Source organism: Pinus tabuliformis, chromosome 4_1, assembly GCF_031772625.1.
Source record: "Pinus tabuliformis cultivar Carrire ecotype Pingquan chromosome 4_1, CPIR1, whole genome shotgun sequence".
NCBI classification, from domain to species: Eukaryota; Viridiplantae; Streptophyta; class Pinopsida; order Pinales; family Pinaceae; genus Pinus; species Pinus tabuliformis.
The window spans coordinates 603,664,222-603,736,310 of NC_142303.1; the positions used below are offsets into that span (position 1 = coordinate 603,664,222).

A 72,089-nucleotide genomic window follows, 5' to 3' on the forward strand; every position below is an offset into this window, starting at 1 on the left:
ATAGGGAAGGGGGTGGTAACACATGCCAAAGATGGCAGGGCGGGGGGGGGGGGGGGGGGGGGGGGGGTGTGGTGGGGGAATAAAAAGGTTTTTTTTGTCTATGCATTTATCCCCATCTCAACTTCTCGAACTCTCTCACAAGCCTGCAACAAAGTAGTTGGGCATTGCATTGTGATTTTCTCTCTAATTACCTTCTCAAGACCATTAATGAAAAATTCTTCTAAAAAAGAGTAAGACATAGCCCATGTGTAAATTTCCAATCGCTCAAAGGTTGCTATAAATTCTCTATTTGTGCTTGTTTGGCACAATATATTCGGACCTCTGAGTTAATGATTGTCTTGTCCAAAAAAAGAGTAGATTGTCTTCAAAAATTAGATGTAGGAAATGTATCCTCCATGATATTTCTTATGCCATTGTGAACACTCTTCATCCAAGTATAAGACCCCCTCTAAGTTTCATAAATTATTAGTATGAAAGTGTAGAGAGAAATAATGTCCCATTTGGGTAACTTGACTAATGGGATTAAAATCATCAAACTTATTCATATCTACTTTACGGAATTCTTATTACATAATGAGATGATTATCATAACAATGTCCTACTCAACTAGAAGAGTCATCTCTTCTAGTGGCATGCCCATATCCTACTAGATTCCTTTGCCTTTGACAATGTGGTAAAAGGTTGATTAGAGAGCTCACAAGCAATCTCATCGAGCTTGGTGTTGAGATGGGAAACCTAGTGGTTGAGGTGGGTGGTTGTGTCATCTAAGGTAGATTGTTGTATAAGTCTTTAAGTTTGTTCACATTTGAGAGCATGTGCATGACCACATTTTCCAAAGTGTAGAGGTTATGTGTGGAGTATTTCTAAGTGAATGTTGTGAGTCTTGTACTTACCAAAAAGTTCTAAGTCTTGAGTACCTACAAAGGGTCATTAAAAGAAACATTCATATTACATTAGTTGATTTCATTGTTGCTTCCCTAATTAAAAAAAAAAAAAAAAAAAAACAAACAAACAAACAAACTTTCACTATCATAAGAGGCAACATTTATGAATTTGTTCTCTCACATTGACATCTCAATTAATAGCGAATAGAGAATTATAAAAGAAAATAACTAGTTATTGGAACCCTTGGAAAAAATCAATGCATAGCTGAATTATAAAAAGTACCTATAAATTAGTAAAAAAAAAAAAAAAAATATTAATGACATTGAAAAAAATAAAAATTGATCATAAACCTGCCAAGAATTAACAAAATACATAATAAATACTTAACCTAACTATTGTAATGAGCTACAGAGAAAAGAACTAACCAACTTGAAACAAGTTATCATCTTAAATGCTTACATCATGAACATATCTAATACATTTTAAAGAAACTTTCTCGTTCAAGATAAGCTAAATAGTTTCTAATTTAAAGTGTAACATGCTTAATCAAATAGTTTCTAAAGAAACTTTCTAGTTCAAGATAAGCAAAATAGTTTCTAATTTAATGAATGGCCTTAATCAATGAATTCATTCATTGTATTATGAAACTACCCATGAGGCTTGGAATTTCAATTTCTTTTGCCCGTCAAATGAAAATTTGATGACGGTCTTACAATTTTCATGCACTTCATTTTAGGTCTTATCTAAATTTGTGAGTATAAATTTTTCTTTATAGAAATTCTCTTTGTAACTATTCTTATATCTCAGCGTTCATTAATCTCTTTCTAAAAAATTCATTTTGGCATTTTTTAATAAAAAAATTATTTAATATACACTTGTTAATAAAATACATTTTTAATAATCATTAATCTTTAAAAAGTTAAATGAATTTCCAAATGAAATGACCAGCACTTCAACTTTGAAAGTTGCTCACCACACTTTCTAAGGAATCTTAAGACACTCGATATCTTTTAAATTTTTACCACTGAAAATTACAATTTCAAGAAATCCCTACCTATTTTAAAACATAATTAATAAAATAAATAAATATGACCAAGAAAAATAAAAAGCTTTTACTACTTTAGACTGCTAAATTAACCTACTTAAAAAATCATGAATAAATAAAAAATCAACATCAAACTTTCTATATTAAATCTCTTCACATCATAGTAAAATAAATAATTTTGTGTATATAATCATTTGATAACTATCTTGGAAGGGGCATGGAAAAAAAAGCTTTTGTCGAGTTTATTTTATTCGCCCTATTTTATGAGAAATATAAAGGCATGTTCACAACAAAATTAACTTAATATTTGAAATTTAAATGACCATATATTTTTAGATTTTATTTTGTTGGCCCCTATTTTATACCATTTATTTTTAGATTTTATTTTATTGGCCCTCATTTTATAATTTATTTTTAGATTTATTTTATTCGCCACCATTTTATAATAAATATAAAACCATGTACATAATGAATTTAAATTAACATTCTAAATTGAAATGACCATTTATCTAAACATGTATTCAGTCAACCGTGTCTCTTTTATATTTTTATTATACAAGTTCTGCATCGTACATTTATTTAGGGAACCATTTATTTCCGCAAACGATGATAAATATAAAAACTTTTCTTCTTCTTAAATTCAAGATCCAAGATTAAGAAGAAGAAAGTGTGATTCAAATTAGTTAGATAATTTATACTATAAATGGTGTAGAATTCAAATAATGTTGGAAGAAAACACGCATCCTAATAAAGACATAAGAGAAACTCATGAAATTATAACAAAAAATTAAAAAAACTATTATACCAATGACAATTGCTATTGGAAGCATTGATTTTTTGAGTAATTTCTTCAATAGTGGAGGCCAATCCAAACCAACCTTTCCCCATACAAGAGAAAGAAGTTCTATCATTGAATTAAACCCAAGTTCTATCATTGAATTAAACCCTACGTTGAACAACAACCAATCCTTTGTCAAAATATGATTTTATTAAGAAATTGCAGGGATAATACGATCTTTGTATATATCAACCGCAAATTGGCATCAAAGCCCTCCCAACGAACAAAACAAAATATGGTCATGAAATATATGGTCCAGCAGAATGGAGATGAAGGATACACCAAAGGAATGAATATGATACACGCCTGGCATGGACGAAATTCACAAAACAACAATCTTTACTTTCCAAACAAAGTCCCCTCTTCTTCAATATTCAAAATTTACTGAAATAAATAGTCCACACTCTTTAAACTTCTTCTGCAAACACTTACGAATATATATATATATATATATAAAATCCAAACCACAACCACAAACACCTTTTCTTTGCCAGAGCGCTCGCCTTGTAAGTTACTTGTTAAATCCTTCATTCATTGTATTATGAAACTGCCCATTAGGCTTGGAATTTCAATTTCTTTTGCCGGTCAAATGAAAATTTGATGACGGTTTTACAATTTTCATGCCCTTCATTTTACGTTCTATCTAAATTTGTGAGTATAAATTTTTCTTTATAGAAATTCTCTTTGTAACTACTCTTATATCTCAGCTTTCATTAATCTCTTTCTAAAAAAATTCATTTTGGCATTTTTTAATAAAAAATTTATTTAATATACACTTGTTAATAAAATACATTTTTTATAATCATTAATCTTTAAAAAGTTAAATGAATTTCCAAATGAAATGACCAGCGCTTCAACTTTGAAAGTTGCTCACCACACTTTCTAAGGAATCTTAAGACACTCGATATTGTTTAAATTTTTACCACTGAAAAATACAATTTCAAGAAATCCCTACCTAATTTAAAACATAATTAATAAAATAAATAAATATGACCAAGAAAAATAAAAAGCTTTTACTACTTTAAACTGCTAAATTAACCTACTTAAAAAATCATGAACACATAAAAAATCAACATCAAACTTTCTATATTAAATCTCATCACATCACAGTAAAATAAATAATTTTGTGTATATAATCATTTGATAACTATCTTGGAAGGGGCATGGAAAAAAAAAAGCTTTTGTCGAGTTTATTTTATTCACCCTATTTTATGAAAAATATAAAGGCATGTTCACAACAAAATTAATTTAATCTTTGAAATTTAAATGACCATATATTTTTAGATTTTATTTTGTTGGTCCCTATTTTATACCATTTATTTTTAGATTTTATTTTATTGGCCCTCATTTTATAATTTACTTTTAGATTTTATTTTATTCGCCCCCATTTTACAATAAATATAAAACCATGTACATAATGAATTTAAGTTAACATTCAAAATTGAAAGGGCCAAAATGAAACATATGGTCCAGCAGAACCGAGATGAAGGATACACCAAATTGAACGGTGTTATTTAATTAATTAGTACCTACTACACGCTTAAACAGGTACCATAAATTATGACCAATTGCATTTGTTTTTGAACGGAGATTGAAGGGTTATTCAATTATAAGCCCCTGTCAAATTTCAGGCCTGCTGCCAACCATGGACGTCACACTGAGAGTCCCACTTGCTGCTGCTTTAATTTAGCAGTTGTCTATAACGCGATTTTTTGAAAGCTTTTCCGGTCGGTTTTTCCGGTCGAAATCTGGCAGGAATTTATTGGAATCGCAAGTTTGATAGCTAGTTTCTGCACAATGAAAGCCTCCCAGGGGTTTTTCAGGGTGCTGAATCCAAATATGCAGTTAAAAAACCATTTTAACTGCAACAAATCAAGATTTAACCTCAATTTCTTCCGCCAGATTCCGTCATTGAAATCTCCAAAAAATCGCATTATAGACAACTCCTTTAATTTACAGTGATTGACGTCGACTCCCACATGCTGTTGCTTTAATTTACAGCGATGGACGTCGACTCCCACTTGCTTCTTATGTGGATGGATGCCACTTGTATTTCTTAATAAATTAACTTATCAACCTCAGGAATCAATCATGCCTCGGGTTAGTGGATGCAGTTGCTTTTGCATAAAGTTTGGGCGCCCCACATATCTGTGGTCACCATATCTTCTAAATGATGCAGGAATATATGGTCGGTGAGTCAACCCTCAATAATGCAGTGAAGGAAGGAAATTAGCAGCCATTTTCATGATTTCACAATTTAATAATAAAACAAAAGTATCGGTGAGTCGATCCTCAATAATGCAGTGAATGAAGGAAATTAGCAGCAACTTTCATGATTTCACAATTTAATAATAAAACAAAAGTATCGGTGAGTCGGCCCTCAATAATGCAGTGAAGGTAGGAAATCAGCAGCAACTTTCATGATTTCACAATTTAGCAGCAACTTTCATGATTTCACAATTTAATAATAAAACAAAAGTATCGGTGAGTCGACCCTCAATAATGCAGTGAAGGTAGGAAATCAGCAGCAACTTTCATGATTTCACAATTTAATAATAAAACGAAAGTATCGGTGAGTCAACCCTCAATAATGCAGTGAAGGAAGGAAATTAGCAGCAACTTTCATGATGTCTATGTGAGACAAATCTTTGTAGTGGACCAAATTTCTAAGGAATGATTGGATTTTGGGGAAGGAAGAAGCCCTAATTCTAAGCAGATCTAATAATACAATTTTTTTTTTTGGGAATATGGCTCGACTATGATGGAGTTGGATTATGCTCAACCAAGTTTATTTGATGGTAAACTTGAACTTGTAAATGAATAGGATGTCTAGATGTATTTCTTGTTGAAAACAAGAATTTCTCTAAGGAAAAGATTGTTTGGTTTTTCCTCATGTGGTTTTTTCTAGATTAAATGCTTATGTTCATGTGTAATTGTCTATTTATTATACTTTTGGCATATTTTTTTATTATTTAGCTCCTCTACGTAATTGCTTTATGATGATAAATGAATAAAAAAAAGATTAACCTAACTAAAATCATCAGAAGTAATTATCAGTTTAGAGGATACCCTCAAAATCAACATTTGGTACTATCACAATAGGAGATCCACATGGAGAGGAACTAGGCATGATGACTCCATTTTCAAGAAATTTTTGAACTTAACTTTTATCTCTACATTCTCAATTACGGACATCTTGTACATACCAACATTAGAAAGAAGGGAACTTTCTTGCAATTGAATCTCATGTTGAATCTCCCCCTTGGGAGGCAATCCTTCAGGTTCCTGGAATATTTCATCATAGTTAGAAATGAGAATAACTAATTCATCCTTATGAGAAGGATCGCACCCCTTAAAATCAGTGCATTGTTCAACATCTTTTGCTTTCACAACTATAAGTAAAAAATTTCTTTCTAGAATTTATGAGCCTCTTCATTTTCCTTGCACTAACAAGTGATAATTTAGTCTTCATGCTATGTTCCCTACAATATACTCAACCCCATCTTTAGTGAGGTGATATTTGTTCTCCTCCTTGAAGAATATGGCTTTCCTTTCATACAAGTAATGGCTTCCCAATACAATTCCACAAATATCAAGAGGAACCACATCTAATTGAACCTCATCAACAAATTTTGAAGTGATAGCAAATTTAAGTTTTCACTGTTTGGTTACTTGTAGCTTTGCATCATCACATACATAGCAGAGAAGATAAGGTTTCTGTTGAGGTGTTGTTTCAAATTCCAGTTTCTTGAAAATTGCATCAGATATTACATTTACTTGGGAACCAATATTAAAAAAATATTTTCAACTTTCATATGCTTAAGTATCACCCTTATGTGAAAAAACTTGCTCCTTCTACCTTTAGGACCAAGAGATGGATTAAAAGAAATAGAACTGTCATGAGAAGATGTTTTACCTTGCATTCCTACAGTTGTGATCTAAGCTTCATCTCTTGAATCAGATCCCAAATTTTGTTGCACTGTGGCAATAATATTTTTCTCTCCATTTCCTCTAAACCTTTTAGGCCTTAGTTTAGGATGTATCTTCCAAAAATGAGTATCATCGTACCCTTCCTTTCAACAATGAGAACATGTAGGCTTTGCCTCTTCTTATTCATTGTAGAAACCTTCTTGCCTTCCCCTTTTCCTTTGAAATTGACTTATAAAAATTTAGATGTTTACTTTTGTTTGAAATCACTTTGCACATTATTTCGTGTGGAATCAAGATGAGTAGCTTGGAAACATACTTCATCCAAATTAGCGGGACTAAATAAGAAAATAATATGGTGAATGTAACTATGAAATGCACCAATATATTTTAAAAGAGTTTCTAGATTATATAATGGAATATTTAAAGCCAATTCCTTCTTCCTAAATTATTTAGTAAAGCTTTTTATGCTTTGTCCTTTTCCTTGTCTCAAATTTTTCCATTCCATGATTTCTTTTGGGTGTATGCTAAAGGATAAAACTATTTCTTTAATGCATTAGTGAATTTTGACCATGAAGAAAGGATCTTAAAAATCTTTTTGCTACCTTCTTCAATTTTACTCTCCCAACAAACCAACGGTGTACCTTCAAGTCCTAAATAAGCCAATTGAATCTTTACGTCTTCTTCAACAATCTGCTAAACGTGACAATAAACTTCTATTTGTTAAATCCAATTATCTAATATTTATGAATTAAGCTTGTCATTATACACTGAAAAGTCAAAGTTGACTTCCAATTTTAACAATGGCTTCACGGGTTCAAAGCCCACCTATTCTATTTTAAAATCATTGCAGGTTGTAATAACTTCGAATAGAAGTTTCCACTTATACATAGTAAGAATCAATGGTTGGTACAACAATGACTCTTTGGGTTGTTGCTGACAAGGTCGTGAGTTCAAACCATTTGTGCGACTCTTCTAGAGAGGTCAAGAGAGTTTTGTTCCAACCTAAGTTAACACATTACTCCACTTGATTGGTCCACATGTCACACAATCAACGCCCAAGACTTAGTTAGTTGCACAGCCGCCTACGAAGTCAATTGCCACATAAATGCCACATCATTGTCTCTACCATTTGTAGTTAGTTGCACAGCCACCTACGAAGTCAATTGCCACATAAATTCCACATCATTGTCTCTACCATTTGTAGTTAGTTGCACAGCCACCTACGAAGTCAATTGCCACATAAATGCCACATCATTGTCTCTACCATTTGTCCTCAGTTGATGCTACCATGTCACTGTCACGTCAACCTCATATCATGTTTATTCTTTTGATCCTCCCACGTGTCCTTCATACAACCTGCCACGTGTCAGCCTTTGGGACTACCACATGTCACCTATATCCTTCCTTTTTGCATGTTTTTGCAAAACGTCGGAATGTGATAAATTTCTCATATAAAGTTTGTTTAAGATCGTTCAAGTTATGTTGGAAAGATATCACTAAGCTCCTCATCATGGCAACCTTTTCATCTCAATTTTGGAATTTAGTTTTGAGGCATCTTGGATCCTCCCAGATCACTTCTCCACTTCCTATGGTTTCCTTGAAAATTCTTTCTCCTTCAAGTGCTTCACATGAACAAACACAACTAGATAGTAGAGTTCTTTTTGGTCTACCCGGCTCGAGTGAAGGACTCTCTCTCTGGTTTCCTCAACTAACACACTTCAAGCCTGTAATTTTTTGTCCAACTTCCAATCATATGTTTACAATTTCGCAATGTTTTCATTCTTATATTTGTGCGTTCAGAAGGATTATAGGTTCACACAAATAGTTCAGGTATTTTTTTAAATATTTTTCTCTAATTGTTACCATCTTCCAAACTCTACTTAAAACAACTAACTCAAAAGTTGACATGTTTTCTACCCACAAGTGTTGCTTCACACAGGAAAGGTCCAAGTTCCCCTTCTTTGGATGTGAAATCAACCAACACTCTATTTTGAGGTACATAGCCCATGCTCAAGTTGTCCCAACACCTTCTCCCCCATCCTCTCATAGCTACTTAGGTAGTTGGTAGTTCAACAAGAACATTAGGGGTCATAACATTAAATTTAGGGAAGATGGGAAACTTCCCATTCTGCCTTACAGAATTCCTAAGTAACCTATCCTTCCATACATCAAGATTCATATAGCATTCTCCTTCTTCTCCAAATTTAATAGTTTATAATTTAATCAAAATATTTACAACAAACAATCTTGGCAAGATGTCCATATTGTCTCTTCAACATTATCATCGTTTAATTACATTGCAAAACTTGGGGATTAGAAAAAATAATGTTACATTAGAATCATAGTGGTGAAGATCCTTTTCATTGGGTGCAAATCCTAGAGTTTGTGACTTGAAGGAAATATTTTAGAAAGTAGTATTTAAAATGATGGATGATTGAAGTCAAAACTACTATGGTCCATATAGTAGCCTCATATATTTCATATAAATAGAGTTTCCTTCAAGAAACTACTAATATATTTAATCTCGCAAATAATGAAAGTTATTAGTATTTGTGATCTCATAGAAGAGGAAAACTACAAAAGAAATGAACTACGCAACCCATCATAATCATCACTTTTAATGAAGAAATATAATAATGAGAAAGCATAGTGACTAACATCAATAGTGTGTGAATATAGCTAATTCAAAGGTAATGAAAATGAAGTTTGGAGGTCTAGGTTTAGGGTGAAAAAACAAATCAATCCCAAGTTTTAGCTTGTAAAGCTGAGTGGCATGATAAACAAATAAATTCCCTAGTAGAGGGAGACAACATTATCAATGTTCCTAATAGATTCCAAAGACAACAAACCTTAAACTTCCTCTACCTTTCTTCATAACCTCGACCCCACTGCATATCGCCATTTCCAATGTTGTTTGAACACCCAAATTTTATGAAAACCCTTAAATCATGGTTATAGAGCTTTATATATAATTCCTGGTTCATAATCAATATAAATTTATTAATTAAAAGTGCTAACATAGTCATTTACAAATTTTATTAGTTGAAAAAATAATACAAATGTGTACTTAGAACAAGGCCTTCTAAATATTGGTAATTGAAGGCCTCGTACTTGGGAAATGCTAGAAGATTATATATAAATATACCATGAATTGCTCAATTCTGGAATCAAATAAATGTTGTGAGGTGTTATAGCATGAGGGAATTTGACTAACATTTGGGCATAGCAAGAAGTCATAGTTGAAGAGTTTAAAACATAACTTATTGGTATTTTATCTATACAACGATCAGAACCAGAGTCAGTATGCTCGAGACCTGCATAGGCTCGAAAATAAGAGAACAACCGAAGGGAACCCACGAAATGACTCTATCACTCTGGAAAAATGGAGGAATGCTCTCCATGTTGTCTCAAATAAATGCGGTTTAGATATCAACGCATGCAACGGGTAAGGGCCACACTCTCTCATGTTTTTCTTAGTTTATCTAATGAATGATAAGGTATATCAGACTATATTTTAGGAGACGTTCCTCAATCAAATTATCCTGCATATTGTTCAGTGACGAAGGGAAACTAGTTGATGAGGTCATCAAAGAAGTGTGGCGAAAGGTTAGGAAAACACATCTTAATGTGGCCAAATACCCTACTGGACTCGTTGAGAAAATAAAAGACGTGGAAAGAATGGTGCTCTTGCAGCAGCAAAGCCAGAAGACTAAGGTTGTGGGAATTGTCGGTCTTGGCGGTGTAGGGAAAACGACTCTTGCAAAAGAGTTCTTCAACAGACACACATCAAATTATGACCGACATTGTTTCCTGTCTGATGTTTCTTGTCATTGCAGACAAAACTTCTCAAAGACTTGGCTCATTTGAAGGACGTGCAAATAAGCAACACCGATGAAGGCATAGAGAAGCTCCGAAAGCATCTCTCATCCCACCCCCGATCTCTGATAGTCTTAGATAATGTTGATCATATTGATCATTGTTTTCACCAGTGAAAGATACCATTCAGGCCAGTAGTTTAATCTTGGTTACTTCTCGCAATAGGGATGTCTTACAAGCTCGGGAATTCTAGACGCGTCTATTTACAAGCAAACAAGCCTTAACCGGCAACAGTCTAGAGCACTATTCTGCTCGCATGCCTTTGACCAGAGTTGTCCTGTAACGGGATTTGAACAACTGGTTGAAGATTTTTTGGATTTCTGTGATGGATTGCCCTTATCTCTTAAGGTCATCAGAGCGGCTATTAGTGGAAAAGATTATGAGATTTGGAAAAGACAGCTAGACAAAATCAGACGAATACTTCCCACGGATATTCATAGCAAGCTTAAAATTAGCTATGATGGTCTGGATAAAGAGGAGCAGGAGATCTTTTTAGACGTCGCTTGTTTTTTTATAGGAGAAAACAGAGATACGCCATCAGAAGATGGAACGGATCTAACTGGGACGGATGGCTGGGTCTCCGTAACTTAGAGAACAAATGCCTTGTAGAGATCGACAGTGAAGAGTGTATAAGAATGCACGACCACCTCCGCGATCTCGGCAGAGATGTAGCAGAGAAGGAACATCCGCTGCGGCTTTCGCGACCAAATGTCAATCTTCTTCGTACTCTTTCCCCCTCATCGCCTGTACATATGTTGAAGCTCTCCACGGATTTTCAAATTAGCATTGGCATATCTAAATTGCGTTTTTGTTTTGAAATTTTTTAAGAAAAAATCATGTTTTTAACAGCTCCGAGTGAACAATTCAGGTGCTGCGAGGAATTAGCATGGATTATCGAAATGGCCGCGAACAAAATTTCCAAAACGTTACGGGCAACTGCAACCTAAGCAGATTGGAACTGCTTAGGGGTGAAGGTCTTTTGTTGAAAGAATATTCAGTGCAGGGGAGTTACGACATCTGATATATCTCCAATGGAATGAGTGTCCGATCTCCTCAATATCTTTGCAAATTCCAACACTCTGGAAGGCTTTGAATTTAAGAGTGTTATACATACAGGGGCAGGCTTTGAACACACTCTGGCAACATGAATCTCAGGTAGTACAAATTCTAATTTATTTGGACAGACATCGATTTACATTTCTCTTCGAATTATAAGAATTGCTTGCATTTAAGAATTGTCTTTGTTTATCACAATATCAAATAGGTGACATTTACAGAGGCAAAACAACTTTAATGTTTTTATGTACACATTGCAGGCACCACTACAGTTGACGGAATTGTATATTGATGCTCCCCTTTCAGAGGTTCCACAGTCTATTGGTAAATTGAATCAGCTCGAAAGAATTGCACTGAGAAATGGTTATTTTAAAACTTTACCAAATGAATTCTATGATATGCATTCATTGAAACATATCAATTTACAAAACTGTAAACAAATGATGTGGCTGCCGGATTCAGTTGGGATCTTGACGGTCCTCCAGGGACTCGACTTGGGCGGGTGCTCCAGCCTGCAGGGGCTCCCAGACTCGGTGGGGCAGCTGACGGGCCTCCAGGGACTCGACTTGCGCGGGTGCTCCAGCCTGCAGGGGCTCCCAGATTCGGTGGGGCAGCTGACGGGCTTCCAGAGACTCTACTTGAGCGGGTGCTCCAGCCTGCAGGGGCTCCCAGACTCGGTGGGGCAGCTGACAGGCCTCCAGGAACTCTATTTGGGCGGGTGCTCCAGCCTGCAGGGGCTCCCAGACTTGGTGGGGCAGATGACGGGCCTCCAACGACCCTACTTGGGCGGGTGCTCCAGCCTGCAGGGGCTCCCAGACTCGTGGGGCAGCTGACGGGCCTCCAGCGACTCGACTTGGGCAGGTGCTCCAGCCTGCAGGGGCTCCGAGACTCGGTGGGGCAGCTGACGGGCCTCCAGGGACTCGAATTGAGCGGGTGCTCCAGCCTGCAGGGGCTTCCAGACTCTGTGGGGCAGCTGACGGGCCTCCAGGGACTCTACTTGGGCGGGTGCTCTAGCCTGCAGGGGCTCCCAGACTTAGTGGGGCAGCTGACGTGCCTCTCGCGACTCCACTTGAGCCTTTGCTCCAGCCTGCAGGGGCTCCCAGACTCGGTGGGGCAGCTGACGGGCCTCCGACGACTCTACTTGGGTGGGTGCTCTAGGCTCCAGGGGCTCCCAGACTCGGTGGGGCAGCTGACGGGCCTCCGACGATTCGACTTGGGCGGGTGCTCCAGCATGCAGGGGCTCCCAGACTCGGTTCGGTGGGGCAGCTGACGGGCCTCCAGCGACTCGACTTGGGCGGGTGCTCTAACTTGCAGGGGCTCCCAGAGTCGGTGGGGCAGCTGACGGGCCTCCAGAGACTCGACTTGCGCGGGTGCTCTACCCTGCAGGGGCTCCCAGACTCGCTGGGGCAGCTGACGGGCCTACAAAGACTCTACTTGGGCGGGTGCTCCACCCTGCAGGGGCTCCCAGACTCGGTGGGGTAGCTGACGGGCCTCCTGCGACTCGACTTGCGCAAGTGCTCCACCCTGCACGAGCTCCCAGACTCGGTGGGGCAGCGGACGGGCCTCCAGGAACTTGACTTGCGCGGGTGCTCCAGCCTGCAGGGGCTCCCAAACTCGGTGGGGCAGCGGACGGGCCTCCAGACACTCAACTTGGAACGCAGCACCAGCCTGCAGGGGCTCCCAGACTCGGTGGGGCAGCTGACGGGCCTCCAGACACTCAACTTGGAACGCTGCACCAGCCTGCAGGGAAAATGCTATTTCCAACCCCATAGCCTCATTAATGCGGGGCTACATGTGCAGGAGATAGCCACCTCGCATTTAGATAATAAAAAAAAAACGGCGTAGTACCCACCTCGCGTGTTATAAACTCCTATCTCCTGTGCATGTAGCCCCGCATTAATGATGCTATGGGGTTGGAAATAGGAGTTGGCAGCCTGCAGGGGCTCCCAGACTCAGTGGGGCAGCTGACGGGCCTCCAGTTACTTCACCTGGAAAGCTGCACCAGCCTGCAGGGGCTCCCAGACTCGGTGGGGCAGCTGACGGGCCTCGAGGTACTCGACTTGGAAAGCTGCACCAGCCTGCACGGGCTCCCAGACTCAGTGGGGCAGCTGACGGGCCTCGAGGGACTCTACTTGTACGGGTGCTCCAGCCTGCAGGGGCTCCCAGACTCGGTGGGGCAGCTGACGGGCCTCAAGAGGCTCAACTTGGAAAACTGCACCAGCCTGCAGGGTCTCCCAGACTCAGTCGGGAACTTAACGAGACTCAAATGGCTTAACTTGTCTGGATGTTCCAATTTACAGATGCTGCCCAATGTTCAGCATTTGAGCTCGTTGACGGAGCTTGATGTGTCTCACTGTTCAAAACTGCAATGGGGTGCTGGAGTAGTCGAGTCCCTGTGCCATCGACTGGGAAATGGCTTCATCGAAGAAGGCGGCGAAAACAGTAATGAAGAAAGTCCGAAAGAATACAACGAAAACAGTAATGAAGAAAGTCCGGAAGAATACAGCGAAAACAGTAATGAAGAAAGTTCGGAAGAATACAGCAAAAACAGCGAAAACAGTAATGAAGAAAGTTCGGAAGAATACAGCGAAAAAAGTAATGAAGAAAGTCCGGAAGAATACAGCGAAAACAGTAACGAAGAAAGTTCGGAAGAATACAGCGAAAAAAGTAATGAAGAAAGTCCGGAAGAATACAGCGAAAACAGTAACGAAGAAAGTTCGGAAGAATACAGCGAAAACAGTAATGAAGAAAGTCCGGAAGAATACAGCGAAAACAGTAATGAAGAAAGTCCGGAAGAATACAGCGAAAACAGTAATGAAGAAAGCTGCAACGAGTTGTATAAGCTGCAAAGAGCGCTGTGTAATTAATCTTCATAGAGCTGTAACCACAGGCAAAATGAATTACAAAATGTATAGAATGCTCTACATTTTACATCATATGTAGTAAAATATACTGGTGCAAATTATGTTGAGCCATAATAACATTGTGCATATAACATTCGAATTTATAGTGATTTTTTTAATATTTATTTTTTCTTAAATACAATGCATAAATATTTGTTTTTTAAATAATTTTCCTTAATAAATTTAATTTTATTATTATTATTCAATTTATATATTATTGGATTAATATAAATTTTTGGATCATATATTTTAGTTATTTAAATATTATTGGTATAAGAAATAATAATTAATCTTTCATATATTTTTTAATTTCCTATTTTAAATCCTTCCATTTATATTTCAATTATTTATTCTTTTATATAAATTTCAATTTTAGTATATATATATTTTTAATATTAATTTATTATATATTTGTTGATTTTTTTTGAACTTATCTTCTATTTTAAATATTCAAAATCCTTAATACATATTTGAGTTGCTTACTCATATATAAAAATATGTAAATAATTAATTGTATGAATAATATATACAATTTTCAAATCTAATATTGATGATATCCTATAAATAATAGTGATATTTATAGATGCATCAAATATTAAATGAGCAAGAACAAGATTTTCATGAATGATATTTCTCATTTATGTAGACTGTTGTACTTGCAAACCAAACATCTACACCTAATTAACCAAATAGACAACAATATTGATGATGACTAGTTAAAGTTACTCTTGATCTCTTTTACACTAATACTTATATTTATATGGATAAATATAAATAAACAATTTTGTAAAATATAATTAGTTTAATATATAGCATTTACTAAAAATATTTAACAAAATTAAATTCTATTAAAAAAAACAAAACTAAACATATGTAATTTCTCACCTCATCCTTCACCTCAAGTAAGATCTATACTACAACGGAGAGGATAACAAACTATATTTCAACCACCTAAAGTAAATCCAACAACCTTTCATAAATAAATGAATTATATTAGTTTTATTAAAATTAATTCAATCTTAGTATATAACCATTTTAAATATATTCTATAATGATTATATAAAATTTTAAAAATTGGCATAATTAAAAATTAGTTTAGTATTTTCTTCACCATAATAATAATGAATACGTTAAGGTTTCCATGTAACTATCTCCCTCTATCACCACACTTCAGAAGGGGTACAATGTTTGTCTTTTTCCAATGGAGGTTGTGAATTCATTCACATTTGAACGAATCCTCTTTGTTTAGATAGAAGACCTTGTACACCACCCTTTTCGTGTTTCCATTAAGGCCATTTAAAGGAATCACTTTAACAGCATAAAACAATCAATCATTTTCTTGAATTATAGCCCTTTCAAAAGTTTGACATGATACAAAGGAAATAGGCCATTGGGTCATTCAGAAGGATCACCCATTCAATGCCTCCAAAACATTTCCTTGATGTAAGAAAATAGGTCATTGTGTAATTTTGAATGATTTCCTAATAGGTGTTTTTGAATTATCTACCTAATGTAAGGAAATACACCATTAGGCCATTTATAAAAATCCCATTAGGGGCATTTGTAAGATCCATGTAATGCAAGGAAATATACCATCAAACTATTTCAAAAGATTGATTATTGAGTGTTGTCTTGCTCAATGTGAGGAATTAGACCATTGAGCCATTTTGAAATATTATCTATTATGTTCTTTCAAAACATCCACACAATGTGAAGAAATAGATCATTAGGCCATTTCAAAAGATTCACTGGTGGGTGCTTTGAAAATATATACCCAATACAAGGAAATAGGATGTTGAGTCATTTCAAAAAATTGCCCACTGAACACTTTCAAAAAGCTTGGCCCTATTCATTAGGCCTCTTTTGAAGATGTGAAGTCAAACCGCTTTGAAAAATAGAACAAGGCCATCAAGCCGACTTCGAAAAAACTCATCAACCAATTTCAAAGTATCACCCAATTGGATTAAACAATGAAAGTAACCCATAACAAGCAAAGATCGATAACCTTATTCCAAGTAAATACTTCAAATTTCAGCATATGGGGGCTTAAAATCCTTGAACAATTTGAACATCAAGTGCGAGGATTGACTACATTCTTTTTCCATTCTAGAATTGAGGGTTTTTGGCCTTGTTTTCAGTTTTGTTTAGTTGTTTTGCTGCAAATGAACAATGCCTCCTTATTGAAGTTTACTTTCATCACTTAGACCAGCCTCCATTACATTAGGATTAGTGAGTGTTTTTTGTATTTTTCGTCATTTACAATCCTTTGTCGAAAATTTGTTTAAATCGAATTGTCACTTTAGTACAAAAACTGTCATAATTGTCGTTTTGTGTCAAAAAGAGAAGTGTCATGAATTCTTCCTTCCTTGGTAATCGATTGAACTTTTAATCATGTATTTGGTTTGATTTGTTTATATTCGAAGTGTTGAAAGCATTTTTATTCAAAATTGAAAAGTTTCATTGAGTCTTCCTTTCTCTTTTGAAGAAGAAATTGTTGAAAATGTCGTTTTGAGTAAAATATTTCATATCTTTCTTGCATTTAGTTTTCCTTTTTGTCATTTTTCACATTAAGGAGAACGAAAACAAATACATGCATTTGCATTTAGCATTTTTTGGTTTGTGTGCAAAAATATGATTTATGGAAATGCACTAGTGTGTGTTTCTTGCTCTTTGCTCTTTGCACTGTTATTTTCTTTCCCTAGTAGCTAGGATTTTCATTGCTCAAAATAAACAAAGATTGTTTATCATTGTAGATTGCATTTTAGGAATTTCAAATCATCATCATGCGGTGAACCATTGAAAGGCAAACTCTAAACAAGATCAACCTTAAAATGAATTTCAATGAATCTAACAACACTTTGGAACTTAACGCAACATATCTAGAGGTCTAGGCTAGAGACATGTTCCGGCGTCATTAAAACTAGTGGCTATCGTTTTCATTGAAGGTTGGGTGATTCCTCCTCCTTGATATGACAAGTGCTAGCACAGACTTGTTCTCCCCGTACCGTCACGTATATATTGGGAGACCACAATAGGCTTATATCCTTTATCCATAGGAAGCTGAGTCTGCCGCCTTATTGATCGCAATGCATTGAACACAACATTCGAGAATATTGACTGCCGTACATAAGTCCTTGGTAATTTCTCTTTAATTTATCACCAAGGTGTATATTGCAGTTTCGCAATTGGTTTGGTAATCCCTTTGTCTAGATTTTCCAAAGTAGTCACTTTCGTTCCTTTTCGACTCTTTAAAAGAAAAGGTCCATCTGAGTAGTTGTCCTTTCAGGCTCATTAAAAATCGAAGGAGAATAGAGTCATCTTTAGCTTTTTCTCGACTCTTAAAAACTAAAAGAGAAAATTTGTGTCAAGGCGTCATTAAAATTAATTGAATTCGGAATAACATCCTTGTTTCTTAGTTGATCTTAGGTTGAGACACATTGCGACGAATCTGGAGTCCACTGATCAAGGAATCCCTTTTGAGGGGAATCCTAGTCCTTTTACGTCCTAGGGAAATATTGGTGCTCCTTATATGGCTACATTGTCCCTCCCGGGAATTACCATCGGCCTACCTGTATGGTTGTTTTCAACCTCTATGGTTCAAAATGTTGTAATTGCTCCGCAATCGAGTACACCTTCAACTGGACAAAATCAACCTCTAGTTGATCCTGAAGTTGACCCTTCACCTTCTTCCTCGCTTGTTTCTCCCTCCCCTTCTTCCTCTTTGCTTGGTGAAAGTAGTGATACTAGTAACCAGTTAGGTGAGAAGAAGAAGGAAGGGAAGGAGAAGAAGAAGAAGCCAATTCAGCAAGGGGCAACCAAGCAACCATTGCTCTGAAAGCAACATCTGATGAAAATCCACCCATTAAACTTCCCAAACCCAAATTTCCATGCATTATTTGTGCGGGAGACCATTTTCATTGAGATTGTCTTTGCTTTCCTCGGATCTTGAAAGAATGGTCTTCCCATTCACACCATTCCATGCCATCAACCTCTGGAGATTATGTTGGTAACACACCATCAACCAGTGATAGTAAAGTTCATGGACGAAAAGGAAAGGTCAAAATTCCATGTAGGTTATGTGAAGGTAATCATTCCCTTCACCTTTCTCCTTTTTTGGATGAATCCAAAAGAGTGTTGGATAACCATCCTACTTCACCATAGCGACTTCCATCTAGTTACAGGAAACTCTCCCTAATTCCTTCAATAGTTGAAAAACTGACTAACTTAAATCAACTGTTAGTCGAAACCACTCTCTCTAAAAGTGAATCTTATGAGTCTATACCAGACCAAAGTCAACAGGTCAAGGTAATAGTTGACCCAATTTCACCTTCAGCTAATCATACATTTCCTGAAGAGAGTGAAAATGATATCGTTCAAGTTCTTTTTGTTACTTTGGATTCTAATGAACTTGGGGGCAATCCACCCGTCCCGTCACGACAGGAGGAGAACCCTCCAGTTCTCATAACTCAAGGGGTTAATTCTCCCATTTCTTCAGTACCCCCTCCAAGTACGCTAGTCACTTCCTTTGATTGGAATCAACTAGCAAGATCCTGCCTTCCTTCTTATGTACCTTTCCAGATCATAGTACAAGTTTGTAAAATGATCGTGTCTGGCACTATTATAGATGAAGGTGCATCAATGAGTATCATTTCCTCAACTGCTTGGAAAAAGTTTGGTTTGCCACCGCTTATGCCTGTTACACAGAATATGTTAGGCTTCAACAAAGGAACCAGTCGACCGTTAGGGATCCTTCCTGTGTTACCTATCAATTTGAAAGGAAAGACCATTCATCTGAACGTGATGATAGTCCCATGGCCGTTAGATTACAATTTACTTCTTGGGCGTGACTATGTTTATAACATGGAAGCTATTGTTTCAACACTCTTCTGGGTGATGTGTTTCCTGCATGAAGGCAACATAGTCACCGTTGACGAGCTTTCATTTTTTGGTCAAAACATAGCTCCAAGTCAATCATCATCCCTAAATGCTCCTTTTACATCAACGGTATCACTTGAACCCTCATTCCATATACCTGATAGCTATGAGTAGTTTGGTGAATGTAATGAAGTTTGGGGGGCATGCACCTAATGGTAAAGATAAGTTTCCCTGTAGGTTATGTGATTGGTCTATCATACCATTCACCTTTGTCTATTCTGGACAAAACCAAAGAGGTGTTGGATAACCTGTTATGAAACCAGCTCAAAAAAAGATAGAAAAGAAAGATAAACGCCTTAGAATTCAGCCTCTTCGAGGGGGCAACCTCCTTTACATTACATAAATGAACAATTCTTGGATGATACAAATGACAAAACCTCCTTTCTATATATAGGAGTCTAAGGAGTCACACTATAATCCAGCCGACCTAACAATAATAATATAAAGCCACAAAAATAACAATAGAGGGATTCTATGGGGCACATAAATAACAATATGGGGGTAATAGGGGCACAAAAATATAAATAAGGGGTATAAATACAATAGTAATGGGGTAATCACTAGTATTATAGGGACCCAACATGCCCCTCTCCTTCAAAAAAGTGTTGTCCTCAACGCTTGAGCAGTTATGGATACTTCTGCATAAAATTCTCATCCTCCCATGTGGAATCCTCAACGGATAAGTTCTTCCACTTGATAAGATACTATGAAATTGATCGATTTCGTAGTTGTCGAGTTCTTGTTTCTGTGACTGCTTCCGGTTCCAATATAATTTTTCCTTCCTCATCAAGTTTTGGCAATATTGTTTGAACTGGGAGCTTGTCGCCTATAACCTTCTTTAAACATGAAACATGGAAAGCTGGGTGTAATCGAGAAGTTGCGGGAAGCTCCAATTTGTATGCCATAGTACCAATCCTTTCCAACACCTTGTACGGACCATAATACTTTGGTGATAATTTATTATCCTTCTTAGCTTGCTTTAGGGACATTTGCTTATATGGTTGTAGCCGTAGGAATACCCAATCACCTACATCAAAACTTCTTTCACTGCGATGTTGATATGCCTGTTGTTTCATTCTATTTTGTGCCAACACGAGGTTATCCTTTAAGAGTTGGAGGACTTGTTGATGTTCGATGTGATGTTCCACTGCCTGAACCTTAGAATTTTCTCTTAAATATGATGTGATTGATGGTGGTTGGTACCCATAAAGTGCCATAAATGGGGTCATTTTTGTTGCTGTATGGAAGGAAGTGTTATACCACCATTCAGCCAGAGGCAACCATTTGACCCATTGTGTCTTTTTATCAGATACAAAGCAACGAAGATATCCTTCCAAACATTTGTTTACTATCTCAGTTTGCCCATCAGATTGAGGATGATAAGATGAGCTATGAGCTAACTGAGTACCAAGACAAGAAAATAATTATGTCAAAAAATTTCCAGTGAAAATGGGATCTCTGTCACTTACAATAATCTTTGGGTTTCCATGTAGCTTTTGAACTGTTTCCATAAATGCAGTAGAAACTGTACTGGCTTTAAATGGATGTGATAATGCACAAAAGTGTGCATACTTGGTAAGTTTGTCAACTACCACCATGATGACACTCCTTCCCTCAGACTTGGGTAAACCTGTGATAAAATCCATTGAAACCTCCTCCCAACGTTGGCTTGGAATGGATAAAGGTTGTAATAGACCCGGTGTCTTAATTGTTTCAACTTTATTTTGTTGGCAAACCAAACATTCCGCCACAAACTTTTGAATATCCGATTTAAGGCCATCCCAAAAAAATTCCTTCTTAACCCTGTGGTAAGTTTTTAAAAATCCTGAGTGCCCTCCTAAGGGAGAAGTGTGCAATTCCATAAGAATCTTTTGTTTTAGCTGGGAATTCTTACAGAGGTATAAGCAATCTTTGTACCATAACGAATCATTTTGCCAGCTAAATGTATCAGAAGTACTGGAATCTTGTTGTAGCTTTCGAATAAGTGCCCACACTTCTTCGTCATTCTTCCATTCCTCCTTTGCTTCGTTTATCCAATCTGGTTGGATAATAGAAATGGCACACAACAATGCTTCCATATCCTCATCCTTTCTTGAGAGTGCATCTGCCACCACATTTTGCTTCCCTTTTTTGTAGATGATTTCAAAGTCATAACCCAACATCTTTGTGACCCACTTTTGTTGCTCTTCATAGGATAATCTTTGTTCTAAAAAGTATTTAAGGCTATCATGATCCGTTTTTACCTTGAAGTGTCTTCCCATTAGGTAGGGTCATCATTTCTTAAGTGCATGGAGTATTGCCAACATTTCCTTCTCATAAATAGCTTTGATTAAAAACTTTCCCTTGATTGGACGACTTTCAAAAGCAATGGGTCTTTCATCTTGCATTAGAACAGAACCCATTCCATTTCCTGAAGCATCACATTCCACAATAAAGGTTTTTGTGAAGTCCGGTGTAGCTAAGACCGGTGCTTGGCACATTGCCTCTTTAAGATGTTTAAAGGCCTTTGTTGCTTCCGGAGTCCATGAAAATGAATCTTTCTTCAATAATGTTGTTAGAGGTGCTGCTATTCTCCCATAATTCTTAACGAACTTGCGATAATACCCTGTCAACCCAAGAAATCCTCGCAGATGCTTTATGGATGTGGGGATTTTCCATTCCTTAATGGCTTTAATTTTGCTAGGGTCTACCTTAACTCCTTCATGAGATACAATATGACCCAAATATTCCACCTCCTGGACTCCAAAGAAACATTTGGATCTTTTTGCATATAATTGTTTCTCCTCCAATAGTTGTAGCACCTTGTCAACATGTTCAACATGATCCTTCCAAGACTTGCTGTAGATTAGTATATCATCAAAAAATACCAACACAAATTTTCTAAGGAATGGTTTGAAAATTGAATTCATCAAACCTTGAAATGTTGAAGGTGCATTGGTAAGGCCAAAAGGCATGACCAAAAATTCATAATGACCCTCATGAGTTCTAAATGCCGTTTTCGGAATGTCTTCAATCTTCATTCTGATTTGATGATATCCCGAACGAAGATCCAACTTGGTGAAGTAAATTGATCTATGCAATTCATCCAGTAATTCATCAATGACAGGAATGGGGAACTTATCTTTAATAGTGAGCTTGTTGAGCTCCCTATAATCTAGACACATGCACCATGATCCATCCTTCTTGTGCACCAATACTACTGGAGTTGAGAAAGAACTTTGACTCGGTTGAATTATACCAGCCTCTAGCATTTCTGCAACCATACGTTCAATTTCACTTTTTTGGACATATGGATATCTGTACGGCCTGATGTTTGGAGGAACACTTCCTGGAATCAGATGAATAGCATGATCATGATCACGCATAGGTGGGAGACCTTTGGGAGTCTCAAATACCTTGGAATGATTGTCTAGGACTTTTTGGAGATCTGGAGAAATAGATGATTCCAATGTGGAAACATCTAGCGAACATAATTGTGCAATTACACCTCTTTGCTCCTTTTTTAGAAGCTTTGTCATGCCATTAGAGTTGATTATCTTTCCTGGTTTCCCTACAATACCCCTTAATTCAACTTCCTTTCCTTCCACAGAAAATTTCATGAAAGTTCTTGAAAATTAAAAGCTATTGTACCCAAGGATTGTAGCCATTGGACTCCTAGTACAACATCAGCACCTCCCATTGGAATGGAAAGCATTGGGCTAGTCAATACATATTCTCCCATGGATAGCTTGATATTATGGCACTTTCCAGAACAATTTATTGTTCCTCCATTTGCAATCATCACTTGACACTCTGGTGCTGGATATAGGAATCAATTCAATTCTTTTGCTACCCTACAATGAATAAAATTGTGGGTGCTTCCTGAATCAATCAACACTATTACCTTTTTCTTCTTGATTTGTCCTTCTATCTTGATGGTTTGAGGAGTGGTAATTCCCACCAATGCATTACAAGATATGGTCGGATTTATTTGTTCTTCATCTAGGCTTTTTTCCTGGAATGTATCCTCTTCTTTTGACCTTTCTTGCTCCTTTTCTTCTTCCTCTTCACAATCTATCTAGAATAATTTCTTCTCAGCACACTTATGACCTTTTGTGTATTTGCTATCACAATTGTAACAAAGCCCCTTTTCTCTTTTTCTTCCAATTGTTGTGGTGTCAACCTTGTAGGTTGTGGAAGACTATGGGCAACAACACTTCCGTCTTTATAGTTGTGAATGGTATGCTTCCTAGTTGCCATAATTTTGCTTTCCATTTTTCTTGCTAACCTGAATGCCTTCTCTAATGAATCAGGTTCCCAAAGGCGCACATCATGTTGGATATTATCCTTTAAAGACCCTATGAACACATCAACCTATGCTCCTCTGGAATATCTTTTACCCTTATGTTCAATTTTTGGAACTCCTCAATGTGCTCCATTATTGAACCCTTTTGTTTGAGACTTATCAATTGGCTAAAAAAAGTGTTGCTTTTTGTATCCTCATAATGTGCTATCAATTCTTCCGTAAAAATTGCCCAAGTGATAAATTGTTTACGAGAACAAAGCCATTGATACCATACAAACTGATTTGGTTCCAAATATAAAGTTGCCATACGTACCTTTTGTGTGTTTTGCACATTATTGAGATCGAAGAATTGCTCCATCTGTAATGTCCATGTGGCGGGATCCTTGCCATCAAACTTCCTCATATCGATTTTTGGAATGTGGTGATTCTTCGATCCAACATTAGTGTCTATGGAATCATGATTAACATTTCTTTTGTTCTCATCATGAGTTTCCTTTACTACCTTTTCACCATTAGTAAGTATTTCTTGTAGAAAATTAGTCAAATCTGTCTTCAAATCTGCCATGCCTGTCTTCAAATTTGTGTTCAAATCTATCTTCAAATTGTCCATCTTAGCTTCCATGCCATTCATCTTAGCTTCCACGCCATTTATCTTAGCTTCCACGCCATTTATCTTAGCATATGTTAACTTTTGTGAGCGTGACATTTGTTGCACTTGTTCTTGTAATTTTGATATATCATGTAGCATTTCTTCCTCTTCTTCATGAGTCATGCTGGAGCTTTCAGGTTCCTTACTAGGTGTTTGCATTTTCTTTCCTCGGGGCATCAGTTACCGATAATAATGCTCTACTATGCCCTTTGAATTCCTTCAACATAAATTTTCAAACCAAGCTTAAGCAAAAATTTAAAAAAAATCTACACACCTTTTTTCACTTTGTAGGAGCTCGATATTTCCTTTGATGTATCTCTGTACTTTCTAATCATCTAGTTCTGAACTTGTGATTTGTAGTAGCTCTCTGTGTCCTCTTTCCAATGCCACAAGTCTTACCCAAATTGGATTCTCCAAGGAAGAGTTATGCGAAATCTCCCACAGTGACTTGATTATAGACTAGTTCAGTAGAGCTAACTTGTACGACGTGCCGCGAGTCACTGTTTCGACCTTTGGATCTGAAAAACACCCACAAGAAACTACAGTCTGTCCTCTTTCTGTACCTTCTTACTAAACTTCAATCTGATCCCCAGAGAGAAAGTTATGACGATTTTCCCCAGGTCACCTATTTTGAATGTAATTCAGAAGTCTGCAGAAAGACCAACTTCCTCAGATCATATCTCCGCAAATATCACGCGAAAAGCTCTGAAATTCGGACCCAAGGTTCAGCGTGATTTCTTCTCAAATGGGATTTTTTTAAGACTTCTGAAACGCCACAGAAAAAACGTTATAGCTAAAATTCCGCGATGACCTGTTTGGAGCAGCGAAACCCTAGAATCCAAAGCTCTGATACCAAATGTTATGAAACCAGCTCAAGAAAAGATAGAAAAGAAAGATAAACGCCTTAGAATTCAGCCTCTTCGAGGGGGCAACCTCCTTTACATTACATAAATGAAAAATTCTTGGATGATACAAATGACAAAACCTCTTTTCTATATATAGGAGTCTAAGGAGTCACAATATAATCCAACCGACCTAACAATAATAATATAAAGCCACAAAAATAACAATAGAGGGATTCTATGGGGCACAGAAATAACAATATGGGGGTAATAGGGGCACAACAATATAAATAAGGGGTATAACTACAATAGTAATGGGGTAATCACTAGTATTATAGGGACCCAACATAACCGTCCTACATCACTGTAGTGACTTCCATCTGGTTACAAGAAACTCTCCCTTTCATCATGCTGGGGGCATGCAAACCAACTCAAGCATAGTTTTGTCATTTCAAGCTTGTGTAAAAATGAAACCAAATTCAAGCATAGTTTGTCGTTTCAAGGTTGTGCAAAAATGAAACCGAATTCAAGCATATTTTTGTCGTTTCAAGCTTGTGTAAAAATGAAACAGAATTCAAGCATAGTTTTGTCGTTTCAATCTTGTGTAAAAATGAAACCGAATTCAAGCATAGTTTTTCATTTCAAGCTTGTGTAAAAATGAAACTGAATCCAAGCATAGTTTGTCGTTTCGAGCTTGTGTAAAAATGAAACCGAATCCAAGCATAGTTCCCCCATGGTTCAAGCTTGTCAAAAAATGAACCCATTTTCAATTTTAAAACCCTTGTGATTGCCATTCTATTAGCCTTTTGAACCTTGTTTGTGTACGTCCCATAACCACCATCCCTTTGGTCGATCATACACTCTCACTTGGTTGTTTTACCCTTTTTGAGGAACAGTTGCGATAAGTGGTCTTATTAGCGAGCCTCTTCACAGAAATTAACATGTTTTGAGAAGTTCCAAAATCACTGGAACCAGTTGCTAGCCTAGATACCACTCGTTCCTCAAAATAGAGTCCTTTTTAAACCCTTTTCAAACTCGTTAAACATGAAAAGATCGTTGAGCGCTTGTCTTTTTCAACTCGTTAAAGTGATTGGAAAAGTCATCCCTTTTGTAATATTTTATCCTTTTTCGGACCTGAGGGATTATTTTACGAAAAATAACTTATGGAGTTTTCTTTTTGTCCCTTTTCAAACTCTCTAAACATGAAAAGGACTGAGTTATCCTTGTCGTTAAACTCATTAAAACAATAGCGACAAACTTGTCCATTCTAGACAAGACCGAGTTTCATTGTCGCTAGACTCGTTAAAACATCAAATAGCGATAGGTTTGCCCGAAGGGAGAATTATAAAACAAACATATGTTATCCTCCTCAAGCTTGACAAAAATAAAGAGGTACTGGTCAGCAATGACTGGGGAAAAAGGGGAAAAAACTTGAAGAAATTTATGTAGCAAGTCGCTCTTGAACATGACACTTTCACTTCATCACCATTATTGAGTTGGGTTAGGTTATTCCGTTCACCGGTCATCTCACCATTGGTCTTTCATACCATCCATCTTTTGGGGTTAATGATACCAATTCATCTCAGTGTCGTCGACATGTTCAAGAGAAGTCATTCAGTTGAGAAATCACCATCCATTTAATGTCTCATCCACTGCAATACCTCCAACCTTCATTTTTCATGACTGCCATTCCTGAACCTTGTGTCGTCAGTTCATTTTCACCTCCAGAAATCATTTGCTTCGTTTCGTGTCGTAGATGTGGGATACATCAAAGCCCTCCTACGACGAGTCACTTCTTGTTGACATCAGCTCATTATCTAAGAAGTTGACTTAGAAACACCCCTTTTAGTGCTTTGAAGCTTGCATACATCAATGGCAAGTTTCTCACTTCCGGCGATAGGTTGACATCAATGGCCTTCGACCGAAATATTTTGTGTGGTGTTCGACATCGGATCATATATTCACACCACGTGAATTGTATTGTAGTACCTTGAGGGTCATTATCATTATCGGTGATTCCTCTCATGTTTGTTAACAACTCACATTATTGGCTGGTAATCAGGCGATGTCTTTCCATGTTCGACTTCAGAACATCTCTTCACATGGATTGACTTGTACATCGAGCGAAGATTAAATGAGTTTGAAGACCTCGGATCTAGTTTCATCCATCCGGGCTGTGATATATTCAAGGATATAAAAACATCAAATGTACAAAGGCTCTACACAGATGGTCATCCTAACCATGGATGATGACTCTATATCTGAAGATTCACCAGTCTGTATCTGCAGACGACTATCTGATCTATGTACATGAAATGAATTTATAAAGCTGAGCATGGGAATGCCTCCCTCAGCTAGATCATGAAATTATATTATGATGATGTATTGTATTGTAACTTATGCAAGTCACCTTCCAGTTCGAAACTTCGGATCCTCATGATAAAGCATTTCACCGGACATCATATTTATGACTTCATGCTTTAGGAGGAAACTATTATAGACATATTTGGGTACATCAACCCCAAACTTATATGTCAATAAACTAGGGCTCTTCAACCCCTAAAAGAGTTGTTTCATCCCCTAAAGGGACATAGTCATCTGAATACATCATTCCCCAAAATTTCCATTTGAGAAACCATCCAGAAATTTCTTAAATTGAACCATACTGACTGCTCCACTGGCAAAGTGCAATGCATACTGAGTGGTACATAGATAGGGTGCAATGCATACTGATTAGGCCTCCTATAGGGTGTGATGGGCAAGGATGGACAAATGTCTCAGACAGTTTGCTAGGTGGTTGATCATGGAATCTTCTAGAAACTTCTCCTGTGCCACTTGCCTCTCTGAATTCGCCAAAGAATGAATAAGGGATCTGAGAATCTCCAAATAGAACCAATTGTAACAAGTAGAATGACACTAATCAAACCCCATGGATGACTCACACCCTTGCACTCATCTGTAAATGGATCCCTCATCTAAGAGATCTAGAGGCTGGAATATTGTGAATTGCAAGGAAGTATTGATAGTTTATAATTGAGGAAAGAGCATTGTATTTCTGGTGTGATATTTCTATTTCATGAGGTGAAGAGGGATTGAAGCTGGGAGGATGACGCTGATCAGACAATTGGGTTGTAATTCTCCTTTCTATTAATAAAGTTTTTCAAGTTTTCTTCCATATCATTGTGCAATTGTGAATGTTATTATTTGTGAATGCTATCATCTGTTCATTATATATCTGATTCTGTAATGTTTATGTTGTAATAGATCATGATGCTTTGACGGTTCTTTGTTGTTGTACTTGTGCAGGTACTCTCCAAGCGTGTTAAGTACGGGGAGGAGTTACGGAATCTGTCAAAAGGGAGAGAGATCAAGCAAGCGATTAAGCGGAAGTTCCAGGTTGGTTCCATATTCTTTCTCTTATCTGTTAGACATAGAAGAAATCGTTGAATTGCTTTAAACTATTGTTTCTAGGGTAGCTGCCAAACCTAGAGGGCTAGCATTTTAAAGGAATACTAGTTTTCCCAAAAACAACACCCTTAGTCCCAAACCTGCAAAAATACTACTTATATGTGCTCAAATCAGAAATTAAAGGTCACCAATGGATTCAGAACATCCAAAAACCCCTAAGTGGACTCTTTCTAAGCTCAATTTGGCCAAAAAATCCAAAAGATATGGCTCTCCAAGCTCCCATACGAGTTTTGCTATTAATCATCCTACAAATCGGACCATCTGTCTAACGGTCCTAAAATTCCTCCCTGAATTCTGCTAACCGAGCAACAAATTCACCCTCTGCCAATGCATTTTGTACAATCATTAAATTTTTCTCTGACCCCACAACTCTAAAAATTGTGGTCATATAGGCCACATGGGGTCGAGGGCTGGGCCTTAACGCCCGCCCCTGTCGGCCTAGCCCTTAACCACCAGGCCATGATTCCAACTTCCCCATAAGACTTGGGGCTGGCCCCTGAATCTTTGCGCCTACTCCTTAGCACCTTCCGTCTTGCCCTACTAGTGGTTATATGCACTAATGGAACCAGGAGCTAGGGCTCCTCATAAGTGCCCTTTGCAAGTGTCGTCCGACATGGTCTTATGGTTGCAGGTGACTAGGACCTGTGCCTTATTCCCATCACCCTTTCCATGAGTGCTTAACCCTTACTTACGCCTCCGCTTTGGTTATGTTGAAGGTTCCAGAACCTTGGGCCGGGGCTAAGCCTGAGCCCTCGTCTCCCTTTCAACTACAGTCTCGTGGGTGTAAGGTGATCGGGGGCCAGGGGCTTAGCCCCGACCCCATCCCCAACGTTCATTTGCCCAAACCTTAAATAGTATTTGTCCACTATGGTTGTTAAGTCCCACCATGTAGCCTGTAGGTTGAGCGCTACGTCATTGGATTGGAGGTCAGGGATTTGAATCATGTGGAGGCCAGTTCGGGCCATAACAAAATTTTAGTCAACCCCGGGGTGCCATATGGCACCATATTACTGGTCCACCTCAAATGACCACTAACCAATCAAATGCGCCCAAAATTGAACGAATTGGAGGATGACACTTGGAAGCCTCTCATTGGCTTGTACCCTGCATAGTCACCCTGCCAACTCAGCAGTACGACCAACCCAATCAACAAACCTGCTCAAATTTTACCTGTTTGGGAAAATTATCAGAACGTGATATCTGGAGCATACGGTGTCAAATTGAGGTGAAATGAACATCGTTGGATTCAGAACGACGAGCACTTCGAATTGACATCAATTTCAAGATGTTCTAGGAAATTTCATTTTTGAGCTAAAAATTGATCACCTAATCATATAAATGGGTATTAAAAATTGATCATCTGATCAAAGTTAATGAAAAAATATAAATGGGTATTAAAAATGTTAATGAAAAAATGAATACCTACAATATCTAGTGAAAGTAGGGGATTTTTAAATTGGGAAGGTATATTGGGTTTGCATTGGTAGGAAGTTAAATAATGTCATTTTTAGAGGTATTTTCCAATATTTGTTCAAATTAAGGGTATTTTTTAATATGCCACGAACACACATGATATGTCATAGGTTCATTGAGGACCAAGAGAGGTTGGACCCCTCCTTCTTTGCCTTGGGCCCTCAACCACATCCACAACAAGGCCTCCATGCGGTTGGGAGCCTCCAACTGCATGCACAAGCTTGCATCCATGTGGTTGCAACCTAAGCTTTCCAGTTAGGATCTAGTGGTCCCGAATTCCAAGCCTAAATTCCATGTCAACCTCTAAACAACTACCAAGAACTTCCTGTAACTTCTCATATGCATAAATGACATAACAAAAAATCTAAAAATTCAAACTTGAGTCAAAGATGCGACCTAAGCATGCCTAACCATGATAGTCATTTTTTCAAACACATCAAGATCAAGGTCATGAATGAATATTTGAACATAGGAGTCTGATACTTATCTGAGAATCATCAAGAATTTCTAATTGCCTCTCATAATAGTTGCAATAACATTTTTTAGGTCATGTATTCATTAACCATTCATCAGCAAATCAAATACATCAAAATCCATATATAGAACTTGTTCTAGAACGATGCTTATAACCAACATATAACTAGAATAATAACCATAGTAGAACAACCGTCAAATCCACATAATAACAAGTACAAATACTCATGAAATACAAGAGCGAAAAAACACTTAATGATATATGCAAAAGCTAACCAAGCCATGGACTTCCACTTACCATTCGACCATAGATTGGGATGAACCAAATCTTTCTTTTAGCCAATCACCCCCATGCCATATTCTAAGAATAAATGCGGGACTCAAAATAAAACAACCAAGGCTTCCTGGAGATTACACCACCTTCGCCCTCAGGCTTTGCCAAAGTCACTCCAAAACCGATCAAGGGATCATTAGGCCCAAAACAATAACCACCAAGCTTTACTGCAATCCAGACAAATCGATTATGGGATTCGTAGGCCCAAAACAAGCTTCGATTCCTCAGAATTTCTTCACTAATACCTTGAGGAATTTTCCCCTCTCCACCCTCAAGTTTTACTGCAATCCTGCCAAAAATGATCAAAGGATTCCTAGGCCCTTAGGAATTTTCCTGATACCACCTCACCTAGTTCCAAAGCTCAACAAAATAGAAAAACCCCATCACACCATGGTTATCCGGAAATGGAAAGGCATCGCTGAAACCACTACCACACCTAGAAAAGCCCTTGCCCATGACAACAAAAGAACCAAATGCATACATACATGTACCATGTATTCACCAACCAACTAGGAAATCACACATGCAACCTATTACCTGCAAGTATTCCTATTGAAGCCACTTGATCCAACTTTTCCTCACTTGTTCCTTTTCTTTCCTTGTCCTTCCTTCCTCCAACGCTAGAGTGCTCCAAGAATAATATAAGTTTAAAAGAGTATGAGAGAATAAAGAGAATAGAGAGAGATCTCCAAAACTTAACTGATAAAAAGATTAAATTGACAAAATCTATGAACGGATCCTCAAAAGCCTTTTTATCATTGAGGCCTCTATTTTCTTCAATTTCCTCTATTTTTCCTTCAATTTTCCTCTCATGCAATTATGTGACCTCTCTCCTCACTTTTCAATTTTCATGCCCTTTATTTTACGTTTTATCTAAATTTGTGAGTGTAAATTTTTCTTTATAGAAATTCTCTTTGTAACTACTCTTATATCTCAACTTTCATTAATCTCTTTCTAAAAAAATTCATTTTGGCATTTTTTAATAAAAAAATTATTTAATATACACTTGTTAATAAAATACATTTTTTATAATCATTAATCTTTAAAAAGTTAAATGAATTTCCAAATGAAATGAACAACACTTCAACTTTGAAAGTTGCTCACCACACTTTCTAAGGAATCTTAAGACACTCAATATTTTTTAAATTTTTACAACTGAAAATTACAATTTCAAGAAATCCCTACCCAATTTAAAACAAAATTAATAAAAATAAATAAATATGACCAGGAAAAATAAAAAGCTTTTACTACTTTAAACTGCTAAATTAACCTACTTAAAAAATCAACATCAAACTTTTTATATTAAATCTCATCGCATCACAGTAAAATAAATATATTTTGTGTATATAATCATTTGATAACGATCTTGGAAGGGGGCATGGAAAAAAAGCTTTTGTCGAGTTTATTTTATTTGCCCTATTTTATGAGAAATATAAAGGCATGTTCACAACAAAATTAACTTAATCTTTGAAATTTAAATGACCATTTAATTTTAGATTTTATTTTATTGGCCCCTATTTTATACCATTTATTTTTAGATTTTATTTTATTGGCCCTCATTTTATAATTTATTTTTAGATTTTATTTTATTCGCCCCCATTTTATAATTTATTTATAGATTTTATTTTATTCGCCCCCATTTTATAATTTATTTTTAGATTTTATTTTATTCGCCCCCATTTTATAATAAATATAAACCCATGTACATAATAAATTTAAGTTAGCATTCAAAATTGAAATGATCATTTATCTAAACATTTATTCAGTCAATCGTGTCTCTTTTATATTTGTATTATACAAGTTCCGCATCCTACATTTATTTAGGGAACCCTTTATTTTTGCAAACGATGATAAATATAAAAAGTTTTCTTCTTTTAGATTCAAGATCCAAGATTAAGAAGAGGAAAGTGTGGTTTAAATTAGTTAGATAATTTATACTATAAATGGTGCATAATTCAGATAATGTTGGAAGATAATGTTGGAAGAAAACACACATCCTAATAAAGACATCAAAGAAACTCATGAAATTATAACAAAAAATAAAAAAAGCTATTGTACCAATGACAATTGCTTTGAGATTGGAAGCATTGATTCTTTGAGTAATTTCTTCAATAGTGGAGGCCAATCCAAACCAACCTTTCCCATTACAAGAGAAAGAAGTCCCATCATTGAATTAAACCCTACGTTGAACAACAACTAATCCTTTGTGAAAATATGATTTTATTAAGAAATTGCAGTGATAATACGATCTTTGTATATATCAATCTCAAATTTGCATCAAAGCCCTCCCAACAAACAAAACAAAATATGGTCATGAATATGGTCCCACAAAATGGAGATGAAGGATACACCAAATGAATGAATATGCTACACGCCCGGGATGGACGAAATTCACAAAACAACAATCTTTACTTTCCCAACAAAGTCTCCTCTTCTTCAATATTCAAAGTTTACTGAAATGAATGGTCCACACTCTTTAAACTTCCTCTGCAAACACTTACGGATTTCTATATATAAAAAATCCAAACCACAACCACAAACACCTTTTCTTTGCCAGCCCGCTGGCCTTGTATCCATTTAGGCTTTTGTAGAATTTAATGTAAAAACACTAATTTACTTTGGGAGCTAAATACCCTGCTAATATCTCTGTTAAGAGCACATAAATTCATTCAATGTGCAGCGTGCTATAACTGCACTTTTATTACGAAGGTCCAATCTTTATTACCTAATTTCACCATTTTCGAAGACAAATTCATTCAATGTGCAGCGTGCTATAACTACACTTTTATTACCAAGGTTTAATCTCACCATTTTTGAAGGTCGACTTTTCCTATCATATTATGAAAAAGACAAATTCATTCAATACTTTTATTACCAAGGTCCAACCTTTGTTACCTAATTTCACCATCTTTGAAGACAAATTCATTCAATGTGCAGCGTGCTATAACTGCACTTTTATTACCAAGGTTTAATCTCACCATTTTCGAAGATGGACTTTTCCTATCATATTATGAAAAAGACAAATTCATTCAATATGCAGCATGTTATAACTGCACTTTTATTACCAAGGTTTAATCTCACCATTTTCGAAGACTGACTTTTCCTATCATATTATGAAACTGCGGATTCAGAATCTGGAAATGGGAACTTAGCACCATCAAGCTAGGAAGGTAGTCGAGAAAATAAATTATTAGCAGAATGATATTTTATGTCGTTATTTAATTAATTAGTACCTACTGCACACTTAAACAGGTACCATAAATTATGACCGTTGAATTTGACCGTCAGATTGACAGGTTATCCATCTATAAGCCCCATCAAATTCCAGGCCTGCTGCCAACCATGGACGTTGACACTCAGATTCCCACTTGTTGCTGCTTTAATTTACAGTGATGGACGCCGACTCCCACTTGCTGGTGCTTTAATTTACAGCGATGGACGTTGACTCCCACTTGCTTCTTATGTGGATGGATGCCACATGTATTGCTTAATAAATTAACTTATCAACCTCAGGAATCAAATCATGTCTCGGGTTAGTGGATGCAGTTGCTTTTGCATAAAGATTTCGCCCCACATATCTGTGGTCACCATATCTTCTAAAGGATGCAGGAATATATGGTCGGTGACTCAACCCTCAATAATGCAGTGAACGAAGGAAATTAGCAGTAGCTTTACTGATTTCACAATTTAATAATAACGATGCAGGAATATATGGTCGGTGACTCAACCCTCAATAATGCAGTGAATGAAGGAAATTAGCAGCAACTTTCCTGATTTCACAATTTAATAATAAAACAAAAGTATCCTAAATTTCATTCAATCGAAATATATATCGACTTGGTTCTTTCAGAGAAAAACAAATCCTCTGAATTGACCAGATATTGATGTCTTCATTTGTTCTCATCGATTCACTGGTAGGTGGTCTTGCACTGGTGAGATCATTCAGACGAAAATATTGAGGTTCAGCGCTCATTCCCAATCTCTGTAAAACGTCTTGGATCTCGCTTGCTTCTTGCTTCTTTCTTCTTCTAGATTCAGAACGACTAGAATTTTGACTTGACGCTAGTTTCGATACTTTTTGGGTACATTCTTTTTATCTAAAAAATATCACCTTATCAAACCTCCCCACTATGAACTTTTGGACTCCAAAAGTTTACTTCCCTAGTCAATATAAATAGGTCGGAACTCAAAAACATCCAAAAACTCAATCCAAAACGTAGATTTTCAATTGGTGCCCTTCAAGCCTCAATCAAGGCACTTCACCTATATTCTTCATGAAGACCTACTGTCCTATTAAGAATTGAGCCAACATTCTTATTGTTGATGCAAGAGAAAAACACTGACGAGTGGAATTTGAACATTATCTTTACTCTCTTCTTTACATGGCTCAAAAACACTTCATCTTGAAGTTAAACTGTTGAAGACAAACTTGACTCCATAAGTTGGAATTTAGAAACAACATAAACTTGCTTTAACGTCTTCAAGTTGAGCTTGTACATCAAAAGTACATTGTTGCAAAATTTTCCATGATACAATCGACCTTACCTACAAAACATAGTCATCTTGTACAATCTTGAAAACAAAGATTCTATTCACACAAGTTTCATATCGAATACTTGTATGAGTGAACACATGACAAACTTGTAGACAACTTTGAATGACAATATTGTACATTCACAAAAGTCCTTGAACATGTGGAATTATAAACAAGCCAATACATACATCAATGAAAAACATCTACTTGTTGAACATAGTGACAATGATTGTTCACTTTACAAAAGTACCTACACAGGTAAACAACAATAAGTAATTACAAAATTTACAAAGCAACTTTACAATAAGTCTACCCAAACATTTCCTCTCCTAGGCTTATGGGTTCTCTTCTTGCATCATCTTTGTCTTGAAGGTTGTTTAGGATTGTGATTCCTCTTTGCCACCTCTTGTTTCCCTTGAATTATGTTGCACAATTTCTTTTCCTTTCTTTGAAAAAAGCTTTGGATGTAACTTCCAACATCATTTAGTGCCATGCCCATGCATCTTGCAATGAGTACAGAACAATTTTCTCTTGTGTTCCTACATAGAATTTTTTTTTCTCTAGGGTTGCAACTTTGATGGAGTGAAGGGGATGATGCCATGCGAGGTCCCTTCAATCATTCATCACGCTTAGGGGATGAATGAACATTTTCACAAGGTGGTGACATCTCATCCTCAGATGGTTTATGTACCTCAAGCCGTTTAGAGCATTCTCCAAATTCCCTTCAACCATATCTCAATCCTTGATACTTTGGTCTCTCCTCAACCATGATTGGATTGGTAATACCTTGGAAATTTATGTCGAGGCCTCCACCTTCATAACCCATCTTGGAAAGCAGCTTCATACCTATGCCTTTGGTATGTTGCTCAAACGCTGCAAAAGAAGTGTTATGCACATACGTAGAAGGAATTGTACTTGAAATGCTAATTATGTCCTTAAACTTGTCATTCATCTTTTTAGCTTCTGATGACGATGTCAATGATATTGCAAATGAATCTAGCTACCCACTCTTATCCACTGGAATATGTTGTGATTCTTGAATATGTTTGCAAAATGCACATGCATCATCTTCCACATATGGTCCAAAACCACTATTTGAACCATGACCACATATTGGCTTCATTATAGAGGTTTGTCTTGCTGGTACAGGAGTAGAAATTTCAACAACTTATTCTTCAAACACATGCTACAATTGAAGTCGCATGTGCCTCTTCTCCAGTTCAATCATCTCTAACATCCTTCTCAACTCTATGTTGTCTATATGAAGAGCCAAATTCTGCTCCTATAGCTCTTAGAGCCTCTTTTTTCTGCCCATTCTTGCAACTTGGTCAACTGGTGCTTTGATACCCACTAGAGGAAATTTCAACCAAAAATTGGTCTCCTAAGGAAAAATAATAAAATAAGAGTGATGAGCCCCACGGGGGTAGGCGAGTTGGTAATCACATCGCGGGAAGTCATTAGAAAGGCGACTCCGCACTAAAGGTCACGAGTTCAAATCCCCCGGACTAAAACAGAGCTGTGGAGAGGGGCGGGCGCATGCTCCCAGTGGTTATATAGGTAGCGGTCAGAATCGACCCTGTGTAACGCGAGTCGCGAGGCTGCCCCTGTTGCCGATTCCACTGTATAAATAAATAAATAAAAAATAAGAAAAAAAAAAAGAGTGATGAATTTTGGAGGGAAAAGAAAAAACTAAATTTTTAATTGTATTTTTTGCTTATCTCCCTATAGGTTTACTCAAATTTGAAGTGTAGACACTCGTTGGATGCGAAATTAAATTCCGCATCCAATGAGTACCCATTATGCATACTTTTGAGATGCCTCACATTGATAAAAATTGAAGATACATTAAAAATACATGTTGAACATGCTTTTTTAATGTATCTTCCATATTTATCAATGTCGGTCTTCTCATAAGTATGCATAATGGCTACTTGTTTGATGCAAAATTTAATTTTGCATCCAAAGAGTGTCTACACTTGAAATTTGAGTAAACCTATAAGGAGATAAGCAAAAACTACAACTAAAAAAAGTAGTTTTTTTATTTTCCCTCCAAAATATTTACATGTACCTCTTTCTAAATTTAAATGATTTTGATTGGTTTACATATTATGTATATGAAAATTTCATGGGCACTTTTAGGATGAAATTTTCTCTAATGAAATGATCTGAAATTGGAGTAGGTGTTTTCTTCCTCTTTTCCAAAATCAAACAAAATAAAAAAATAGGATTGTGTTGATGCTTTTCAAGGTAAAGTGAGTCTTGAAACAAACAGGTTTTTCCAATGTCTCTTCAAGTCATGAATTAGTCTTCACATGTAACTTAACATAAGCAACATAACGACACATAACTCATGTAGGCATAATGAAGTGATAATAAAAAAATTGTCGACGGATTTCACCCCTCCTGGGCTACATCTCTAGGCCTACCAACATAGCTAGACCACTCATATATTCAGTAGAAAAATGAAGTATATAAATTTGTGTTGATGGAAACATGTAGTTATTACCCCTACAAGGTAATGTTTTCTTGCAAAGAACTCTCACATACAACAGCAACACAAAGAATCTCCTACAAAGATTCCATACTCCAACTGAAATGAGCTAAAATGAGCATGTGAGCACTTCGTCTCCACATTGAAGCACATAAAAAAACTTCCCCTGGCATAACATAATGAGAAAAGTAAACTTGAGTTAAACCCTACAAGTAAACGTTGCTGCAATAGATTTATGAAGGTGAGAAAAGCCCCATAGAGCCTTCTCCATGTTCGAACACCTTCCAAAACTGCTTCCAAACACTAATTGATCCATACATCCTTAGTCTCAAACCTGTAAAAATACTACTTATATGTGCTCAAATCAGAAATTAGAGGTTACCAAATGGATTCAGAACATCCAAAAACCCCTAAGTGGACTCTTTTTTACTCAATTTTACCAAAAAATTTGAAAGATATGGCTCTCCAAGCTCCCATACGAGTTTTGCTATTAATCATCCTACAAATCGGACCATATGTCTAACGGTCCTAAAATTCCGCCCTAAATTCTGCTAATCGAGCAACAAATTCACGCTCCGTCAATGCATTTTGTACAATCATTAAATTTTTCTCTGACCCCTCAACTCTAAAAATCGTGGTCATATAGGCCACATGGGGTCGAGGGCTAGGCCTTAAAACCTGCCCCTGTTGGCATAGCCCTTAACCACCGGGCCACGATTCCAACTTCCCCATAAGACTTGGGGCTAACCCTTGAATCTTTGCGACTACTCCTTAGCACCTTCTGTCTTGCCCTGCTAGTGGTTATATGCACTAATGGAATCAGGAGCTAGGGCTCCTCATAAGCGCCCTCTGCAAGCATTGTCCGACATAGTCTTATGGTTGCAGGTGACTAGGACCTGTGCCTTATTCCCATCACCCTTTCCACGAGTGCTTAACCCTTACTTACGCCTCCTCTTCAATTATGTTGAAGGTTCTGGAACCTTGGGTTGGGGCTAAGCCCGAGCCCTCGTCTACCTTTCAACTACAGTCTCGTGGGTGTAAGGTGATCGGGGGCCAGGGCCTTAGCCCCGACCCCATTCCCAACATTCATTTGGCCAAACCTTAAATAGTATTTTTTCACTATGGTTGTTAAGTCCCACTGTGTAGCCTGTAGGTTGAGCGCTACGTCATTGGATTGGAGGTCAGGGATTTGAATCATGTGGAGGCCAGTTCGGGCCATAACAAAATTTTAGTCAACCCCGGGGTGCCATATGGCACCATATTACTGGTCCACCTCAAATGACCACTAACAAATCAAATGCGCCCAAAATTGAACGAACTGGAGGATGAAACTTGGAAGCCTCACATTGGCTTGTACCCTGCGTAGTTACCCTGCCAACTCAGCAGTACAGCCAACCCAATCAACAAACCTACTCAAATTTTACCTGTTTGCGAAAATTATCAGAACATGATATCTAGAGCATTAGGTGTCAAATTGAGGTGAAGTGAATGTCGTTGGATTCAGAATGGCGAGCACTTTAAAGTGACGTCAATTTCAAGACGTTCTAGGAAATTTCATTTTTGAGCTAAAAATTGATCACCTGATCATATAAATGGGTACTAAAAATTGATCACCTGATCAAAGTTAATGAAAAAATATAAATGGGTATTAAAAATGTTAATGAAATAATGAATACCTACAATATCTAGTGAAAGTGCGGGATTTTTAAATTGGGAAGGTATATTGGGTTTTCATTGGTAGGGAGTTAGATAATCTCATTTTTAGAGGTATTTTCCAATATTTGTTCAAATTAAGGGTTTTTTTTAATATGCCACGAACACGCATGATATGTTAGAGGTTCATTGAGTGAAGCCCCCGTGTAAGTGCTACAGAACCCATAGAGGTTGAGAAACCATCCCAGGAGCCCGAACCCTGAGTTGGACGCTGCCTCCATGTGGTTAGGAACCTCCAACCACATGCACAAGCTTGCATCCATGTGGTTGCAACCTAAGCTTTCCAATTAGGATCTAGTGGTCCTGAATTCCAAGTTTAAATTCCAGGTCAACCTCCAAACAACTGCACAGAACTTCACGTAACTTCTCATATGCATAAATAACATAACAACAAAGCTAAAAATTCAAGCTCGAGTCAAAGACGTGACCTAAGCAGGCCTAACCATGATAGTCATTTTTTCAAACACATCAAGATCATGTAATCTACAGGTCATGAATGAATATTTGAACATAGGGGTCTGATACTTATCTGAGAATCATCAAGAACGTCTAATTACCTCTCATAATAGTTGCAATAACAATTTTTAGGTCATGTATTCATTAACCATTCATCGACAAATCAAATACATCAAAATCCATATATAGAACTTGTTCTAGAACCATGCTTATAACTAGCATGTAACTAGAATAATAACCATAGTAGAACAATCATCAAAGCCACATAATAACAAGTACAAATAATCATGACATACAAGAGGAAAAAAACACATTGATATATGCAAAAGCTAACCAAGCCATGGACTTCCATGTACCATTCGACCATAGATTGGGATGAACCAAATCTTTCTTTCAGCCAATCACCCCCATACCATATCCTAAGAATGAATGTGGGACACAAAATAAAACAACCAAGGCTTCTCGGAGATTACACCACCTTCGCCCTCAGGCTTTACCAAGTCCCTCCAAAACCGATCAAGGGATCATTAGGCCCAAAACAATAACCACCAAGCTTTACTACAATCCAGACAAAATCGGTTAAGGGATTCGTTGGCCCAAAACAAGCTTGGATTCCTCAGAATTTCTTCACCAGTACCTTGAGGAATTTTCCCATCTCCACCCTCAAGCTTTACTGCAATCCCGCAAAAAAAGATCAAGGGATTCCTAGGCCCTTAGGAATTTTCCTGATACCACTTCACCTAGTTCCAAAGCTCAACCAAGTTAAAAAAACCCCATCACACCATGGTTATCTAGAAATGGAAAGGCATTGCTGAAACCACTGTCACACCTAGAAAAACCCATGCCCATGACAATAAAAGAACCAAATGCATACATGCATGTACCATGTATTCACCAACCAGCTAGGAAATCACACATGCAACCTGTTATCTACAAGTATTCCTGTTGAAGTCACTTGATCCAATTTTTCCTCATTTGTTCCTTTGCTTTCCTTATCCTTCCTTCCTCCAACACTAGAGTGCTCCAAGAATGCTATAAGTGTACAAGAGTATGAGAGAATAAAGAGAATAGAGAGAGATCTCCAAAACTTAACTGATAAAAACGTTAAACTGACAAAATCTATGAACAGATCCTCAGAAGCCTTTTTATCATTGAGGCCTGTATTTTCTTCAATTTCCTCTATTTTTCCTTCAATTTTCCTCTCATGCAATTATGTGACCTTTCTCCTCACTTTTCTCCTAATTTTCTTTATTTTCATAAATAAAATACCAATAAATGCCTCTTTTCCTTTTCAATGCCTTTGCAATTTTCTTAGCCATAATAAACCAAATGAACACCCACTAGGATGTTTTGCCCAACATTCAGCTTGGAATACATGTCCCATGACCTTGGTCTTATTTTTGCCTTTATTAACTTTATTACATGAACTTTTAACTCGGGGTTGTTATATTGACCAAATTTCTATCATATAATTACTTATTGGTGAATGCCAAGGGGCACCCTTTTCGCATCAACATCACTTTCATACCTCTACCTAATGCATCACAATCCATGACAAAAGTCTTATTGGCATCAAACACTTCTAAGATGTATATGGTGCACAAGCCTTATTTTAAAGTTGAAAATGCATGCTTTATGGATTCATTCCATATAAAAGGGGGCACAATTTTAGCCATAATTCTCCACAAGCTTCTTGTAATAGCCCATAAGTCTTGAGAAACCATGTAATATTTTCAAGGTCCTCGGGTGTGGCTAATCTTGAATAGACATAACTTTCATGGGATCAACTGGCACATAGGTTAATGCGACCCAAACTCCAAATGGCATCACTAATTTCTCATAATGATCTTCATGAATGTAGAAGGAAATCTTTGATACGTTTACGAGCTTCATTTCAATCTAGTAGTATCTTGAGTGAAGGTCCAATTTAGTGAAGAACTTGGCTCCATGAAGCTCATCCATGAGATCATCAATAAGTGGAGTAAGAAATCTACCTTTGATGGTCAACTAGTTGAGAACCGTGAAATATTGAGACATGTGCACCATCTACCTTGTTTTTTAATACCATAAACATGGGTGTTGAGTAAGGGCATGTAATAGGACATATGACTCCAACTTCCAAGAGTTCCTAGACAATCTTTTCCGTTTCAATTTTTTATGCAAAATGGTGCATATTAAGATGCATATTGGGTGCTTCACTAGTTAGGACTAAGGAAATTTCATTATCATGCCATAGATTATTTCAAACACCTATTGATGTTTAGTCATGACCATCCACAAATTAGGATGAATTTCCCATGAAGATTTGTCCCTAAATTGTATGGCATTGAACTATACAATAACGTTGGAGTGGCCTTTCTTCGATAGCTTCTCCATATGGTGAGAGTTAATAATTATAGGGAGTTGAACTTAAGCCCCATTGAGTGTATGTTTATGCCCAATGCTTATTAAATCCAGTGTATAATTCCTTGAAACCCCATGGTATCAGGACTCAAAGTGTGAAACCATTTTGCACCAAGAACTATATCACAACCACCCATATCCATAGAAAACAGGCAAGATTTGAATCGAAAATATCCCATTTGAAGTTTCACATTTTCACATTAGCCAACATGTTTAATCAAACCTCCATTAGCTATCATAATTTCAAATTTATACATTGCATGGGCGTAACAATGGGTTTCTTCAACCACTCTCTTATGGATAGAATTGTGGGTGCTACAACTATCAATTAAAACAATCACCGTGTTGTTCTTGATGAAGGAAATCTTTAGAGTTTTGGGTAAAAAATGCATGATAAAGAATGGAGAGAAATTCAAGGTTCCTCACAAGGGGCTTCTAAGGTTGTTTCTTCTTGAGGAGGAAGGGTGATCTCTCCAAAATCTAGTTCAAGAGCTTCACTACTAAAATGTATTTCAATTGGTGTTGGGAGGACACATATACATGGAATAATTTATGTTCTTTACATTTATGCCCTTTGAAGTACCACTTATCTAAATTATAGCATAGTTGAAGACATTGGCATTTTGTGACTTATTTTGGTGAAATTTTTTAGATTCTCAAGGGTTGATAGGGGAGGGGGTGGTAGTACATGCCAAAGATGGCAGGGGGGGGAATAAAAAGGTTTTTTTGGTCTATGCATTTATCCCCATCTCAACTTCTCGAACTCTCTCACAAGCCTGCAACAAAGTAGTTGGGCATTGCATCGTGATTTTCTCTCTAATTACCTTCTCAAGACCATTAATGAAACATTCTTCTAAAAAAGAGTAAGACATAGCCCATGTGTAAATTTCCAATCGCTCAAAGGTTGCTATAAATTCTATATTTGTGCTTGTTTGGCACAATATATTCGGACCTCTGAGTTAATGATTGTCTTGTCCAAAAAAAGAGTAGATTGTCTTCAAAAATTAGATGTAGGAAATGTATCCTCCATGATATTTCTTATGCCATTGCGAACACTCTTCATCCAAGTATAACACCCCCTCTAAGTTTCATAAATTATTAGTATGAAAGTGTAGAGAGAAATAATGTCCCATTTGGGTAACTTGACTAATGGGATCAAAATCATCAAACTTATTCATGTCTATTTTACGGAATTCTTATTACATAATGAGATGATTATCATAACAATGTCCTACTCAATTAGAAGAGTCATCCCTTCTAGTGGCATGCCCATATCCTACTAGATTCCTTTGCCTTTGACAATGTGGTAAAAGGTTGATTAGAGAGCTCACAAGCAATCTCATCGAGCTTGGTGTTGAGATGGGAAACCTAGTGGTTGAGGTGGGTGGTTGTGTCATCTAAGGTAGATTGTTGTATAAGTCTTTAAGTTTGTTCACATTTGAGAGCATGTGCATGACCACATTTTCCAAAGTGTAGAGGTTATGTGTGGAGTATTTCTAAGTGAATGTTGTGAGTCTTGTACTTACCAAAAGGTTCCAAGTCTTGAGTACCTACAATGGTCATTAAAAGAAACATTCATATTACATTAGTTGATTTCATTGTTGCTTCCCTAATTAAAAAAAAAAAAAAAAAAAAAAAACAAACAAACAAACTTTCACTATCATAAGAGGCAACATTTATGAATTTGTTCTCTCACATTGACATCCCAATTAATAGCGAATAGAGAATTATAAAAGAAAATAACTAGTTATTGGAACCCTTGGAAAAAATCAATGCATAACTGAATTATAAAAAGTACCTATAAATTAGTAAAAAAAAAAAAAATATTAATGACATTGAAAAAGATAAAAATTGATCATAAACCTGCCAAGAATTAACAAAATACATAATAAATACTTAACCTAACTATTGTAATGAGCTACAGAGAAAAGAACTAACCAACTTGAAACACGTTATCATCTTAAATGCTTACATCATGAACATATCTAATACATTTTAAAGAAACTTTCTCGTTCAAGATAAGCAAAATAGTTTCTAATTTAAAGTGTAACATGCTTAATCAAATAGTTTCTAAAGAAACTTTCTCGTTCAAGATAAGCAAAATAGTTTCTAATTTAATGAATGGCCTTAATCAATGAATTCATTCATTGTATTATGAAACTACCAATTAGGCTTGGAATTTCAATTTCTTTTGCCGGTCAAATGAAAATTTGATGACGGTTTTACAATTTTCATGCCTTTTATTTTAGGTTTTGTCTAAATTTGTGAGTATAAATTTTTCTTTATAGAAATTCTCTTTGTAACTATTCTTATATCTCAGCGTTCATTAATCTCTTTCTAAAAAATTCATTTTGGCATTTTTTAATAAAAAAATTATTTAATATACACTTATTAATAAAATACATTTTTTATAATCATTAATCTTTAAAAAGTTAAATGAATTTCCAAATGAAATGACCAGCACTTCAACTTTGAAAGTTGCTCACCACACTTTCTAAGGAATCTTAAGACACTCGATATCTTTTAAATTTTTACCACTGAAAATTACAATTTCAAGAAATCCCTACCTATTTTAAAACATAATTAATAAAATAAATAAATATGACCAAGAAAAATAAAAAGCTTTTACTACTTTAAACTGCTAAATTAACCTACTTAAAAAATCATGAATAAATAAAAAATCAACATCAAACTTTATATATTAAATCTCATCGCATCACAGTAAAATAAATAATTTTGTGTATATAATCATTTGATAACTATCTTGGAAGGGGCATGGAAAAAAAAGCTTTTGTCGAGTTTATTTTATTCGCCCTATTTTATGAGAAATATAAAGGCATGTTCACAACAAAATTAACTTAATCTTTGAAATTTAAATGACCATATATTTTTAGATTTTATTTTGTTGGCCCCTATTTTATACCATTTATTTTTAGATTTTATTTTATTGGCCCTCATTTTATAATTTATTTTTAGATTTATTTTATTCGCCACCATTTTATAATAAATATAAAACCATGTACATAATGAATTTAAGTTAACATTCAAAATTGAAATGACCATTTATCTAAACATTTATTCAGTCAACCGTGTCTCTTTTATATTTGTATTATACAAGTTCTGCATCGTACATTTATTTAGGGAACCATTTATTTCCGCAAACGATGATAAATATAAAAACTTTTCTTCTTCTTAGATTCAAGATCCAAGATTAAGAAGAAGAAAGTGTGGTTCAAATTAGTTAGATAATTTATACTATAAATGGTGTAGAATTCAGATAATGTTGGAAGAAAACACGCATCCTAATAAAGACATAAGAGAAACTCATGAAATTATAACAAAAAATTAAAAAAACTATTATACCAATGACAATTGCTATTGGAAGCATTGATTTTTTGAGTAATTTCTTCAATAGTGGAGGCCAATCCAAACCAACCTTTCCCCATACAAGAGAAAGAAGTTCTATCATTGAATTAAACCCAAGTTCTATCATTGAATTAAACCCTACGTTGAACAACAACCAATCCTTTGTCAAAATATGATTTTATTAAGAAATTGCAGGGATAATACGATCTTTGTATATATCAACCGCAAATTGGCATCAAAGCCCTCCCAACGAACAAAACAAAATATGGTCATGAAATATATGGTCCAGCAGAATGGAGATGAAGGATACACCAAATGAATGAATATGATACACGCCTGGCATGGACGAAATTCACAAAACAACAATCTTTACTTTCCAAACAAAGTCCCCTCTTCTTCAATATTCAAAATTTACTGAAATAAATAGTCCACACTCTTTAAACTTCTTCTGCAAACACTTACGAATATATATATATATATATATATAAAATCCAAACCACAACCACAAACACCTTTTCTTTGCCAGAGCGCTCGCCTTGTAAGTTACTTGTTAAATCCTTCATTCATTGTATTATGAAACTGCCCATTAGGCTTGGAATTTCAATTTCTTTTGCCGGTCAAATGAAAATTTGATGACGGTTTTACAATTTTCATGCCCTTCATTTTACGTTCTATCTAAATTTGTGAGTATAAATTTTTCTTTATAGAAATTCTCTTTGTAACTACTCTTATATCTCAACTTTCATTAATCTCTTTCTAAAAAAATTCATTTTGGCATTTTTTAATAAAAAATTTATTTAATATACACTTGTTAATAAAATACATTTTTTATAATCATTAATCTTTAAAAAGTTAAATGAATTTCCAAATGAAATGACCAGCACTTCAACTTTGAAAGTTGCTCACCACACTTTCTAAGGAATCTTAAGACACTCGATATTGTTTAAATTTTTACCACTGAAAAATACAATTTCAAGAAATCCCTACCTAATTTAAAACATAATTAATAAAATAAATAAATATGACCAAGAAAAATAAAAAGCTTTTACTACTTTAAACTGCTAAATTAACCTACTTAAAAAATCATGAATAAATAAAAAATCAACATCAAACTTTTTATATTAAATCTCATCGCATCACAGTAAAATAAATATATTTTGTGTATATAATCATTTGATAACTATCTTGGAAGGGGCATGGAAAAAAAAAAGCTTTTGTCGAGTTTATTTTATTCACCCTATTTTATGAAAAATATAAAGGCATGTTCACAACAAAATTAATTTAATCTTTGAAATTTAAATGACCATATATTTTTAGATTTTATTTTGTTGGTCCCTATTTTATACCATTTATTTTTAGATTTTATTTTATTGGCCCTCATTTTATAATTTACTTTTAGATTTTATTTTATTCGCCCCCATTTTACAATAAATATAAAACCATGTACATAATGAATTTAAGTTAACATTCAAAATTGAAAGGGCCAAAATGAAACATATGGTCCAGCAGAACCGAGATGAAGGATACACCAAATTGAACGGTGTTATTTAATTAATTAGTACCTACTACACGCTTAAACAGGTACCATAAATTATGACCAATTGCATTTGTTTTTGAACGGAGATTGAAGGGTTATTCAATTATAAGCCCCTGTCAAATTTCAGGCCTGCTGCCAACCATGGACGTCACACTGAGAGTCCCACTTGCTGCTGCTTTAATTTAGCAGTTGTCTATAACGCGATTTTTTGAAAGCTTTTCCGGTCGGTTTTTCCGGTCGAAATCTGGCAGGAATTTATTGGAATCGCAAGTTTGATAGCTAGTTTCTGCACAATGAAAGCCTCCCAGGGGTTTTTCAGGGTGCTGAATCCAAATATGCAGTTAAAAAACCATTTTAACTGCAACAAATCAAGATTTAACCTCAATTTCTTCCGCCAGATTCCGTCATTGAAATCTCCAAAAAATCGCATTATAGACAACTCCTTTAATTTACAGTGATTGACGTCGACTCCCACATGCTGTTGCTTTAATTTACAGCGATGGACGTCGACTCCCACTTGCTTCTTATGTGGATGGATGCCACTTGTATTTCTTAATAAATTAACTTATCAACCTCAGGAATCAATCATGCCTCGGGTTAGTGGATGCAGTTGCTTTTGCATAAAGTTTGGGCGCCCCACATATCTGTGGTCACCATATCTTCTAAATGATGCAGGAATATATGGTCGGTGAGTCAACCCTCAATAATGCAGTGAAGGAAGGAAATTAGCAGCCATTTTCATGATTTCACAATTTAATAATAAAACAAAAGTATCGGTGAGTCGATCCTCAATAATGCAGTGAATGAAGGAAATTAGCAGCAACTTTCATGATTTCACAATTTAATAATAAAACAAAAGTATCGGTGAGTCGGCCCTCAATAATGCAGTGAAGGTAGGAAATCAGCAGCAACTTTCATGATTTCACAATTTAGCAGCAACTTTCATGATTTCACAATTTAATAATAAAACAAAAGTATCGGTGAGTCGACCCTCAATAATGCAGTGAAGGTAGGAAATCAGCAGCAACTTTCATGATTTCACAATTTAATAATAAAACGAAAGTATCGGTGAGTCAACCCTCAATAATGCAGTGAAGGAAGGAAATTAGCAGCAACTTTCATGATGTCTATGTGAGACAAATCTTTGTAGTGGACCAAATTTCTAAGGAATGATTGGATTTTGGGGAAGGAAGAAGCCCTAATTCTAAGCAGATCTAATAATACAATTTTTTTTTTTTGGGAATATGGCTCGACTATGATGGAGTTGGATTATGCTCAACCAAGTTTATTTGATGGTAAACTTGAACTTGTAAATGAATAGGATGTCTAGATGTATTTCTTGTTGAAAACAAGAATTTCTCTAAGGAAAAGATTGTTTGGTTTTTCCTCATGTGGTTTTTTCTAGATTAAATGCTTATGTTCATGTGTAATTGTCTATTTATTATACTTTTGGCATATTTTTTTATTATTTAGCTCCTCTACGTAATTGCTTTATGATGATAAATGAATAAAAAAAAGATTAACCTAACTAAAATCATCAGAAGTAATTATCAGTTTAGAGGATACCCTCAAAATCAACATTTGGTACTATCACAATAGGAGATCCACATGGAGAGGAACTAGGCATGATGACTCCATTTTCAAGAAATTTTTGAACTTAACTTTTATCTCTACATTCTCAATTACGGACATCTTGTACATACCAACATTAGAAAGAAGGGAACTTTCTTGCAATTGAATCTCATGTTGAATCTCCCCCTTGGGAGGCAATCCTTCAGGTTCCTGGAATATTTCATCATAGTTAGAAATGAGAATAACTAATTCATCCTTATGAGAAGGATCGCACCCCTTAAAATCAGTGCATTGTTCAACATCTTTTGCTTTCACAACTATAAGTAAAAAATTTCTTTCTAGAATTTATGAGCCTCTTCATTTTCCTTGCACTAACAAGTGATAATTTAGTCTTCATGCTATGTTCCCTACAATATACTCAACCCCATCTTTAGTGAGGTGATATTTGTTCTCCTCCTTGAAGAATATGGCTTTCCTTTCATACAAGTAATGGCTTCCCAATACAATTCCACAAATATCAAGAGGAACCACATCTAATTGAACCTCATCAACAAATTTTGAAGTGATAGCAAATTTAAGTTTTCACTGTTTGGTTACTTGTAGCTTTGCATCATCACATACATAGCAGAGAAGATAAGGTTTCTGTTGAGGTGTTGTTTCAAATTCCAGTTTCTTGAAAATTGCATCAGATATTACATTTACTTGGGAACCAATATTAAAAAAATATTTTCAACTTTCATATGCTTAAGTATCACCCTTATGTGAAAAAACTTGCTTCTTCTACCTTTAGGACCAAGAGATGGATTAAAAGAAATAGAACTGTCATGAGAAGATGTTTTACCTTGCATTCCTACAGTTGTGATCTAAGCTTCATCTCTTGAATCAGATCCCAAATTTTGTTGCACTGTGGCAATAATATTTTTCTCTCCATTTCCTCTAAACCTTTTAGGCCTTAGTTTAGGATGTATCTTCCAAAAATGAGTATCATCGTACCCTTCCTTTCAACAATGAGAACATGTAGGCTTTGCCTCTTCTTATTCATTGTAGAAACCTTCTTGCCTTCCCCTTTTCCTTTGAAATTGACTTATAAAAATTTAGATGTTTACTTTTGTTTGAAATCACTTTGCACATTATTTCGTGTGGAATCAAGATGAGTAGCTTGGAAACATACTTCATCCAAATTAGCGGGACTAAATAAGAAAATAATATGGTGAATGTAACTATGAAATGCACCAATATATTTTAAAAGAGTTTCTAGATTATATAATGGAATATTTAAAGCCAATTCCTTCTTCCTAAATTATTTAGTAAAGCTTTTTATGCTTTGTCCTTTTCCTTGTCTCAAATTTTTCCATTCCATGATTTCTTTTTGGGTGTATGCTAAAGGATAAAACTATTTCTTTAATGCATTAGTGAATTTTGACCATGAAGAAAGGATCTTAAAAATCTTTTTGCTACCTTCTTCAATTTTACTCTCCCAACAAACCAACGGTGTACCTTCAAGTCCTAAATAAGCCAATTGAATCTTTACGTCTTCTTCAACAATCTGCTAAACGTGACAATAAACTTCTATTTGTTAAATCCAATTATCTAATATTTATGAATTAAGCTTGTCATTATACACTGAAAAGTCAAAGTTGACTTCCAATTTTAACAATGGCTTCACGGGTTCAAAGCCCACCTATTCTATTTTAAAATCATTGCAGGTTGTAATAACTTCGAATAGAAGTTTCCACTTATACATAGTAAGAATCAATGGTTGGTACAACAATGACTCTTTGGGTTGTTGCTGACAAGGTCGTGAGTTCAAACCATTTGTGCGACTCTTCTAGAGAGGTCAAGAGAGTTTTGTTCCAACCTAAGTTAACACATTACTCCACTTGATTGGTCCACATGTCACACAATCAACGCCCAAGACTTAGTTAGTTGCACAGCCGCCTACGAAGTCAATTGCCACATAAATGCCACATCATTGTCTCTACCATTTGTAGTTAGTTGCACAGCCACCTACGAAGTCAATTGCCACATAAATTCCACATCATTGTCTCTACCATTTGTAGTTAGTTGCACAGCCACCTACGAAGTCAATTGCCACATAAATGCCACATCATTGTCTCTACCATTTGTCCTCAGTTGATGCTACCATGTCACTGTCACGTCAACCTCATATCATGTTTATTCTTTTGATCCTCCCACGTGTCCTTCATACAACCTGCCACGTGTCAGCCTTTGGGACTACCACATGTCACCTATATCCTTCCTTTTTGCATGTTTTTGCAAAACGTCGGAATGTGATAAATTTCTCATATAAAGTTTGTTTAAGATCGTTCAAGTTATGTTGGAAAGATATCACTAAGCTCCTCATCATGGCAACCTTTTCATCTCAATTTTGGAATTTAGTTTTGAGGCATCTTGGATCCTCCCAGATCACTTCTCCACTTCCTATGGTTTCCTTGAAAATTCTTTCTCCTTCAAGTGCTTCACATGAACAAACACAACTAGATAGTAGAGTTCTTTTTGGTCTACCCGGCTCGAGTGAAGGACTCTCTCTCTGGTTTCCTCAACTAACACACTTCAAGCCTGTAATTTTTTGTCCAACTTCCAATCATATGTTTACAATTTCGCAATGTTTTCATTCTTATATTTGTGCGTTCAGAAGGATTATAGGTTCACACAAATAGTTCAGGTATTTTTTTAAATATTTTTCTCTAATTGTTACCATCTTCCAAACTCTACTTAAAACAACTAACTCAAAAGTTGACATGTTTTCTACCCACAAGTGTTGCTTCACACAGGAAAGGTCCAAGTTCCCCTTCTTTGGATGTGAAATCAACCAACACTCTATTTTGAGGTACATAGCCCATGCTCAAGTTGTCCCAACACCTTCTCCCCCATCCTCTCATAGCTACTTAGGTAGTTGGTAGTTCAACAAGAACATTAGGGGTCATAACATTAAATTTAGGGAAGATGGGAAACTTCCCATTCTGCCTTACAGAATTCCTAAGTAACCTATCCTTCCATACATCAAGATTCATATAGCATTCTCCTTCTTCTCCAAATTTAATAGTTTATAATTTAATCAAAATATTTACAACAAACAATCTTGGCAAGATGTCCATATTGTCTCTTCAACATTATCATCGTTTAATTACATTGCAAAACTTGGGGATTAGAAAAAATAATGTTACATTAGAATCATAGTGGTGAAGATCCTTTTCATTGGGTGCAAATCCTAGAGTTTGTGACTTGAAGGAAATATTTTAGAAAGTAGTATTTAAAATGATGGATGATTGAAGTCAAAACTACTATGGTCCATATAGTAGCCTCATATATTTCATATAAATAGAGTTTCCTTCAAGAAACTACTAATATATTTAATCTCGCAAATAATGAAAGTTATTAGTATTTGTGATCTCATAGAAGAGGAAAACTACAAAAGAAATGAACTACGCAACCCATCATAATCATCACTTTTAATGAAGAAATATAATAATGAGAAAGCATAGTGACTAACATCAATAGTGTGTGAATATAGCTAATTCAAAGGTAATGAAAATGAAGTTTGGAGGTCTAGGTTTAGGGTGAAAAAACAAATCAATCCCAAGTTTTAGCTTGTAAAGCTGAGTGGCATGATAAACAAATAAATTCCCTAGTAGAGGGAGACAACATTATCAATGTTCCTAATAGATTCCAAAGACAACAAACCTTAAACTTCCTCTACCTTTCTTCATAACCTCGACCCCACTGCATATCGCCATTTCCAATGTTGTTTGAACACCCAAATTTTATGAAAACCCTTAAATCATGGTTATAGAGCTTTATATATAATTCCTGGTTCATAATCAATATAAATTTATTAATTAAAAGTGCTAACATAGTCATTTACAAATTTTATTAGTTGAAAAAATAATACAAATGTGTACTTAGAACAAGGCCTTCTAAATATTGGTAATTGAAGGCCTCGTACTTGGGAAATGCTAGAAGATTATATATAAATATACCATGAATTGCTCAATTCTGGAATCAAATAAATGTTGTGAGGTGTTATAGCATGAGGGAATTTGACTAACATTTGGGCATAGCAAGAAGTCATAGTTGAAGAGTTTAAAACATAACTTATTGGTATTTTATCTATACAACGATCAGAACCAGAGTCAGTATGCTCGAGACCTGCATAGGCTCGAAAATAAGAGAACAACCGAAGGGAACCCACGAAATGACTCTATCACTCTGGAAAAATGGAGGAATGCTCTCCATGTTGTCTCAAATAAATGCGGTTTAGATATCAACGCATGCAACGGGTAAGGGCCACACTCTCTCATGTTTTTCTTAGTTTATCTAATGAATGATAAGGTATATCAGACTATATTTTAGGAGACGTTCCTCAATCAAATTATCCTGCATATTGTTCAGTGACGAAGGGAAACTAGTTGATGAGGTCATCAAAGAAGTGTGGCGAAAGGTTAGGAAAACACATCTTAATGTGGCCAAATACCCTACTGGACTCGTTGAGAAAATAAAAGACGTGGAAAGAATGGTGCTCTTGCAGCAGCAAAGCCAGAAGACTAAGGTTGTGGGAATTGTCGGTCTTGGCGGTGTAGGGAAAACGACTCTTGCAAAAGAGTTCTTCAACAGACACACATCAAATTATGACCGACATTGTTTCCTGTCTGATGTTTCTTGTCATTGCAGACAAAACTTCTCAAAGACTTGGCTCATTTGAAGGACGTGCAAATAAGCAACACCGATGAAGGCATAGAGAAGCTCCGAAAGCATCTCTCATCCCACCCCCGATCTCTGATAGTCTTAGATAATGTTGATCATATTGATCATTGTTTTCACCAGTGAAAGATACCATTCAGGCCAGTAGTTTAATCTTGGTTACTTCTCGCAATAGGGATGTCTTACAAGCTCGGGAATTCTAGACGCGTCTATTTACAAGCAAACAAGCCTTAACCGGCAACAGTCTAGAGCACTATTCTGCTCGCATGCCTTTGACCAGAGTTGTCCTGTAACGGGATTTGAACAACTGGTTGAAGATTTTTTGGATTTCTGTGATGGATTGCCCTTATCTCTTAAGGTCATCAGAGCGGCTATTAGTGGAAAAGATTATGAGATTTGGAAAAGACAGCTAGACAAAATCAGACGAATACTTCCCACGGATATTCATAGCAAGCTTAAAATTAGCTATGATGGTCTGGATAAAGAGGAGCAGGAGATCTTTTTAGACGTCGCTTGTTTTTTTATAGGAGAAAACAGAGATACCGCCATCAGAAGATGGAACGGATCTAACTGGGACGGATGGCTGGGTCTCCGTAACTTAGAGAACAAATGCCTTGTAGAGATCGACAGTGAAGAGTGTATAAGAATGCACGACCACCTCCGCGATCTCGGCAGAGATGTAGCAGAGAAGGAACATCCGCTGCGGCTTTCGCGACCAAATGTCAATCTTCTTCGTACTCTTTCCCCCTCATCGCCTGTACATATGTTGAAGCTCTCCACGGATTTTCAAATTAGCATTGCCATATCTAAATTGCCTTTTTGTTTTGAAATTTTTTAAGAAAAAATCATGTTTTTAACAGCTCCGAGTGAACAATTCAGGTGCTGCGAGGAATTAGCATGGATTATGGAAATGGCCGCGAACAAATTTTCGAAAACGTTACGGGCAACTGCAACCTAAGCAGGTTGGAACTGCTTAGGGGTGAAGGTTCTTTTGTTGAAAGAATATTCAGTGCAGGGGAGTTACGACAACTGATATATCTCCAATGGAAGAAGTGTCCGATCTCCTCAATATCTTTGCAAATTCCAACACTCTGGAAGGCTTTGAATTTAAGAGTGTTATACATACAGGGGCAGGCTTTGAAAACACTCTGGCAACATGAATCTCAGGTAGTACAAATTCTAATTTATTTGGACAGACATCGATTTACATTTCTCTTCGAATTATAAAAATTGCTTGCATTTAAGAATTGTCTTTGTTTATCACAATGTCAAATAGGTGACATTTACAGAGGCAAATCAACTTTAATGTTTTTATGTACACATTGCAGGCACCACTACAGTTGACGGAATTGTATATTGATGCTCCCCTTTCAGAGGTTCCACAGTCTATTGGTAAATTGAATCAGCTCGAAAGAATTGCACTGAGAAATGGTTATTTTAAAACTTTACCAAATGAATTCTATGATATGCATTCATTGAAACATATCAGTTTACAAAACTGTAAACAAATGATGTGGCTGCCGGATTCAGTTGGGATCTTGACGGTCCTCCAGGGACTCGACTTGGGCGGGTGCTCCAGCCTGCAGGGGCTCCCAGACTCGGTGGGGCAGCTGACGGGCCTCCAGGGACTCGACTTGCGCGGGTGCTCCAGCCTGCAGGGGCTCCCAGATTCGGTGGGGCAGCTGACGGGCCTCCAGAGACTCTACTTGAGCGGGTGCTCCAGCCTGCAGGGGCTCCCAGACTCGGTGGGGCAGCTGACAGGCCTCCAGGAACTCTATTTGGGCGGGTGCTCCAGCCTGCAGGGGCTCCCAGACTTGGTGGGGCAGATGACGGGCCTCCAACGACCCTACTTGGGCGGGTGCTCCAGCCTGCAGGGGCTCCCAGACTCGTGGGGCAGCTGACGGGCCTCCAGCGACTCGACTTGGGCAGGTGCTCTAGCCTGCAGGGGCTCCGAGACTCGGTGGGGCAGCTGACGGGCCTCCAGGGACTCGAATTGAGCGGGTGCTCCAGCCTGCAGGGGCTCCCAGACTCTGTGGGGCAGCTGACGGGCCTCCAGGGACTCTACTTGGGCGGGTGCTCTAGCCTGCAGGGGCTCCCAGACTCAGTGGGGCAGCTGACGTGCCTCTCGCGACTCCACTTGAGCCTTTGCTCCAGCCTGCAGGGGCTCCCAGACTCGGTGGGGCAGCTGACGGGCCTCCGACGACTCTACTTGGGTGGGTGCTCTAGGCTCCAGGGGCTCCCAGACTCGGTGGGGCAGCTGACGGGCCTCCGACGATTCGACTTGGGCGGGTGCTCCAGCATGCAGGGGCTCCCAGACTCGGTTCGGTGGGGCAGCTGACGGGCCTCCAGCGACTCGACTTGGGCGGGTGCTCTAACTTGCAGGGGCTCCCAGAGTCGGTGGGGCAGCTGACGGGCCTCCAGAGACTCGACTTGCGCGGGTGCTCTACCCTGCAGGGGCTCCCAGACTCGCTGGGGCAGCTGACGGGCCTACAAAGACTCTACTTGGGCGGGTGCTCCACCCTGCAGGGGCTCCCAGACTCGGTGGGGTAGCTGACGGGCCTCCTGCGACTCGACTTGCGCAAGTGCTCCACCCTGCACGAGCTCCCAGACTCGGTGGGGCAGCGGACGGGCCTCCAGGAACTTGACTTGCGCGGGTGCTCCAGCCTGCAGGGGCTCCCAAACTCGGTGGGGCAGCGGACGGGCCTCCAGACACTCAACTTGGAACGCAGCACCAGCCTGCAGGGGCTCCCAGACTCGGTGGGGCAGCAGACGGGCCTCCAGACACTCAACTTGGAACGCTGCACCAGCCTGCAGGGAAAATGCTATTTCCAACCCCATAGCCTCATTAATGCGGGGCTACATGTGCAGGAGATAGCCACCTCGCATTTAGATAATAAAAAAAAAACGGCGTAGTACCCACCTCGCGTGTTATAAACTCCTATCTCCTGTGCATGTAGCCCCGCATTAATGATGCTATGGGGTTGGAAATAGGAGTTGGCAGCCTGCAGGGGCTCCCAGACTCAGTGGGGCAGCTGACGGGCCTCCAGTTACTTCACCTGGAAAGCTGCACCAGCCTGCAGGGGCTCCCAGACTCGGTGGGGCAGCTGACGGGCCTCGAGGTACTCGACTTGGAAAGCTGCACCAGCCTGCACGGGCTCCCAGACTCAGTGGGGCAGCTGACGGGCCTCGAGGGACTCTACTTGTACGGGTGCTCCAGCCTGCAGGGGCTCCCAGACTCGGTGGGGCAGCTGACGGGCCTCAAGAGGCTCAACTTGGAAAACTGCACCAGCCTGCAGGGTCTCCCAGACTCAGTCGGGAACTTAACGAGACTCAAATGGCTTAACTTGTCTGGATGTTCCAATTTACAGATGCTGCCCAATGTTCAGCATTTGAGCTCGTTGACGGAGCTTGATGTGTCTCACTGTTCAAAACTGCAATGGGGTGCTGGAGTAGTCGAGTCCCTGTGCCATCGACTGGGAAATGGCTTCATCGAAGAAGGCGGCGAAAACAGTAATGAAGAAAGTCCGAAAGAATACAACGAAAACAGTAATGAAGAAAGTCCGGAAGAATACAGCGAAAACAGTAATGAAGAAAGTTCGGAAGAATACAGCAAAAACAGCGAAAACAGTAATGAAGAAAGTTCGGAAGAATACAGCGAAAAAAGTAATGAAGAAAGTCCGGAAGAATACAGCGAAAACAGTAACGAAGAAAGTTCGGAAGAATACAGCGAAAAAAGTAATGAAGAAAGTCCGGAAGAATACAGCGAAAACAGTAACGAAGAAAGTTCGGAAGAATACAGCGAAAACAGTAATGAAGAAAGTCCGGAAGAATACAGCGAAAACAGTAATGAAGAAAGTCCGGAAGAATACAGCGAAAACAGTAATGAAGAAAGCTGCAACGAGTTGTATAAGCTGCAAAGAGCGCTGTGTAATTAATCTTCATAGAGCTGTAACCACAGGCAAAATGAATTACAAAATGTATAGAATGCTCTACATTTTACATCATATGTAGTAAAATATACTGGTGCAAATTATGTTGAGCCATAATAACATTGTGCATATAACATTCGAATTTATAGTGATTTTTTTAATATTTATTTTTTCTTAAATACAATGCATAAATATTTGTTTTTTAAATAATTTTCCTTAATAAATTTAATTTTATTATTATTATTCAATTTATATATTATTGGATTAATATAAATTTTTGGATCATATATTTTAGTTATTTAAATATTATTGGTATAAGAAATAATAATTAATCTTTCATATATTTTTTAATTTCCTATTTTAAATCCTTCCATTTATATTTCAATTATTTATTCTTTTATATAAATTTCAATTTTAGTATATATATATTTTTAATATTAATTTATTATATATTTGTTGATTTTTTTTGAACTTATCTTCTATTTTAAATATTCAAAATCCTTAATACATATTTGAGTTGCTTACTCATATATATAAATATGTAAATAATTAATTGTATGAATAATATATACAATTTTCAAATCTAATATTGATGATATCCTATAAATAATAGTGATATTTATAGATGCATCAAATATTAAATGAGCAAGAACAAGATTTTCATGAATGATATTTCTCATTTATGTAGACTGTTGTACTTGCAAACCAAACATCTACACCTAATTAACCAAATAGACAACAATATTGATGATGACTAGTTAAAGTTACTCTTGATAAATATAAATAAACAATTTTGTAAAATATAATTAGTTTAATATATAGCATTTACTGAAAAATATTTAACAAAATTAAATTCTATTAAAAAAAACAAAACTAAACATATGTAATTTCTCACCTCATCCTTCACCTCAAGTAAGATCTATACTACAACGGAGAGGATAACAAACTATATTTCAACCACCTAAAGTAAATCCAACAACCTTTCATAAATAAATGAATTATATTAGTTTTATTAAAATTAATTCAATCTTAGTATATAACCATTTTAAATATATTCTATAATGATTATATAAAATTTTAAAAATTGGCATAATTAAAAATTAGTTTAGTATTTTCTTCACCATAATAATAATGAATACGTTAAGGTTTCCATGTAACTATCTCCCTCTATCACCACACTTCAGAAGGGGTACAATGTTTGTCTTTTTCCAATGAAGGTTGTGAATTCATTCACATTTGAACTAATCCTCTTTGTTTAGATAGAAGACCTTGTACACCACCCTTTTCGTGTTTCCATTAAGGCCATTTAAAGGAATCACTTTAACAGCATAAAACAATCAATCATTTTCTTGAATTATAGCCCTTTCAAAAGTTTGACATGATACAAAGGAAATAGGCCATTGGGTCATTCAGAAGGATCACCCATTCAATGCCTCCAAAACATTTCCTTGATGTAAGAAAATAGGTCATTGTGTAATTTTGAATGATTTCCTAATAGGTGTTTTTGAATTATCTACCTAATGTAAGGAAATACACCATTAGGCCATTTATAAAAATCCCATTAGGGGCATTTGTAAGATCCATGTAATGCAAGGAAATATGCCATCAAACCATTTCAAAAGATTGATTATTGAGTGTTGTCTTGCTCAATGTGAGGAATTAGACCATTGAGCCATTTTGAAATATTATCTATTATGTTCTTTCAAAACATCCACACAATGTGAAGAAATAGATCATTAGGCCATTTCAAAAGATTGACTGGTGGGTGCTTTGAAAATATATACCCAATACAAGGAAATAGGGTGTTGAGTCATTTCAAAAAATTGCCCACTGAACACTTTCAAAAAGCTTGGCCCTATTCATTAGGCCTCTTTTGAAGATGTGAAGTCAAACTGCTTTGAAAAATAGAACAAGGCCATCAAGCCGACTTCGAAAAAACTCATCAACCAATTTCAAAGTATCACCCAATTGGATTAAATAATGAAAGTAACCCATAACAAGCAAAGATCAATAGCCTTATTCCAAGTAAATACTTCAAATTTCAGCATATGGGGGCTTACAATCCTTGAACACTTTGAACATCAACAAAAGGACTTAAATTTAGTCAAAGGATTTGAACAACATTCAAAATCAAAAAGTTTTAAAACTCTACTTCATATTGGCATCTAACATGTAGCCATTGAATATGCATAAATGAATTGAATTAGATGTGCCCATCACAATCCAACTTTAAATGCATAACGTATGTCTCGAGGAAATAAACCATATGGGAATTCCAAATTTAAAAAAACATTTGCAACAATTATGTATGCAATTTCATACATAAACAACAAACAAGCTTAATCAACATAATTATATAACATTTCATTAAAGAGATGGACACTTACCTTTAAAACAAATTGTTCTAAGGAAATCAATTGTTGATAGAGAAACTTTCCACCCATCCATTTCATATACTACCCCCAAGCAAGGATGAGTCAACTGATCCAAGACTGTCCCAAAAGGACAAAATTATAAAGTCCTCAAATCTCACTGAAACCTAGCTCAAATCAAAGATTTCATCACTCTAAATCTAATGGCGTGAATGACATGTCAATCCTACACTGTTTTTGAAAGTTATAACCATCTAAAATTGTTGTCAAATAGTAAAAGTTTTGTGTAGGTAGGCCCCACAGACTGCCACCACATGGAATGTCTGTCAATGATTATGAAATATTCTGGGCCAACTAAGACATGATACATGTGCATGACTGGGCATAATAAGTGGCCCAATCATGGGGTGCCACGTGACCTAATCACAAGGTGCCATGTGGCACCATGTGGTTGGTCGATCAACCTTGGCCAAATATGGCAGGGTGACTAGCAGGGGATAAGTTGGCAGTCTATACTATTTTTGGATTCAAAGACAAGTTGGTGGTCACGATTTAGTTTGGCAAAGGAAAGTGGTAATGGGTTGGCGGGCCAACAAAACCCCAAACTCCAAACTTGGTGGACAGGTGGTGTCGACCAAACAACCGTTTTGTTTTCAGTTAAAAAATTTCATATGATTTAGGTCCGCAGGGTTTGAATCTGCGACCCCCTCGCACCAAACCGCCAATCCTCCAATAATTTTCTTTTTTTTTTCCACAATCATTATGAAATGATTTGGTAGCATCCATTTTCTAATTAATTGTGTAGTATCTACATAACGATTTGGTAATGTTTTTTGCTACAAAATGATTTGGCAGCATGCTGTCAAATTTCTATACAATGATTTTGGGGAAGATGAATCGACTTAGCTCTTTCCCAATCCAACTCTCAATGTCCTTGACTTGCTACTCAATATAGTAAACAATTTAATTTGCCTTTCTTTACCGAAGTTTGAAACATTAGTTTAAATGTGACAGTCGAAAAACCAATCTAACCGAGGTTTTGACCATATTCAAAATATGGTACTCTATTTCAATTTACTAGCGTTCAATTTGCTAGAAAAAATCCACTCATTCACTATTCCAAAAAGGAATGAGAATTACTCCACGGTATTTGAAACCGATACAACAAGAATAAAAAATATAAATGAAAAAATCACACAACCACTGCAGCCATAATGTACAAATTATTAATGTAAATCGATTCAACAAGTTACATGCTCTCAAAATGATCAAACACATAGGAATAAAAATGCAATTAATATCAGTTCATAAGAACAAATATATTTGGTTTAATCATAGGGTTTCGATTTAATCTCAAGCCATACAAACTCATAGTGCGATTTGTTGTTCATTTGCTCCATTCACACAAAAATACCTTCTAATTCACACATATTGGTAAGTACAGGCAGGTCTGCAACTTCAGAATTATAGTTACACATAGAAACAACGAGTTCCTCTATTCCTCTCCCTCGGGAGCTTCTAGACACTCCTTCTCTTTATTCCCCAAAAAGAAAAAAACTATGACAAACAAGAGTCATGGAATGTGAATCATTTCCCCTTCTCCACAATATAAGGGAACTGAAAACTAAAGTTATGTTAGAAAATAACTTCTCCAGCTTATTTGTAAAAAAAATCAAAACTCACTCCTAAATTAAACTTTTAAAATTTATTAACAAAAATGTTGGGTGTGTGTTATATTCTTTCCATGACTAACCTCACGTGCGGACCTACCTATAGTTTTGTGCATGGGTTTTGCACATGGTTTTGGGCATGATGGTTTTCTGTCCATGGTATCTTGTAGATCCAGTTAAGGGAACTATGGTTATGTTCTAATTCAGGGTTAATGGATTGGGGTTTATGAATGCTTTAGAATGTATATATATGTGTTGTAACAATGAAAGGAATATAATGAAAAATCAATCTGGTAGTCCCAATTTTGGGATCTAGGGTAAAATTTATGTATATTTGTTTTGTGTTTCTTGCCATTATATATTTTCTATTTTTAATAATTTGTTTGCAGGTAATTTTGGTACAGGATTAAAACCTACATTTGGTACAAGAGTTGTTTCAGCTTCATGGGTATGCCTTCGCTCAATTGAGGGTTTTTGCTCAGGCTTGTGTTAGACCCTGTTTAGTGGGAGATTTGCAGGATCGATTCTTGCGGTGAAAGAAGATGGAAAGCAGTGGAAATATAGATATCGAGAAATTTAATGGTCAGAGTTTTGAGTTGTGGAAACTCAAGATGGAGGATCTACTGGTGGATAAAGAACATTGGATCGCGGTAGATCCGAGTACTAAACCAATGACAATGTGAGATGAAAACTCGTCGAAGTTGGATCGGAAAGTAAAGAGCACAATACGATTGTGTATCTCAGATTTGGTATTGTTGAATGTATCAGGGGAAGATACGGTGAAGGCTTTGTGGGACAAGGTAGGGACTTTGTACCAATATAAGTCTCTGGTAAACAAACTGTTCCTATAGAAAAAGTTTTATAACCTAAGGATGAAGGATGGAGACTTAGTGACAAAGAATTTGAATGCATTTAATACTATGGTAAGTCAATTGTTATTTGTTGATATTAAAATTTCAGATGAAGATAAGTGCATCAGTTTGTTGTGTTCTCTACTAGATTCGTGGGATAGTATGGTTGTTGCAATAACTAGCAATACAACTACCTTGAAGTTTGATGAAATAGTCTCATCCTTGCTATCGGAGAAGATGCGATGAAAAAACTGGAGGGCTAGAATGGAGATGCCTTGTCTGTATGAGGATAGTCTCAGAATAGAAACAAAAATAAGTCTTTGAGTGGGAGATCTAAATCTCCAGGAAAACCTATAAAGGTGTGCTAGAAATTCAGAAAGGAAGGGTGCTTCAAAAGGATATTTGGTTTAAATCTCTTAAGAAAGGAAAGGGATTTGATGATGCTCCTTATGTAGAGGCAAAAACCACCTCATCTAAAGGTGGGGGTGTGTACTTGGCTTCTTCTTCAAGTACACATGTAGATCATGAGGCATGGGTTATTTACTTATGTGCATCCTTCCACTTCACTCCCCATAGGGAGTGGTTATGTGAGTATGATAAATATTATGGTGGTGATGTTTTCTTAGAGGATGATAGGAAGCTTAGAATCATTAGACGTAGAAAAGTCAAGATGAGGTTGCAAGGTGGAAGGATTATAACACTTTCAGGTGTTCTGCATATTCCTGCATTGAGCATAAATCTTATTTATGTAATCAAGATGGATGATGTAGGTGTAAAAATAGTGTTCGAGAAAGATACTTGTAAGATGGTTTGGGGAATGTTGGTATTGATGCGGGGAGTTCATATTGGAACCATTCACAAGCTTATGGGTATACTTTTATTGGTGGGTGCAATAGTTCTGTGGTTCCTAAAAGTGAAGCAGAAAATTTAGTGGTCTTTGGAGAAAAGAGCATGCTATGGCATCAAAGGCTTGGACATATTGGAGAGAAGGGCCTTCGAATACTTCATGGTAATGGTATGGTAGAAGTTGTGTCTAATTTCTCTCCATATTTCAATTTCTATGAACATTGTGTATATGGGAAGTCGAATAGTGTGAGTTTCCCCTCTAGTGCTAAGAGGGTGAAAGGGATATTAAAGTTTGTGCATAGTGATGTGTTTAGACCTGTGTAGGTTCCATCACTGAGTAAGTCTGTGTACTATGTATTATTTATAGATTTCTTCTTAAGGAATACATGGATATATTTCCTAAGGAATAAATCTGAATTCTTTGACAGGTTTAAAGAATTTAAGGCTCTAGTGGAAAAACAAACAGAAAAGAAGGTAAAGGTGTCGAGGATAGATAATGGTGGAGAGTTTTGCAAGAAGGAATTTGAAGAGCTATGTAATAAGTGTGGTATAACATGACAGAAGACTAATCCATACACACCTCATCAAAATGAAGTTGCAGAAAGAATGAACATGACGTTTATGGAAAAGGAAAGAAGCATGCTTAGTGGTGTCAGGTTAAGACAATAATTTTGGGTAGAGGCGATGGATACTGCATGTTACCTGGTTAATAGATCACCTTCATCAACATTGGAGGATAAGTCTCCACATGAGGTATGGAATGGTAATAAACCATCACTTTCACATCTGAGGGTATTTGGTTGTGATTCATATGTACATGTTTGGGTATAAGGATGGTGTTACACAGTAATTTGTCACTGTCTTCATCCCGGTCTTCCTACTATGTCATGAGTCCAAATCATTCATGCTCATGCTCTCTGATGTTTCCAAATGACCCACTTTGCCAAAGTTTTGTGCATCATCGCGCCTGTTTGCAAAATAAGCGCGCTGATGAGTGCTCCAAAACAGACCGGACGCGCTGTCATCGCGGAAGTACACGTGATTCCCGCGATGATCGAATTTCATGAGGCAACGCGACTGTTTCTTATATTTGATCGCGCTGACATGACTTTCTCCGTTATGCAGCAGCGATGTTAGCGCTCTAGGACAGTTATGTACCCGCGATAATCCAGTTTGGGCGAGTTTGTTCTAACAGTCAGCCTTCCAGATGACTCTAGGCCTGGTTGTTGGTCTTGGTTGTGTCGCCCTCCCTTCTCTGGAATGTCTGTTTCGTCATTTGAGCCACCTTCCTTGGAGATAAGCTCATCTTCCCACCATTCATGGAGACCCCTTCTCCTATTTAAGCCTCCACGATTGCTATGAGCTGCTAGTTTTTGGTAGTTTGGAATTCTTAGTGTTTGGAGTGCTGCTGATAGTATTGTGAGCTTCATAGTTAGCTGGTGTGACAAGTGTGGGATAGTTTTAGAGCTTGAGGAAGGTTGTGAAGTGCTTTTGATCTTGTGTGAGGCTTGTGAGTGAGAGAGGTTCTGTATTGGGAGATCCATCTTCAAGGGTGAATGCTTGAGGAACTTGCTGGCTGGACCCTCTTGAGAAGGCTTGTGACATCAAGACCTGGTTTGTAAGCTTACTCTATTTCATATTCAATACAATCAATGGTTTTCTCCTATATATCGTATGCAATGTATTAGATAGCTCATGATTTCTTGACCTTATGAGTAAATAGTTCTTTGTTGTATTCGGTTATGTGTTTTGTTGTATTTCCTTGCCTTGTTTCAGGTTGATTACTCATTCGGAGAAGGAAGCGGAAGCTGGAAGAGCGCAACGGAACTCCATCGACCACCGATTGAGGTAGGCCTCTAACTTGAACTATTTAAGGAGAATTGTTGTTGATTTGTCCTTGTTTGTGACTAGACCCACTCTAGGGCTAGAGGGGTTGCCTCTGTCCGCAGAGGGAACACTTTCCGGTTTCACAAATTGGCGACTCCGCTGGGGATGAACTTGTTGTTTGATTTTTAAACTTTAGACGGAGCCTGAAGTACGGCTAGATAGCCTTCGAAACGCTATTGCTCTGCATTAGCGAAGTAGATCAACGCCACTTCAGTCCATCTCCGGTTTGGTTTACGAATTGAACAGTTTGGAGCTGGCTTTTGTCCTTTTTGTTCATTCTTTCCTTGAGTTTTTGTTTTTGGTCTCTTTTCAAAGATTTGGGGATTAGTTCTCTGTTTCTTGGTTTCCCGGTTTGGTCTGGGAGATGCCTTGTTTGTTTAAAGACTGACTGGCTTGGTTTAGGAGTTTTTGGTTCGATTGTGGTTGTTTTTGAACATCATCGCATTTTTTAATTTGACAGTCGCGTTGTCATCGCACTATCCTTTTTGTAAGTGTCTGTTCTTTGCGTCATTACGCTTAACAGTGGTGCCGGTTCTGTTTATCGGACCATCGCGGGAAAGGCGTGTACTTCCACGCTGACATCGCATTGTTGCTATGCATAGTTCTTTATCAGCGCTTTGTTGCTGTGTACTACCCGCGCTGATTCCTGTAGAATTGAATTTTCTTCAATTCTGCCTCCTGAACCTGTTGGTCTTGCTATCCCCTACTGTTCTCACTTGGTTTATCCCTTGTTCTTCAGTGTCAAAAGATTGAAACACTTTCTTGTGAGTTTTGTTGAGCGAATCTTGCCTTTTTGTTTTTGTGACCTAGTTTTATTGTTCCAAGTTTCTTGGATCAGCTTTGCTTGGTTACTTGTTTGCACAAATTCGTTTGCTGCTTGCTGTTGGTTTGGTTGAAACCTCCCTCTTTTCTTGTTTTTGGTTGATTGTTTAGTGATCGTTCTTGAACCAATCTTAACATTGTTTCAATTTCTTTTCTCTACCCGGACATAGATTACAATTGTTTGGGGTCAACCGGTTTTTCCACATTTGTTTGTTATCATTTCTCAAAGCTTGTTAAATGCACTTTGCCATCAACAAAAAGAAAATCTCTTTTGCTTTATATTAGTTAATGAGAATTAAAAGCTTTTCTTTTTGATTAGTGATTAGTGAAGAAAAGTTTGTGAATTTCCATTAGCTGTATTAGGGAAGTTATTTGTTGTTTTGTGATCATTTTGTTTGCGTGAAAAGCTCTCAAACCCTCTCGTAACTAGCATTCATCGAATGAAATGACATATTTTGGCATATAGTTTGCATTTAGGCAATTTTGAGAGATTACATACGGTAGGACCTGAAAACTGAAACCTAATCAAAGATCAACCGTAAAATGAACTAAATAAACTTAACAACACATTGGAACTTAACACACATATCTAGAACTCTAGGCTAGAGACGTGTTCCACGTCATTAAACCTAGTCACTGTTGTTTCACATTATGGTTGGGTGGTTCCTCCTTCCGTGACTCGATAGTGGTCTAACACGGATTTGTTCTCCCACGTACCGTCGAGTATATGGAGAGACCCCACTAGGTTATCATCCTTGATCCACAGGAAGCCATGTCTGCCGCCTTACAAGCCGTAATGCACCAAACACAACATTCGGGAAGATTGACTGCCGTACGGAAAGTCCTTGGTTTTCATATGACTGCCAAGGTGTATATGTAGTTTTACAGATTTGTTTGGTAAACCCTTGCCTAGTTTCTCCAGAGTAGTCACTTTTGATACTTTTCGGACTCCTTAAAAGAAAAGGCTCACTTGAGCACTTGTCACTTCGGGCTCACAAAACATTCGAAGGCGACTAGAGTCACCTTTTGGTCCTTTTCTCGACTCTTAAAACATGAAAAGGTCAAGTTCAGTTCCTTTGTCTTAAAATTTATTTCGGCTGCGTTCACATTTACCCAGTTAGGTCTTGTTCGCGTTAGCTTGAGTAGGTTTCTTTTTCATTCTCGATGGCAGCTTTTCCGGGGTTCACCAACCCAAGTATCCCTCCTGACGGGAATATTGGTCATTTCCCTCCTCTCGGAAATGTTGGTGCTCCTTATATGGCAACGTTGTCCCTCCCAGGGTTAACTGTTGGGTTGCCGGTTTGGTTGTTCTCAACCTCGTTGGTCCCTGCTGTCTCACCGTCTAGTTAATCCGTCCCTCCACCTGAACAACGTCATGTTGATTCTAAGGTGGATCTCTCCCCTTTGACGCCTACTTCTACGTCCTCCTCTTCTACTTCGCCTAGTGAAAGTCTCGATTCGAGTAACCAGGTGGCTAAGAAGAAGAAGAAGACGAAGAAGAAGAAGTCTCCTGAGGGAGAGGCTAAAAGTGCAGTTACTGCTCCGAGTTCACCTCAAGTTGGACCACCTTCTGCTCCTCCGTGAAAGGTCAAGTTTCCTTGCCGATTGTGCAAGGAGGACCATCTTCTTCGTGATTGTCCTGGCATTCCCAGGGTCTTAGAAGTATGGTCCCGCGATCCGGCCCGCCCCTCATCGTCCTCTGGAGCCCCCGACGATGCCACCCTATCAGCTGGGAATGGTAAGGGAAAAGGGAAGATTCGAATCCCTTGTAGACTTTGTGAAGGCAATCATCCCCTTCACCTTTGTCCACTCATGGATAAAGCCTCTGTTGCCTTGGAAAGTCTCGTGGCTCCCTCGCCCCAACTACCCATTGGTTATCAACGTCTCTCTGCAGCTGCAGATCGTCCCCCTGCTGACGAAGAGATTGATTCAAATTCTTCTCTTGTCCAGGCCCCTCTTCCCGAACCCGGCCGTCTCCAGCCTGTTCCAGACCAACCATTGGTCGGAAAGAGTCTCGACTCGAGTCCGCCGCTCGCTCACTCTGTTTCGGAAGAGAATCACGCCCATGTCCTTCTCGTCTCTTCAGATTCTCCTGAGTCCCGAAATGACTCTCCTAACCCCGCTGCTCCCGAAGGTCCTCCTTCGGTTCCTTTAGCACATGGGGGCAATCATACGATTCCCCCACCAAGTAGTCTGGTCGCTTCCTTTGACTGGAATCGCCTGATCGTCGGCCGCCTTCCATCCCATATGCCTTTCTAGATCACAGTACATGCCTATGCTAAGGCAGTATCGGGCACTGTTTTGGATGAAGGGGCGTCTGTCAGTCTTATGCCGTACACTAATTGGCATGCTTTAGGTTCCCCACAGCTTGGGCCAGTCACACATAATCTGTTGGCCTTCGACGGAGGAGCCTGTCCATCTCTAGGAGTTCTCCAGAAGTTCCCTATTACTTTGGGAGGCAAAACCGTCTATATAGACGTATTGGTTACCCAAGGTGTTTTAGACTTTAGTCTTCTCCTTGGTCGCGACTATGTTTATGCCATGGGGGCCCTCGTTTCTTCGCTTTTCCGTGTGGTTTTCTTTTCGCACGATGGAAGAATTGTGACTATCGATTAAGTGTCATTCGTTAGTCCCCCGATGCCTTCTGCGCAGTTGTCGTCCCCTCCTAGTTTTCATCCACCAATTGCATCTGCCCCAACACAGATCAACTACGTGGCCACCTATCCCATGCCTGGACCCAGTGATGTCGCCGTCGTGCATAGCGTCCTGGGGGCATTGGGCCCTGACTTCCAAGATGTTGGCCTTCCATCAGGAGCGGCGCTCTTGGGAGCCTCAACTTTCTATTCATTGTGGTGAAGTTCCATCGGAGCATAGTTCGCTTTCCTGTGTCAAGCTCCTTAAAAAATGAAACTAGGTGTCTGAGGATAGTTTTGATCCTGTGGCGACCTCGTTAAAAAATGAAACAACGTGTGTCGAGCATAGTTTCTGATCTTTTGTCAAGCTCGTTAAAAAATGAAACAAGGGTTATGAGGATAGTTCTTTTACTATGTCAACCTCCTTAAAAAATGAAACAACTCCTCCTTTCCCAATCGAGTCTTTGATTAAGATCTCGTAAAATACAAGTCGAGTCTTTCATAGATCTCGAGAGTGAACCTTCATTCCATCCACTTTGTTGAATGCAATGAAGCTTGGGGGGCATGTACCTCATTTTGCGTTATTATGCTGGGGGCATGCGAACTTATAACAAGCATAGTTTTTCGTTTCAAGCTTGTGTAAACATGAAACCGAATCCAAGCAATGTTCTCCATGGTTCAAGCTTGTGTAAAATGAACCCATACCTGATTTACATCTCGTGATTGTCGTTTTTATCAGCTAAATTCTGTTAGATGAGCCTTGGTTGTTTCATTCCATTGCCACCATATTTTTGGCCGATCATAGGCTTTCACTTGGTTGTTTATCCTTTCCTGAGGAACCGCAACGATGAGTGGTTTTATTAGCTAGCCTCTTGACCATTACATGTTTTGAGCAGTTCCACCATTACCAGAACTAGTTGCTACCCTTTATACCACTCGTTCCTCTAGGACGAGTCTCCTTTAAGCTCTTTTCTGACTCGTAAAAGATGAAAAGATTGCCGAGTATTTTTCCCTTTTTGACTCGTTAAAGAAAATAAAAATGGAGGTCTACTTTCAGCTCTTTTCCGACCGTTTAAAGACGAAAAGATTGTCGAGTTTTCCCTCTTGACTCGTTAAACGTAAATAAGAGGCGGTCGTCTTTAAACTCTTTTCCAACCGTGTAAAAATGAAAAGATTGTCGGGCCCTTGTCGTTTCAGGCTCGTTAACGGTTACAAAACGACGTGATATCGATCGCTTTTCTACTTTTTTAGGTCGAAGTCACTAAACATGAAAAGTACTCCTCGATCATATGGAGTATTTTTTCCCTTTTTGACTCGTTAAAGAAAATTAAAATGGAGGTCTACTTTCAGCTCTTTTCCGACCATTTAAAGACGAAAAGATTGTCGAGTTTTCCCTCTTGACTCGTTAAACATAAATAAGAGGCGGTCGTCTTTAAACTCTTTTCCGACTGTGTAAAAACGAAAAGATTGTCGGGCCCTTGTCGTTTCAGGCTCGTTAACGGTTACAAAACGACGTGATCTCGATCGCTTTTCTACTTTTTCAGGTCGAAGTCACTAAACATGAAAAGTACTCCTCGATCATACTAGTTGGGCAGTTCTTTCGAGCATTGTTTTATACTTTTTCGGGCTCGAGAGACACAACTTTACGAAAAAGGACCCCCCTAGAGTTTCCTTTTCTGCTGTCCTTTCAAACTCTCTAAACATGAAAATACGCCGAGTTCCTCCTTTGTCAGACTCGTTAAAACTTAATGACATCGGATTCCGTCGAAATGACATCTTACAAGCATATGCTATCCCCGTCAAGCTTGTTGATAAAAAATAACCGGGGTACTCGCCAGCAATGGTGGGGAAAATGGAGCCACAATCATTGTTGTGTCGGCAGTATGTCGCTCTTGAACATGGCACTTGTCTGCATTCGTGTCTGGGTGGGAACATCTCATCTTGTTTTTACACTTGCCTCCATGGGTTTGGGTTATCCTGTTTGACCTCTCATCTGCTCATTGCCTTGTCACCTTGACCTCTGATCATTTAATGTCAAATACTGCCAAGTCCATTGTCGTGCCGCCGATATGTTCAAGAGAAGTTGACCTCTGCAGAATAACAACCTCCCTTTGATAGCTCACATGATTCTGATTCGCCACAACATTCTTCCTCTGTCTCGTGTCGATGATGTGGGAGACACTATGGCCCACCTTCGATCAAGGTCACTTCCTGCCGACTTCAGCTCATTATCCAGGAAGTTGATCTAGAGACTCCCTTCCGATGCCTTAGAGCTTGCATGCCTTAATGGCAAGTTCTTCGTGTTCGACGCGAGGTTTTCATGATTGGCCTCCGATCGAATGATTCTACGGGTGTTCGACGCCAGCTCACTGATTCACACGCCGTAGATTGTACCTATGGTACCTCGAGGGCCATTGTCATTATTGGTGGTCCCCCTCACGTCTGTTAACAGTTTTCATTATTGACTAGTAATCAGACGATGTTCATGCATGCTCGACTTCAACTCATGTATTTGCATGCTTGGACTTGTACTCTTGTTCGGGTCAAGATGGGGCGCAAGACCCTGGATTTTTTCTGTTAGAATCCAGGCTGCAATTTTGTGGATTTTTATGATTACATGACTCATTGATGGATGGATGCGACCATACCTGAGTCCTCATGGATGGCTGCGACCATACCTTTATTATCATGACGGTCTCATTAGCTGGGCGCTGCGTCCATACCACAGACCCATTTCATATGTCTTTTGGATGCCTGCGCCCATGCCTAGACTACATGTAATTCATTATCATAGATATCAGTTGTACTTGCGTGCAGGTTCTTCCTGGTGGTGTTCCATTTCAGTTAGTTTCGTAAAGAATTTCACCCCTCCCACTCTCTCGGGCTTCATACTTTAGGGGGCATCTGTTACACAGTAATTTGTCACTGTCTTCATCCCAGTCTTCCTACCATGTCATGAGTCCAAATCATTCATGCTCATGCTCTATGATGTTGCCAAATGACCCACTTTGCCAAAGTTTTGTGCATCATCGCTACTGTTTGCAAAATAAGCGCGCTGATGAGCGCTCCAAAACAGACCGGACGTGCTGTCATCGCGGAAGTACACGTGATTCCCGGGATGATCAAATTTCATGAGTTAGCGCCACTGTTTCTTATATTTGATCGCGCTGACATGACTTTCTCCGTTATGCAGCAGCGATGTCAGCGCTCCAGGACAGTTATGTACCCGCGATGATCCATTTTGGGCGAGTTTGTTCTAACAGTCGGCCTTCCAGATGACTTTAGGCCTGGT

At 37.6% G+C, this 72,089-nt stretch overlaps 2 protein-coding genes across 2 annotated transcripts; both read left to right on the plus strand.

The window, feature by feature from the left end:
* The first annotated feature begins 10,376 nt into the window (after window positions 1–10,376).
* LOC149177450 (disease resistance protein L6-like) lies at window positions 10,377–11,165 on the plus strand. Its single transcript, XM_089421755.1, has 3 exons — window positions 10,377–10,412; window positions 10,535–10,657; window positions 10,740–11,165. The coding sequence occupies exons 1-3, from the start codon at window positions 10,377–10,379 to the stop codon at window positions 11,163–11,165; spliced, it is 585 nt and encodes a 194-aa protein (XP_089277881.1).
* A 44-nt stretch (window positions 11,166–11,209) lies between these two features.
* On the plus strand, window positions 11,210–55,688 carry LOC149177451 (uncharacterized). The gene is given in 10 exon segments (XM_089421756.1): window positions 11,210–11,297; window positions 11,424–11,442; window positions 11,564–11,729; window positions 11,891–12,420; window positions 13,587–13,770; window positions 13,931–14,489; window positions 53,911–53,964; window positions 53,967–54,544; window positions 54,667–54,954; window positions 55,116–55,688. Coding segments are annotated over 10 exon segments (3,039 nt in total).
* Window positions 55,689–72,089: the final 16,401 nt, after the last annotated feature.

Excerpts from the sequence above, each read along its gene's own strand:
- LOC149177450 (XM_089421755.1), top strand. The coding sequence starts at position 10,377 with ATGGTGCTCTTGCAGCAGCAAAGCCAGAAGACTAAG. Across the intron at positions 10,413-10,534 it reads AGCAAAGCCAGAAGACTAAG|ACAAAACTTCTCAAAGACTT; the intron begins GTTGTGGGAATT and ends TTGTCATTGCAG. Across the intron at positions 10,658-10,739 it reads CTCTGATAGTCTTAGATAAT|GGATGTCTTACAAGCTCGGG; the intron begins GTTGATCATATT and ends TTCTCGCAATAG.